At 34.9% G+C, this 72,089-nt stretch overlaps 1 protein-coding gene and 1 non-coding gene across 2 annotated transcripts; one reads left to right on the top strand and one right to left on the bottom strand.

Annotated features, from left to right (window-relative positions):
* Positions 1-38,038: 38,038 nt before the first annotated feature.
* LOC120257343 lies at positions 38,039-38,145 on the bottom strand. Its single transcript, XR_005535650.1, has one exon. It is a non-coding gene; the product is annotated as a small nucleolar RNA R71 (small nucleolar RNA).
* Positions 38,146-55,873: 17,728 nt separating this feature from the next.
* Positions 55,874-57,783, top strand: LOC120257342 (suppressor of disruption of TFIIS-like). Its single transcript, XM_039264828.1, has 7 exons — positions 55,874-56,007; positions 56,091-56,156; positions 56,239-56,336; positions 56,418-56,543; positions 56,654-56,884; positions 56,990-57,055; positions 57,393-57,783. The coding sequence occupies exons 1-7, from the start codon at positions 55,971-55,973 to the stop codon at positions 57,558-57,560; spliced, it is 792 nt and encodes a 263-aa protein (XP_039120762.1). The 5' UTR covers positions 55,874-55,970; the 3' UTR covers positions 57,561-57,783.
* Positions 57,784-72,089: the final 14,306 nt, after the last annotated feature.

Below are 72,089 nucleotides of genomic sequence, written 5' to 3'. Positions count from 1 at the left end.
TCCTTGAACTTACCTCGAAACCCTTGCTGTCATCCCAAAAGCACTTTCCAAAAAACTCGCCTCCTGGATACATTTTTCAGATTTCTTTTTATACCCACTGGAATCGAGTAAGTACACGACGTGTACTTTGCCTATGTAAATCTCTAAATGAATTCAAAATCACAATTCATGGGTTACACGACTGTGTGTCTCTTCATTTGGCTGTGTATATCTCCGGATGACTTGCTCATCAACTCTTGAGATGCACGGATGTGTGCCTCATTCCAGCCCTTGTACTCCTTTTGAACATGCTCTTTGGATTTTTGGATGTACACGGATGTGTACATCATATACACGGCCATGTTTTTCTCCTAATGAATTTAGTCTACAGAGTGCACGGTCATGTACATAACCATATATATAGTTCATGAATTTCTTTGGATTTCCAACTAGACGAAACTTGAAAGGTACATGGGAGTGTAGTTGGCCCATGTATTTCTCAGAATGTTGATTTGGTCTTTTTTGCCCTTGATCACTCCATGCGAAATTCGAGTGGTTCCTCCAACCAGGATTGTATGTGTTGTTATATGGATTCTGTTGTGGCTGATTCATACCACTCACAAAATCAACTTGCTCATGTTGTGCACACTACTTCACAAGTGTGAGGGTCATTAAATAATAGTGTGTGTGAGTAGGGTTGTCGAATCCATAGGGATTGAAGATTACTAATACTAGCTTTATCCTTGTTATCTAGCTATCAAGAAAATTATCAATGAGTGAAAGTTAATTAAAATTCAAGAATGAAAAGGACTAAAATCAAGAGTCTAAGAAGCAAATAACCAATAGGAGAAGAAGGTGTGTGGATAATATTTCACTTGGGAATTAAGAGTTAAGGTAATTACAATTTATATAGATTAAACCTTAGTATCGTTGGACCGAGGGGTTTCAAAAATATATGGAGTGCTCTCTCGAGTCACATTAATACCTAATCGTATGCTATGGTAGAATTGAATCTCTTATAATCCTATTGAATCTCTTCTAATCCTACTTTCACATGATTGAAAAGAGATATGGGAAACCCTAATTAAAAATTGGAGCTCTCACTACATGACTCTACTCGGAAGAATCTCGAGTGTCCTATCTCTAGTGCGCACTCTTGATTCCTATCATCTATGGGTGATCTTACGCGATGAATCTCTTGATCTCAATCACACAATGATAATGAAATAGCCACTCTTGTTACGCTAAATCAACAATATAAAGACACAGATGAACCCAATAATCCGAAGGAAATCTATATTAAAAGCAATATGAAAAATGTAATTATCCCAAGCTACATCAAATCCAAATGGCCCAAGGAAGTTAGCCCTCCATGGGGTTTATGTTCCTCTCAAAACAAAAGGAATAAAGCCCTAAAATAGTATCTGTAGAAGAACCCCCTCTCAATGCCTTTAATGTAGGAATCAATGTATGCCAATATTATCACCTTGGATCATCACTCCGTGACTTCTTTGAACTCTCATTTCATCCTTGAACTCTCCTCGAAAGCCTAGCCATCGCCCCAAAAGAACTTTCCCAAAAACTCACCTCCTAGATATGTTTTTTAGCTTTCTTTTTATACCTCTAAGAATTGAGCAAGTATATGGGCTGTACTTTGCCCATGTAAATCTCTGGATGAACTCAAAACCACAAACCCTGGGTAACACGACCATATATCTCTTCATTCTGCCATGTATATCTCTGGATCACTTGCTCCTCAACTCTTGAGGTGCATGAGCTGTGTACTTCTCTGGAACATGCTTTTTGGCTTCTTGGATGTACACGGTTGTGTAAATCATTTACACAGTCATGTTTTCTTTGGATGACTTTGGTCATGGGGATTGCACGGTCATATACATGGTCCATATATTTCTTTGGATTTCCAACTAGCCGATACTTGAAAGTTACACGGGTGTGTACCTACCCGTGTATTTCTCCGAATGTTCTTTTTGGCCCTATTTTGCTCCTGAATTCATATTTTGGCTCAACTTGTGCTTATATTGCCCTAAGAGTAATAGAACAAACTAAGTACCAAATCATCCATAAAAATACTCTTGAGAACCATTTAAGTGCAAAGATAATCATTTGAATGTGTATGATATAACACTTATCATATATGCCAATATTAATGTTGGAGATGCATGTGCCTAATACATATTTAAAGTACCACGTAGTTACACTTTCTAAATCTTGTATTATAGAAGTGTATATTCCATTTGTTTGGCATGAGTGTTATTACTTTCCTTTTTTTCTCTCAAATATGGACTTAAATTCTCAACAAAGAGGCAAGAGACATAACAAACGTTGTTAGACTGCAAAAGAAGAAAAAGCCCTAAATGATACCTTGGTTGAGTTTTCTATGAACCTTATGTGGAGGGTTGACAATGGGTTTCTATCTAGATACCTCCATCAATTAGAAAGAATGATAAAAGAAAATATTCCACAAATCATGCTAAAGAGTATAACAAATATCAGGTCTCACTTGAAACTTCTCAGGAGTAAAACCATTACCATCACTAAATAAAGCAAGAATATAACCACTGTGCCAAAATAGAAAAATAAGAAAGATTAACAAGATTACAAGTGAATTCAAGTTTAGGGCATCAAATTGATTAAAACCTCTAGGAACATATTGGGCTTTAAGATGACTAAGATATCCTCAGATACAAAATTTGGCTTTAAAGATCTACTTGGTTCCCAAAATTCACAAATCAGATATAAGAGGCAATAAGATAAACATAATTTAATTTTTTAATATAATGACCTCTTTCTCCAAAATCTTGAGTCAACGTAGATGCTAAAAAGAAATTTTCACTAACTTTGGGTTCTTGGCACAAAAGAAAGGTAATATTAAAGGGCCAAGGCTTGGGTTTAACTATCTTTTTAACAAATAATATGGTGGCTTTATAGCAATGCCTAGAGTAGGCTATTGAATAATAGATAGATTGTGTTCAAAATGTTTGAACCAATAAGGTAAAGGCACTTGAGAATGAAATAATAATGAAATGCTAGCTTCCCTTATAATACAATGTTGTCTTTTTGTTATTTTGTGTTGTTGAGGTGTGTGAGGACAAAAAAGTTACAATTGTATCTCTTGTTTAGTAAAATGATATATCTTAACATGATTGGCGAATTCTCCACAACCATCATATTGAAACACACTCACATTACTAGAAATATCGAGTAATGAAATTTTCAAATAATAAATATTAAGAGAACAAAAAATCATATTTGTACTATCAAGGAAAAACCAATTGCAGTAACCACACTCATCAAATGGACATACATAATATAGGTAACCATTGGGAAAAGTAACTAACACTTGTCCCACAAGTCACTGTGTAATTTATAAAATGAGGTAGAAACATGATGAGGAGCATTTTAAAAAAAGGCAATTTGAAAACATTTCCTAAACAACAGCTCTTACATAAGGACCCTTAAGAACAACACTTATTAATAGAAATAGAATTATAAACATATGGAAAAGTTAAACCGAATTAATAGGATCTAACATAAGATAGCAGAGGTCTTTGGAAACAAACATTGATGATTTCCTACTTGTGGAAAGAGATAATTTGGTATTTCCAAAACATATATATCTTTACTTGGGGTACCTAACACTATCACTTGCCCTATAACTTTCTCCTTAACAAGAAAACCATTGTAAAAAAAAAAAAATCAAATACGATTGGATAATCTAATGTAAGTTAAATTGCTAGATAAAAGATTACAAGAGATAGTGAGGATCACTTACACATCATATGAAGGAAGCAATATTTGAAAAGAAAAAGAAAAACCATATCACCTATTGGCAAAAGATGATCCATAACCATGAAACCTTTTGCCAACATAAGGTTAAAGATTAAAGAGATTATACTACTGGTTACATGTGTATTAACACGTACATATGCCATTTGACCATTCAAACACTTGATATAAATCAGTCAATATTAATACCCTAATGTCTTTTGATCATTTAAATCCTAGTAAGCATGATTATTCTATTTATAGCACTTAAGATCAATATGCTTTTTAATAACATAGATTTGCATACACCACATAATGTTTAATTATCTCCCTACGTATCGTTTACATTCTTATTGAAAATTACTTATAAGTGGCAATTATAGGAGTTAGAGTTTTGATAGAATCCACAACCATAGATGTGAAATGGGTGACAATAGATCTAGGAATAATGTTACAAAAAGAGAAAGCCAAAAAAAGTATCACCACAGGACTTCGCCTTGATGAAAGAAAGAAGCATAATTTCCCTAAGTATGAAAGATAGGAGTGCCTCTAGATTTGGAAGAACCAACAATAGCATCCTAACACATTACTTGAAGAATTAAAGAAGGAAAAGAGGATAGCAATGTGCATTGATATAGTTTCCTGGCCATCTGTTGAATGATCATTATTCTCAAGAGTAGTTAATTAATGCACAAGATGTCGTTAAGGTTGTGAATAGCATTTTGGTAAGGAGGCATACTGCATTATTATATAAAATAGATATTTTTAATATACTATAATTCAATTAGTGAATAAAATTTAGTAATTTGGACTAAAACTCGAAATGTATCTAACTTTAACTTGCCACAACGCATCTTTTCACCTTGATCAATAACTCAAACTTCTATAAGGTTAATGTTTAACCTAAGCTTTGATACTAGCTAACTTTATCATGCCAACATGGAATAAATTGGCCACATACTTATGAAGAGATATCCCATCATGCATGCAAGACCTCAAACTTACTTAGCACAACATATAGATTTAAAAATGTACAACATTAGAATTAAGGAAGCACTTGGTATGATGAAAAGTGAGAACTATCCATAAAATTTAATTTGATGGATTTAATTTTTCACAAATTAAGAATGGTTTTTTTGCAAAAAAATGTTGGTGGACCCAATGGTATTACTTTCTTGGTTTGATGGAATCACTTTCAATTGGTTGGGTTAGAAATCTACTTTCTCAAGTAAGAGAGAAAGTTATAAAAATAGATTTTTATCTAAAAAGTTCCTTATCTTAACCAGTAAAACCTAGCCATTGCTTCTCTTCTATTATCAATTTCCTATATTGTTTGCCTTTTTCAATTTGCCTTCTTTTTCTTTCTCCAATTTTCATATATATATCCTTTTCTTGTAGAGTCTACGTCACACCCCGACTGGCGGGCCTATTATAGACAACCACTGTGACAACCCGAGGAGGGATACCCACCACTATAGTCAAGGCTAATATAATCCCTGGAATAACAACACTAAACAAAAAGTACAAAATAAGGAAATTCCAAGCTATGCAGGGAAAGTAACAACGACAACATTACTTAGCTAGAGGAGTTTAAGAAGTATCCAAACAAACATCCAAGCAAAATAGAATTCAAACACATTAGTGGATCTATACTCTTATACAATGCACTCATCCTAAAAAAAGAAACATATAAGGTACAGGAAATTGATGAAAAAGGAAAGCTAGCGAATACCCAGTACACCACTCCACAACCACACTACTGACTACTAAAGCTTGGGAAGAAGGAGGGGTGAGTAACCTAAGTCACTCAGTGAGTGGGTTAGAATAATTCGAATAGAATATACAAAATAATCAATAACATCGACAAAGACAAGCTTTTACAATAGTACATATAGATCAGATCATTTCAGCATATATAATGACAACATATATAATATGAGTATCAAAATCCATAAATCATAATACTCATTGTCATAACAAATTTGTGAGAGATTGCCCTTCTAAGAGCTATAGCTAGGCTTCACCTCCTCATCACAGTCTAAAATACCAATACAAAAGATATGCAAAAAATTACTTCTCAAAAACTCATCTGGATGAAAAACATAAACTCTTTAAAATACCAATTTCACATCGTAACCCAACAATTAGTGGTCTAGAAATCTTTCTAAACTTTCGCCATGGCAGTAGTTAGGTTTAGAGCCGTCAAGGTTCTCATGCCGTTGATATTGGCCCATCGGTTCACCGTGTGGTAACTCCGGCTCCCCGATAACCATCTAATCAGGGTTCTACACCTCCTCCTGAATTGGATGAGGAAGATCAGCTGGTCTTACACGCCACCTCAAAAAGGTTGGCCATGAAGATTGCCTACTACAGTAAGGAAACACCATCCAAATAAAGCAACCATGCAAATCTCAACAAAGAGTCCATAGCCAGGACCACATTTAATAACCAGAATATCTGCCATTTCCACACATAGAAATTCTAAAAACATATACATAACAAAATATTCATAAAAAAATTCAACTCACAATATAAATATAACCTTGGTTATTTTCAATCGGACATCAAGATTTTCCTAGCTTCTAAAATAAATAAGTTCATTCCAAGTTGATCAAAGCATCAATCCATTGAGTTAAAACCAAGGAAAACTTCAACTAAAGAAATAAAAATATATAAGTATAATTCTAATAGAATTATGCATCTCAAAGCCCACTCACAACTCAGGTGATTAAATCCCCGGACGTGCTAATCCTTTACCGGCTCCTTGCCTTGAGCCAAGATCTCACCGCCTAGCCAAAGTACAAACACAAACAACAAATAGGCATTAAACGAAGCAAACTAAACAAATAAAACCCTAAGCCACACTAACAACAAGCAACCATAAATCAGTCCTAGGTTTGGCTCAAAACTACGTCTTTAGATTGCCAAAGAATTCCTAAAAGCCTGAGCTTCACTCTAAACCAAAGAAGCCAAAGAAACAACTAAATTTCACCGGTGCTACAATGCTGCATGATTTTTCTCTTAATTTTACAACATTAAACATGGAAATTTTGTTGCAAACATCAACCATAATGAACCACAAGATCAATGGTTTCAATTTAAGCCTATAATCAACCACAAATCATGTATAATGTAAGAGTTATATCTAGGTTTTAGAAAAATCAAATATGATGAAATACAAGTAAAATACAGAAATAAAAACATGGATCAAAGCTCCTACCAAATTCAAGAGTAAGTAAGGAAGAGAATTGATGTTTTGATCCACCGGAAAAAGGGTCACCGGAAAAGTTCTAAGAGAGGAGGGATTCGGCCAGATGAGAAGAATAGAAATGAAGAAGAAGAAGAAAAAAAAGAAAAAAAAGTAAATCTCGGGCTACTACAGTACCAACTTCTATAGTGCTGAATAAAATTTATAATGATGAGCTGAAAAACTACAGTAACGAGTTGGTTATAACTACGGTATCAGGCTGGTTATAAAGATCTATTTTTATGCTAGTGATGTATATAACTATATCTTCTTATGTTGGCAACCATATTAATCACTTTTTGTATAATTTTTGCAAACATTGAGCATGGTTAAATATTAACTTTATCTTCTTATGCTAGTGACAAATCAAATCACTTTGTATCCTACATTTGATTATTAAATTTGTGTTGTATATGTACAAGCTTGTAGTTAAACCTCCTTTTAAGAATTTCAAACAAATAAGTGTAATTAATTTTTTAGATTAACGCTAAATGAGTAATTTCAATCATTTGAAGTCCACGCAATCTTGTCCACATTATACATATTTAATTAGTTAGTCCAAAAGGATTCGGATTACTGTAACACAATATCAAATCTTCAACATCAAAAGTTATCAAGAAATACCAAAAAATGATTAAATAGATGCTTAATGTTTGGGAATTGAGAGAGAGTTAAATACAACTACATATTGCATGGTTAAATATTAACTTTCCATGAATTAACTAGTTAACTAGTTGAAAAATAAATTGAAAAATTAATAAAACATTCTCTGAAATTACTAACTTGCCAAATTCTTGAATGTGACTTTTGAAATACTTTAATTAATATTTTTAATTATATATTTAATTAATAAATATTTTTAATGAAAATGTTCTACAAAAACCACAAGAATTCTAAAAACAGTAACCATAATAAGATTACAGTTGAGCTCCGAACAAAAAATTATCATATGGTCTATTTAATCTAATTATTAGCATGCTATGTATTTTTCTCATTTAGTCTTCTTGATATGAAACAAAAAAATAAAAAAAAAACATAATAGGATGAGTTTAACAGTCTAGAAAGGTGATTGATATTTAAAAAGTAAATCATTCATTGTATAAATGGTTATATGATCAACATAATTTTTTTTTTATCTCAAAAACAATATATTACAAGAATGACACTTAATTTATATTTTAGTTGTACAATCTTATTTGGCAAAGCAAAAACTATGCTATCAAAATAAAGCATAAGATTTTAATTATCACAATCATCTTGAAAACGCCACATTTAGGAACTTTTCATAGAATACATAGAACATAAGAAATTTCCAAATATAAACATAATTTAATAAAACATGATTATATCTTACAATATGAGTTGTGATAAATACTACTCTGATAGCAAAGGTTGCATAAACTCATTCCCAATTTCACGACACTTACGCTAGCATTACTATAGGGTTTACAAATAATATATCCAATATTCTTTTCCATACTACATGTTATTGAAAATATTGGAACTAATTTCTTTGACACATACATGTCAACTTGGAACCCTATCGACATGGTTCACAACATAGACATAGGGACAAATTACGAAAACACAACCACTTTTTTTTAAAAAACAAATCAAATATTTATAAATATATATTGCAAAAAGATAGATTTGTAGAAAGTGTATCAAAAAGATTCTAATTTCTTTTACAATTTTTGGATCAACAAAAATGAACATATTTTCTTAAATATAAATTCACAAAAGCTAATAATTATTTCTTCTAGGCATGACAGACTTCTAAGAAAAATAAAGTTTTAATTATTTCTTTTTTCAATAACGGATCTTTTGGTCCAAAGTGAATCATATTTATTATTATAATTTTTTTAAATTTGATTAGTTAAATTAGAAGCAACTTACCTTAATTTTTGTTACAACTAGAACACCTCCAAACAATTTCATCTAAAATACTAAATTTTTATATAATTAAAATCAAGATCTAAATGACAAATTATACATATAATTCTAGAATGCATTACAAACATTCAAACTAACATAAGGATTGAACAAGAACAACATCTAATATAGCAGATTCTTCAAATTAAGAATTTCTATTTTTGGTCTTGAATTACATAGTTCTAAGGAACTATTGTTTTCTCTAAATCACAAAGTAAAAGTTTCAAGATCCAAAGCTTTTTGGAAAGAGTTTTTTGGCAAGCTTTCCATTTGTATCTAGTAGGTACCCAATCAAATAAGATTTTGGGCTTAAAAAACAACTTCTAAAAGTATAACAACTACATAGCATTAATACTCTAAAAATAATTGTTCTGTAATTTTTGAAAGAATCATAATTGTATATATAGTTTTTTTTTTTAATTTAAATCACCTAAATCACATAGAAAATTGTTAGTTAAAAAGTATAATCCCTCATAACATCTCAAGTCTAAAATTCAAAGGGGAAACCTAAATCATAGATCTACCCATTGAAAGAAATGAAAATTTCCAAGAGATCTTATATTCTAATGCTTTTTAAATACAAACTCTAGAGAGTAATCATTAGTATATTTTAGTTGATCCATCATGAAGGGAAAACATGCAAAAACACGCTATAAGGGTTTAAAAAAATATAACCATTGAATAAAGGAGGAGAAGACAACATGATCCACATTTGGCTTGAGATTTCAAGCATTAATTGAGATAAAAAGTAGTAGCCATTGAGGGAGAATGTATATTAGAGTTTTGAATTTTGCAAAACAACCTTGTATGCTTACATATTTTGTCACGCCTTAGCCCCAAAGTCGACCCCATTGATAGAACGGCCACATCCAACAGGGTTGGGCCCCACTGGGTGCAAGGTCTCAAATCTCGAATCTAGTCAGAGTTATTACCAACATGACAAGAAAGGAAGAAAAAATATAGAAATACAGACAAATAATAGTAAACGAAAAAATAAATCGAGTATGAGCTTTAACAGCCCTACAGATACACAATGTGCGGCACTTAACAGATTGAAAACAAGAATAAAAATAGAATTCAAATCTCGCTCACACTGAAAAACATACTACAAGGTCTACAATCTCAAAGTTCAATTATTTCAACAAGCAAAAACAACTATAGAAATAAGACCCTAGAACAACCCCCAATCCTAAGCTTAATCTTCACCTATAAACATAAAATCACAAAGTACATGAGCAACAAGAACTCAGTAGGATCACAAATAACAGAAAATATAATATCTAGAAATTTGCAGGTAATACAGTAAAAAATCAGACAGAGAACAAATAACATACTTGTAAAGGTATAATAACGGACGGAAATACAGAAAATAAATAAACAAATTAAATAGCTCTCCTTGACTAATATACAGAATCAATAGCTCTAGGCTGGATCTTCGACTGTGAAGTCGAACAGACATAATATTAACAGACGAAGATGGATCTTCAATTGCAGTCTGAACGGACACGCATGCTCGGTAGCTCTACTACTGAAAAACATGTGCACATGGCTAGGACTTACTCCTCCTAGCTGGGCAAATTATCAGGAATGGAGATGTAAAAAAAACCATAGAAATACAGAGTAAAGATAGTGAAATACAGAATAAATCATTTTACAACATAATTAAATAATAATTAAATATCAATCAATAGGATAATAATAGAAATACCAACAGAACAAGAATCAGAATTACATGAAAAATAAATTTCTAAGTATTTAAATAGTTAATGATATACCAGAAATATGTAGTCATACGGGTGAGAGAACCTACCTGGCTCAGAATACGGAATTAGGTTCACCAGTTGCCTCGAAATAGAGCTCACTATCGGGATCTAGACACCAAAAGAAACTACACTTAGGTTTAACAAAATTTGAGCCGGATCTAAACCCTCAATGGTTTAGCAAGCACACAACTCACAATACCTAACTAACAACTCTAGTAGACATTCAAACAACCATAAGATGAGCGCCATATAAAAGCCCAAAATTTTACTCACCCAGCACATATAAGCTCATCAGTGCCTTAATCAATTCAATCTAACCAAGCAACTCAATTTGTCTAACTTGAGCTTCAACCAACCCATACTGGTTCACATTAAATCAAATGATTGAACACCACCAACTCAAACCAAACATCAGTAGCTTACGTCAAAATTCAAATCCAACTGAATAAACACCATTAACACTTTCTAGTCCACAATTAAGATTCTCTAACCTTTCATCATTAATATCTTAATTCCAACATCATCATTATCATTATCATTATCATCATTATCATCTTCCACACCCTCCTCATCAATATCAATCCAACTTAAACCATTATAATTCCACTAACCCAGCTGCAGAAGACAATTACAACACAAAAATACTTTAATAAAAACCACAGTAGCACATTAACAACATCAAAAAGTCGTAAATTTTAAAGGAGAAAAAGCATCATAGCAATTCAAGGAAGCAATATGCTTAACTCCACTCAACTTCTCCCAAGCCTTCTATCCATACTAGAAATATAAAAGTACATAACTGAAATCCATTCTCACTAAAAGGAAGTAAACTTAACAAATAAACAATTTCTTTTAAACTTGCACGATCTCATTCACTTCAACTTTCAAACAAGATGTGCTAAAGTCATTGATTGTTGGGATTTCCTAACTAAATTATTACCCAAAAACAAAGAATAATATAAACATATGCCTTCCTTTCTTTGTTGCAAAACCATTATCAACTTCTTATCCTTCTTCTTTCTTATTTCTCCTTTACTTCTCTCTCTCTCTCTCTCTCCCTTTCTCTCTCTAAATGAAAAAAAAGGCTGAAGAAGGATGCTAATCTCTCCCTGTTAAAAGATGGCCACAACTAATGAAACAAAGCCTTTACAAAAAGATGGGAACAAAAGCTTAAAACAAAGCTTCAAGAATTGGTTCAAAAGTTTGCAAAATATTTAGGCCGGGAATCCAAGGCTTACATGTCTTTTACAAATGAATTGAGACAAATTTTTTTGGGGCCCACATATTTATAAATAAATCCCCTTTAATAAATAAAAAAAGTATGAGTGTCGCATACAAAAGGAAAACAACCAGAATTACGATAAATATCTAAAATAATGTTATTTAATTTGCTTATGATAAGAACTCAGAAGTAATTAAAATAAATGAATGATAACTAGAAAAATAAAGCAATACCCTCATTGTTGCGTTAGAGTTGAATGAATATTTTTAGTAAAAGACAATATGGTTTTATCATTGTATTAGTGTATGTTGATAGGTTTGATCTAGCCATCTATCACTAAATTCATTAGTACATCGAATGCTTAATTCTCTATTCTCTACAAACCTATCATTCATTCCTCATACCTATAGTCTACTATCATTTTTGTGTAAACCATCATGATAATTTCTTTGTTAATTATTTTCCTACAAAAAAGATATAAATGAATAAGGAGGAAGAAACCAATGTAATTGGCTTTTAAGAGGAAACATGATGATGAATGCTATAAGGTAAATCAAAATTTTAATACAATATCAAACTTGAAATAAAACTCTTCATTAATATCAAATCAATAATAATCCCTTATCCTATTGTGAGAAATTAAATATAATCAAATAGAACAAAAGAACTTTAGAATCTATGATTTGTATGAACAATCAAGGAGGGATGGAAGATCAAGAATTTGGGATGCTTACAAGGAAGAATGGAGAGTTGGAGGAATTGATGATATAGTTCCTATGAGAGGATCCGAGATTTAGATAAAAGGATGGTCTAACTTCTTACTCTAAAAAAATTATTATTAATTTGACCATATAAAATCTCATAATTATAAATTACATCCACAGTTTGAAGTGAGAGAGAGAGAGAATTACAACTAGGGTTTGATGTCCCTTGTTGATATGAGAGAGAGAAGAAACCTAGATCTAGAAGGGGAAGTTATTTAGAGGAAGTAGGGAGGTGATGGTAGTAAGGTTGAGGACTAGACCTGTCCCTGGTTCTATTCAAACCATAGAGTCAAATCGGAACTAACACTATTAGAACCAAACCAAAACTGTAAAAATTGATTTAGTTGAAAATGAATTAAAATAATTCTAAAGTGGATTTAGTTGAAAATGAATTTAGTACTGAAGGAGGGAAAAATGCTACTTTCCCCACTTTAGCTTAAACAAATATCTAAATTGAGGTCACCTTCTAGATTATTTCCATACTTTATTGAACCACTTAAGCATTTTCCTCTTTTTCTTCTCATCATCACTAGAGCCACCATTTTTTGAAAGGCTTCCTCCTTCCTTGATTATTTTAATCTACACCAACACAATCTTCTCTGCCATCATAATGACTTTATTTATCAGTAATGTTAGCTATAAAAAGGATGAATACATTGTGAAGTTCACATATTCATTAAGATGGACCACTATTTTGGAGTCAATTTGTGGACATTGACTCTTCAAGAAAGCTACAACTAGGTGAGTTATATACACCAATCCTAAGAGGGTCATTTATTATACAGGGTTCTCTTAGAGGAAGATATTCAGGCTTTGTGTGACATTTGTCTAATTTATGACAGTTATGTGGTCAATATATATGTAACTAATTTTGAGCAACCTAATAAAATCAACAAGGCATCATTAGATAAAAGATAAGATGTCCATATATTTGTGAAGTTGGGTAGTTATTGTTTATAAATTATATTATATCATCTAGATGTAGGGTTTAGGGTTTACAATTGAGGTTATTAGGCCAATTTTAGGATAATTTGTAAGTTGTAAGGAGGGGTGAGATTTCTATTTTTGTGTAGCATTCATTTTGTACACATTAGTGGAGTTTAGCTACGCTTGTTTGTCGAAGCTCTAACCAAAAGTATGACTAGGTGAATTACACTAGAACTGATGATAATATTATTCCATGTTGGGTTTATAAGAAAGACTATGCTTGAGGTGAGATGCATTTTTTTGGAAAGGTTCACAGTATTTTTGTGTTGAAATTATTTACTAATTTGTGTGATATGTTATTGATTGCATGTAATGGTTTACATTGTCTATACAGTGGTGCATAGAAGATTGAATTTCAATGTATTGTTGCTACTTTAGAGTTTATTACTTATATATAGCAGGTTACCATCGGCATGTAACTTCCTCATAATTTGATGTTATAGTTTATTTTCTTCATGAACAATTTATTATTTGCATTTAGGAGTTTAGCACTCTTGCATGAAAGTTTACAATAGCACTAAAAATTATAATCATATTTCTTGTATATGTAGTTTTTGTAAATGCAGAAGTTGTTAGTGTATCCCATTCTCCCTCCTTTAGTTTAGACTGTTTAGAAGGAATGAACTTGGTCAAGAAATTTTTCTCATATGCTAACCATTTCAAGTATCATTTAAACTATTTTACTAAAAATAACAACTGATTTCATCTTTCTAAAGAACGTTAAGCATTAAGCACTAAGCTACTATTTGATATAAAGTAAAAAACAACAAGTGGTTTGTATATTCTTTTAGTGATGATAACCTACCAAATCGCAAGATAAAAATAATCAAAATAGTAGTTTCCCCATGAACAATAAAATTCAAGTGGGAAATAATAAACAACAAGCCTTTTTTATTGATTGGACCCTTAAGGAATGATTGCATTAAGACACTTCCTTTATATAAACCTTATCATTCCTATAAAGGATCTAAGTTGGTACCTGATGACTCTAGATTGGGTAGGGGACCTTAGCTTTTTTCTTATGCAAGGGATAGTACTTGGCTTGATTCTAAAGGGATTAAAGAAGGCTGACTACCTTGTAGTAGTAGAGAAGGATATTAATTTACCACTATTGGGGTTAAAGGAGCTCAGGGTTAATTTCACTAGGTGTAAAAGGAATTCATTCCCATTTATGTAGGTGAAGTTATCTCAACTATTACAAGGGTTAAGAAGGTTGGTAGCCTCCATCAAAGAAAGTGAGTCAAATTGCCTATTGCAAGGTAAATAAGGTTTTCTTGACACTACATACTACCTCCACTACTTAGTCTAAGTCTAGTTTTAAAGAGGAGGGAAGGATTTGATATGGAGTTTTGTGTTATTGAAGATTTCAGGATAGGGAGATGGGGAAGTGCGGTGTAGTAGTTATAGTTAGGAGGAGGCAGAGAATGTGACATGGTGCTTTCTCCTGGTGGAAGTTTGCCTTAACCATATCAATATTTGTCACTTTATATGTCAAGTTGCCTTTAGTACATTTTAACTTCATTGTCGAAGATTGGAAACTATTAATGGTGGTGGGAAAAGAATGAGAAAGAGTAAAGGAAATGATAGTAGAGGCTAGCTTGAATCTTTAGGCAGTTAATGTGGTTCACTTACCTCTTATATAAGTAAAGGAGATTAACATATTTCTTACAGGAGCAAAGGTGGTTGGTTGGCTTTGGTAGGAGTGAAATAGATCAAATTTCCTCTTGTATCAACATTTGATGGAAACCACCATTATTAGAAAAGGTCTCACCCAATATGCCATTTTCTTAGTCTTCAACTACTTTCAGGGATAAAGAGAGGGTGAATGGCTCAAGGGGATAGTATATGAGGTGAGGGAGAGATGGAAAAGATGATTAGACTAATGTTTTCCGCCCAATGGAAGTTTTCTTAGACCATACTAATACATTCTTCACATTCTCTATCAATTAGGTTTATTGTGAAGTAATTATTTGTACTTTTAATAAATGTGGAATGTTGCTATTTGTTATAGGCTTCTTCTTTAATGGATCCTATGGAGCCCTCAAAGGCAAAGTAACAACCTTAGGGAACAACACTAGTTAATAAACCATCTTCTTAATGGAGTCCAAATCCCTCTAAATGCAAGCAAATTGGTTCTATATGAAGGTCATCATGTTTTGTTGTTGCCTGTAGATATCCTCTTATGTGACAACCTCGAGCCTCCCCCGCTTTTTCCCCTAGCCCACTTAGCCTCCCATCCCACCATTACTCTTTTTTTAGCTTCCAATCTTGAAATAGTCGCTAGACCATTGTAGGTCTTAATGTCATCATTAGTAGCTTGCTAGTACTTCTACGTGACAACAATACATCCAAAACTATAGTAACTACGGTCAACCAAAAGTCGGTAAAGGTAATAAATTATAGTATGAAAGTAATGAACATACACATTGAAGCAATAAACTACAAAATCAAAATAATGAAATGATACAAATCTATAGTGAACCGATATAGTAACATAATAAATTAGTGTACCAAAATATTAAATTGTTAGATATACATAATAAACTCTTACAAAAAGAAATATACTATTGTACAAAAATACTAACTACACACATATACATAGAGACAATGTCGTTAGACTAGGTTCGGACATTAACAATATACATACATACATACATACATACTTACATACTCTAAGGCAAACAATAATTACAAAATATGATATAAAATAAATTTGTAAAAATAAAAAAAGCGCAATAAATTAAAATTGATTGTTTAAATTTCCTACTATACTCAAATAAATCCTACCAATCAAAATAAAATAGCCAAAATTACATAATCAGATGACAACCACAATTACTTAAGTATTCAAACACAATTAATATAAGTAAAATCCATGAACTTGGATCAAGACTCAAATCAATGTCATTATAACAATCAAATCTTCACTCCAAATCTTCTGAATTATTGTCTGCATTACTACTAACACCACCAAGATCTTGTAAATTTACATCTTCATCAATGTCAACATCATCTAATAAACATTGAATAAAATAAAAGTTTTTTTGTTAGAGGAGGAAATTTTTCTTTGATATTTAAAAATCTGTCTTATCAATATAATTATAATCAATTGAATTATACTACTTTATATATATATATATATATATTGATGCTTATGTGAATTTAAAAGCTTATTGAATAAAATGACAAAACTTAAAATACCTTAATTATAAATGAGAGTTGCAAAAAATTGTAAGCCGCATAAACAAAGGTTGCTTGTGATACTTTAATTTGTTTTCATTTTTTAATGTAGGTGCGGTTAAAAAAAAACTCATATTGTTTTTACATAAAAAAAGTAGTTTGACTAAAGAGTCGGATAGCAAGCTAGGGTACCTTTTGCAAATGAGGCACACTATGTCCAAACAATGTCCACCATTCATCCATAAATAATGCACCTTAATTCAAAGTAAAAGTAAAACAAACAAGTGAATAACAAGATACACTCATACAAGTTACATTAATCATCTAAATTTAAATATATTTAATAAATACAAATTTGAATTTAGCACAAATCTGGCTGTATACTTTTTACTGATAATGAAGCTAATTTATTGCTAAAACTCTCTAGTTGATCTCGATAAATTTTGATCTCCTTCACTACCTTCTTGAGATTGCTGCAAATACCATTTTGCTCTAATATATCATCAAGGCATTGCATTACTTTTGGAGCTGCCATAAATTTACTTTGGTCATATAGAAAGACAAGATTTTGAAAATAGGTTGCTACCTGAATGTTGCACCACAAATGGCTATTCCACTTTTCATCAATGATTTTGGTATGAGGAATAATACAATCATTGTCTATCTCTGAAGAAAGATATGATTCCTTTATGAATCCAAAACATCTATTCATGATAAATTGCCAAAATAAGGCTTTTCATCATCCACAACTTGAAATAACTTAATAATTAGAGCTGCTATTTTCACCATCAACAAGTAATTTGTTATCTAAAGCAATGGCATTGAGCACTTTTACCCATGTCATATTTGGATAATTTATAACCATTGTGATGTTTGTCTATCACCAAAGCTTGCAAATCATGTTTGTAGTTATAAATACTTTTTAGAGTGATAAAAATAGTAGTAAAAGAAGTCTCTCTTGGACATACAATTTTTTCCAATTAGACCTTTTCCGTATATAATCCATCTTCCTAATCTCTTTCAAAATCTAGTTTAGGTGATATGCTACACAAGGAGACTAGTAAATATGTTTATAATTCTAATGTAATCATTAGCTATCTTGCAATAATGACAAAATATGACAGAAAATATTAGAAAGAAGTATAGTTAAGTAAATGATAAATAAATCTATGGTTAATAAACACATAGCAATGAAATTAAAATAATGAAAAGTACACAACTGCGGTAACATAATTACTACCACTATAAGTCACCAAACATGCAACATTTGAAGGGCAAACCCAATATGGTACCTTAACTATATCTGATGAATCAACGAATTTTATAAAGGATATACCAATAGGATAATACACCAAACATTGATCAAAGTTCTTTATCTTTGATTACTCCAACTATCACTCATAATTGTGCATCCAAAACTAGCCCAAGTGTTTTTATAGTTATCAACAAGTGATTGACATTCCATTTTACAATTCCTTAATAGATGGATTCACATGTCATTATGAGATGGCCTCTTTATCTACATCTGATCCCATCAATGGCATTTAAAGCTATATGAAAGTAGGGAGATCTCAATGAATCAAAAGGAATACATGAGTAAAAATTCACTATGCAAAAGCTATATATGCCTTCTGTACTTGTTATCAATACACTCTTAGTTCCTAGTTGAGACCTTGGGGTTGTTTTTGGAACTACAAATTTTTTTATAGAATCCTTAGCCTTTATTTTCTTATATATTTATCCATTTTTGGTATCTTCTGTTATGAATTCATCAAAGGATTGAACTCCTAAGTATCATCCTCTTCTACTTCCTCATATTAGATATATTAAAATGTTGTCATGTAGGATCATTATTTAAACAAACATTGACACTGATGCTTGTGCATTGCAGGTCTTTAGTTCTTGCACTAAGTAAAATTGCCCCAATGCTTACTATAAGTTGCAAATTTATGAGATGTTGAATATCCAACATATATGTATGCACATGATATAATCATATTAAAAACAATAAAAACTTGCGATGTGTTGTTAAGCAAACGAAACAAGGGCCATGAGAAAAGTCAACAAACTAATAACATTTCACTTTTTAAGATGATATTTATTGAACAATTTGCAACAACAAGGTGTTTCTTATCATCAACCAATTTGCTCAAAATTGGTTGTTAAAATGGTAGATACTATGACTCATCATTGTGCGATACTATACTAAATTTGATCCTTTAACCTCTTCAACTAGTAATGATGTATTAATCCACTTTATATAAAAGTAAAAAAACTTTGAATTATAATATTATAATAGTTAATAGAAGCTAGGATTTCTCTAGAAAGTAGTCTCTACAGCTTGGAATCAACATTTTTATAGTTTGGAGACAAAGTTTAAGGGTTATTCTTTTTTGTTTTCTTAAATTCAATAATATAAAATAAAATATATATGTTAAATTATTGATAGCTTAGCACATAAATTTCTAAAACTACCTTAAAAAGTAATTATCATTGATAATTATAGATGTCATAAAACCAATAACTATGCATTTCATTATTCATATCATAGTAGTACAACATCAAACCGCCGTAAATAGATATGCAATTCTATGTTCAAAAAACATGCTAATTATAAGAAGTGATTCAAGTTCTATAATTTTGCCTAATCAAACCATTGTTTGTAGAACCAAAAAAGGAAAAAAAGAAAAAGCAACAACAACAACAACAACAATTATTTGACCTATGAACAATATAAATAAGACAAGCACAATGAACTCTTAATTCATCAATGTATGTGACTAAGCAATAATTCAAAAATGATAAAATAGAATAAGAAAAATATATTCACCCAACATTGCAAAGATGACAAGTTGAACTCCAGGGGCTGCCTCACTTCTTTTTGGCAACAAGCTTGGTGAACTTGGCACACATTAAATTGCTTGGCGCTTGGCTATCTTGTAATTAAGTTGCGACTTACAAGTATGAGTGCAAGACTCTAATCTCTGATGAGCTTTAGCTTGGAATTTTGTGGCCTTAGATCTGATGGTCTAAATGGAAATGAGTAATGATGAAGTTGTAGCCTTGGACTATGAACGAACATACTTGGCAACTTTGTCCTATGAACAAAGAAACTTACAAAAGCCCTAAAACCTTAATTTAAGATTTAATAGAATCTCAATTAAAGACCCTAACTTTTGACGTATTACACCAAGCCAGGTCAAATGGTTTCAAGTTAAACAAGCCATGTTACTCGGTTCTTGGCTAAGTCAAAGGTTGCTACCAGTAGGCCCTATGATTAGTTATTGATTTTTCTAGTTGAGCATGTGAGACTGATCAGTTCATGGCAACATTTCATAGAGATTGAAGCCTAAGAAAGGATTATGTATTTTTTAAAAATACTCTAATTAGTAATTAACAATGGTTATCTATTGGACAAAAATAGCCATTGTACCATAGAATCCTTGAGAAGCAGTCTTATACCTATCACTTTTTCACCCATGTTTTCTTATAGAACCATTGGTTCATGGCAATGACATAATTATAAAAGTGACCGACTTTTGTCACAAATTTGATATCTCGCTTCTTCTCCACTTTTTAGCCCTCTTTAAGATGTTCTCTATCATCCAATTGTAGACAATAGGAAGCCATGCATAGCTTTTGAATTCATGTAGATTGCTTATATAGGAGCCTTCCAACCATTATGTTCCTATAAAGGTTGTTTTTGTAATAAATGCTTGACAATATACACGATGAGAAGTTGCATAAAGGCCTTTTTGTAGGCCCATCTTCAAAAGGATTTGTTGTTTCTTATGTATTTTCAGTTGCTTTTAATAGATGTCTTTAATGAAGTAATATGCCATGACGGGGAGTGCTATTTTCCTCCTTATTAAAGTTCTTTTTTTTATAGTTTACTCCATCCGATCAATGCAAAATAACATAATGATCAGAGCCAAATCCTTAGGACCGAATGGTAGACTCGAACCTCTAATCTTGATAGGGTGGGTATCCTCATCATATATGATCAGCCACTTATCGAAGGTACTCTTTTCTTGGATGATTATTGGTAGATCTAAGAACTGAGTGAACTAGGTTTGCATCAATAAGTCCTGGTGCCTGTAATTCATATGGGACTTCAATTCCTCCAGCATGCATGCGACACTGCTCAAGCTTATGAGGGACAGCCAGCTTGTACATCATCCTATGGTTAACTTCTCAAAGGAAGTAAGCTATAATTAATGGTTGTGATGATTTTCATTTAATTAGTGATCTTTCTACATTTTCAAGGAGTTTTTTTTTTCTTCTCATTGAGATGAGCTTCTCTAGTTATGGAGAAGACCCAAATGGTTGTTGATGATAGAATCCAAAGGCATGTTATGTTTATGGGAGAAAAGGAGCCTACTCAAAAAGGATATGCTAAATTTCTAATATAAAAAATAGGTTACCTAATTGGAACCAAGGCCAAAAAGGTTACCATAGAGTTAGCGAGGGCATTCTTGGTAATGTTGGCCTCTTTCCAAATAGGCCTTTTGTGTGTATGTGTGTGAGAATTATGAACTTTCTGTGTTGTGAAAAACTTCATGAATTGATAGATAAATTGAAATTCCTTTTGGAATACTCATGCAAATTTTTTTTCAAATAATTATTTTAAATTAAAATTTATTCTTTTTTGTTATTTATTGATATTGGTTATTTTTAATTGTATATATATATATATATATAATTAATTTTTTGTAAAATAATATTTTGCATGTTAACACTAAAGAGATGGAAAGATGAGTTATTAGTGATTAGGGTTGACACTCGAGGAGATTTTGAGCTAACTGGATCGGGGAATGCCATTTTTAATTGATCCTTTGATCTATAACCCACATCCCAAATAGACACCTAGAGGGAGGCATATGAAAATCTTATCTTCACATTGGATCTAGATGAGGATTGTGTCCCATTCTCCATAGGAACGGAAATCCAGCCCCGTACCTATCAATCTTCAATTTTTCAATATTTACTTAAACATAGATACATAAAAAATAAAAAATAACTATTTCACAAAGATAAAAATAAAATGTTGATTCATACTAAAAAAACAACAAATTATTCAAACATTAAATCCTAAAATGATGGACAAAATATTGAAAAATTAACAAGTAGTTAATAACTGACAACCACTTGAAACTTATCACATAATACATAGTACGGATTCTTAATAAAAACAAACCCTGAATTCTCTAAAATATTCTGAAAAATATATTATAATTATTTAAATAACAAATTTGTAATAGCAAAACTAAACTTCAAATTAAATTACTACTACTCAAACCAATCTTGAGGGGTACAGTAGTTTCACATTCTTACATTTTAAAGCTTTAATTTTTTTGAATTATTAAATATTTTAAAGTTTGAATTATTATAAACAGAAGATAATTTAAAATTTGAAATTTTAACATATAATTTATATTTTTATGATTTTTGTAATTCATGTATAATAAAATAAAATTAAAATATTAATATTAAAATCTTATATATTTGTATTGGGAAGGGAATGGAGGTGGGAAATCCTTCTCCCAACTCGTCCTTTTCTGGCTCAAGTTAGACAGTGGATAGCAAACAATGGAGAAAATTTTAGCTGCATCCATGTATGAGTAGATCGCCATCACTATTAACATTTGTCTATTTATTGAAAATTTTAAAATAATTATTATTTTATTTGGTAATTCAGAAAAATTCGAGTTGTCAACATCAATGGCATGGCCTATTACATCTTTTAACAGTTAGGTTTCAGTTTGTGCTGAGAGATGCGGTGTTTTCTCGAGACTTAGGTGACAAGTTTAATGGCCTAAAAATGTTAACAGGCTAGAGAGTCGGAACCTTTACCAAAATGTCAAAGTTACTAGATTGAATACTCAAAATGATAGACAAATGAAATACTAACATTTTTTTTTTGAGGTGGTTTTTTTTTCTTTTTTTAATTTTTTTTGGGAGAAGGTGGATAAACTACTTTTATTAAAAAAACAAAAGAAGGTATAGAAACAAAAACAAAAAAAAGAGAAACAAAAGGATACAAGACTCAAAACACAATACATAGAATAAACATAGATAATATATCCACTAGCTATGGAATAAACAACAAGAACAAGAACATAAAGGGCACAAAAGAACGACAACCCTGGAAAAAGATCCTAGGGCAAGATTGCACAAAAGGAAACTAGTTGGTGCCCTAGGCAGATATCATCTTGTGAGTGTCTACTCCATCTGTTGCCTCCGTACAAGGTTCCCTAAATTCGAGGCCGTGTCTGATGGTCATAGTGAAAACCTTTAACCATGTTCTCTTGGTCTTTGGAACTATAGAGGTGTCATTTGCCAGACTTTTGGTCTTAACAGATCGGTGTGGTTTGTACCAAGTACTACCTCTTCAATCCGTCTAGAAAGTAACTTCTTCCAACATTTGTTGTGTTTGGCACCCAGAGGCTAGTCTTGAGAGACTATTTGATCCTCAGCATGGTAGTTCGGGAAACGCTTCCAAATACTTCTCTCCAAGTCTTTGTCTAATTAGCTTCCTATAGTCGTTGGTTCTCTACATCCATAGAAAGGCCCTCAGGGTCGTGAGTTTTCTAAGTGTTTTGATTATCCAAATCTACTAACTGGTTCCCCTTAATCTATGTTCCCTAAGTGTGGGTTTTGGTTCTTGAATCTATCAGTATGGTTTTTGGTAAGATGAGAAGCATCACAAAAATCATCAACTGAAGGATCCAAAGAAGTCTTTAAGTGTTTGGTCTCCATTTGATCAATTGTCTAGGCCAATGTCTTCTTGGCCCATTGAAAGAGTATTTGCATTTGCTGGCTGGGTGATATGCCAAGAACTTGGCCCAAGAATAAAGGAGGAAAGATATTGGGCTTCACATATTGGCCTTGATTCAACACTCAAGCTTGGGTCGACACCAGATGATACTATGAGTTGAGTGGAGTTGGTTTAGTCAAACCAACATCTTGTTGTGTGGCTGGACTAAACGATGCATCCATCATAGTATTAATCCTTTTCTCTATATCGACACATGTCAAATCCCTATATGTCTACCTAGTTTTTGAAATAATAAAGGGCACATACGGTAGATTTGGCACCCTCCTTTAAAGCCTATATGGATACGCCAATACATCATTTAAGCATTATCGATTACGCCACCTGACTGTACTAACACAGCGTCCATGTGTTTATATCCTGATGAGTTATACAAGTGGCCAACATATCTTCCACTTCTACAATGTTGCATGATAGTCACTCCAGTCGTTAAGTCCATCACACAACAGTATATGTGGCAGGAGTTAATTACCACTTCCACCTTGTGAGAGTCTCCCACTAGCTAGAGATCTGCTAGCAAAGTATGGTTCTAGGGACCCAGAGGATGATTATCCTCACTGAGGGTAACCTCCTTAACCTCGACAAGGATGCCCAACTTACTGGGAGTTTGTTAGAGACACACTGGCAGTGATGTGTGATGTGTTCTCTGCAAGTGTACGGGTCGCACACAAGTAATACAGTAGTACCCTGTGAGGGGTAGGGTTGTCGAACCACAGGGACTAGACTCGAAGTATTAGTTAATCTTCTAATGTCTAACCAGATCACAAACTTAGGGTAAAGATGATAACTAAGAATTTTAAAGAAGGGAAGGATGACAGGTAAGGGTTGAAAGTGAACTAGGTGAGAGATATAGAGATAGAGCAGGTGGAATTATCAGGTAGATTAGGATTGAGTATTTCAACAGTAAGAGAGCAATGCCCGAGAAGATTTCTATGAGCTATCGTATGCCGACCGACCTCTAATGCCTACCAGGTACATTCTATAGTTCTTGTGTTTGCTCAAAAGTAATGTTGCATCTATGGTTCCCAAATACACCAAGTTTTGCTAAGGTAACTATGGTTTCATACACATTGAGTTTTGCAATCACACTAGGCAACTACAACTACTATGGCAATCCACATATCAAGTTTTACCTAAGCAAACTGTGCAAATCAAACACATCAAGTTATGCAAACACAAGGTTAAACACAAGAAACCAAAAGAACTCCGTAGATCATTAGGAGAAAGTATTCAAAACATACAAAGTATGAAAGTTCAACATCTTGGGGCACCATGGACAATTAGCCCCTGAGGGATGGGTACAACATGGAGAAAATCAATAATAGATCTAAATAAAGAAGACATGACTCCCTTCTCTTCAAGATCGCCTCCAATGTTGAGCTCCATACTCTAACCCCACTTATCTTGTACCTCCAACTCTACTCGCGCTCTTGCACCATAAGTTCAATCCGGCCCCAGAAATGTGAAAGGGAAGACCATGGCAGCCGCCCCCAAGAAGAAGAAGAGAGGATGAAGAGAAGATCCCTCAAAGAATGCCCTAGATCTGACTTAAATAGCATATTTCAGGCTCGACACGCCCTAGACACGGGGGTGTTCATCCCACTGAATATCATTTGATTGTAGATTTCAGGCTCGACACACCCTGGCGTGGGGGTGTTCCTCCCACTGAAAATCACTGGATTTGCCTAAACAATTGAATCACATAATTCCAACACCGACACGCCCCTGCATCGGCTCCTAGCACGATCGTGCTATGAACACACAAACCGTGTCCCTTCTCCAGATTTGTGCTACAATGATTTACTATAGTAACTTCAGCTACATTGATTTTGTTATGGTACATTGCTTCGCCTGCTGTAGAAATTGCCTTAAAAATCAGTGGAGAAACACGATCGTGCTCAGACCATGCTTAACCCGAACACTGTACTCTCATCTCTTTTCGCACTGTAGTTGTGCTAAATCATGTTTTTTTGCACAGGAACCTTTTCTCTGAATAGACAATAATACCCATAGTAGCACCGAATAACTATAAATACATGCTTAAAGATAAGATAAATACATGAAAAGGGTATGGAAATATATATATGAAATACACTCATCAATGTGCCTCCCTTAGACAATGGCTTACTGACAAGGATGTATGATACTATGAGGCTTTTAAGTACACAACCAGCTCGTACTGGCGCCGCCATCTCACTTCTTACAATGGTGTGGTGGACAGTTCTCTCTCCATCCATTTGTTGACCAAAGGTCTTACTGGTGTGAGAGATCGAAGGTCAGCAATCATCCCTATTAGGGTGAGAGTTAATCGCCTCCATCTCCTCTAGTGGATCTTCAAGTGAATGGGGCACCATTGATCGACAAGTGAAAAAAGCTAGAGCTAGCATGGTAGGTCTGCTACTCGTCTGTGCCAGGGTTGGTTAAGCTGTCAAATCTTGGTACCTCCTTATAATGTTTTGTTTGCCTTTTACATCCCAGAGAATCTCATATGTGAATTGAAGAACCTTTGGGTAGGCCTGGGAATTATTCTCCTTCATCAGTACAAATTGCACCTTGGCTCTACAAGGTGGAAGAAAAGCAATGCTCGATGTCACCTTGTCTTTGCACTCTTGAGGTATTCCATGCCTAAATTGTGGTTGTGGGACATATGAATTAATCACTTGGACCATGTCCCTTAGAACAAGTATAAACTTGTTGAGGTCGCTGAACCTTTGCTAATCATCCTCAACTTGTGTCATGTAGTACACAACATCTCTAACCCAATCACACTCAACCTCCTCATCATTGCAAATCCCTAATCTCATCAAAGAGAAGATCATCCTCCATCTCCCATGGGTTCAACAGCCAAACAACATGCATGTCTTCCTCCTCGCTATCAAAGGTCCAAAGAGAATCTCCGTAATCATTACAAGGTAAAAGAGAGTAGCACACCAAAGTATAAACCGCTAGGCCTTTAGGTGTGAAACTCAGGCACACATCATTGTTCATCCCTTAGGCATGTTTTAGTCTTGAATCATTGTTGTAAATTGTTTCCATACACATGTATGTTTCTATTTTTATATATATCAATTGTTGAGTGATACATAATCTTTGCTATATCCCAAGTGCACAGATCGTACAAGTAGTAAATTGTACCCAATAAGATCGGGTAGTCAAATCCATAGAGACTCGGGATCTCTTAGTACTTATTGCTTTTCTAATATCTAACCAAATCAAAAGATTGAGAAAGGTTCTAATATAAGAATCTAAGGATATGAAGGATGGAAGGAGGATGGAAAGATGTAAGGAATTAAATTGGATTAGAAACGCTGATATGGAGTAATGCCCCAGACTACTCCCCTTGAGGAACATGTATTAACTCTTTTACAATGACTATTAGGTACATCTTCTTGGATCAAAGGGTAAACCCTAGATTGAAGGTTGGACACTATATGCCTATCTCTAGAAACGTACTCGATCCTAAACTCCTATATGTGGTCTATCAAGCAATGTTGCAACTATGGCAAACATGCACATCAAGTTTTACAATCATAACTATGGATAATATGCACATCAAGTGTTGTAATTACAACTATGACAATCATGAACATCAAATTTTGTAACACAAGATTAAACATAGAAGAATCCAAGAAAACTCCATAGCCATTATAAAAGAGTAAGTCAAATACACATAATCTCAAGGTTCAAAAGACCGGGCACCGGAGAACAGTTTAGCCCTTTCATGAGTTCACACAATATCAAAAAAGGATAGAGAAAAACAACAAGTAACAATTCATAGAACTCCCTTTTGCTTCTCAAATTCCTCCCAATCATGCTCAAAGGACCTTCCCGCTAACTTAGCTCCCCTCTAATCGGTGCTCTAGGATATCAGTTCTCTTCCCTTTCTAGATTATTGTGAAGTTCATCCAACGGACGTAATAGAAAATCCTAGCTGAAGTACCCTCAAATCCCTAACTTTGGCGGTTTAAAAACTAATTTCAGACACAAACATGGCCATGCTTAAGTTGTGCATATACTTGTGCACTTTATAGGTTGGTCTAGGGTTTAACATCATCTCTAAAATTCTCCAGGCAGTGATCTGCATGGGCAAAACGCACGCCTGTGCTTGGGCCATTTTCCATCTTCACGGTCGTGCTTTGGGCTCTGTGCAAGTGCTTCCTTCCTTCATATAAAATCTTCACATATAGTGATCTACATGAGGAAAAGCATGGCCTCAATACGCCCGTGCTTCTCTTGAAGTAGTGTAGTTCAGTTCTTTTAGTGCCGAATTTGCTCCAAATCTTGTTCTATTATCTTAAGACCTGTTTGCCTGCACAACTACACACATATACCCAAAGTAGAATTGAAATATATAAATTGAATCCTAAATATAAGCGAAATACATAAAGAGTTATATAAAATGTCTATAAAAATGCACTCACCCAACATCCCCACACTTACACATTTGCTTGTCCTCAAGCAAACACACTCGGCACACAAGAAAAGAAGATGAGTGCATGACCTCTGATCTCAAAATAATATGAATTTCAATAGCATAGAGAAGAACTTAAGTGGTCAGGTGTGTTGAATTGATCACAAAAATAAAAGGTTTCACTCTTACCCTGTACTCCCCATGTGTGTGTGAGTTACCCTAAAGAATGTACACATGTATTATTGAATTGACCTAGATAATCAAGACCTTATTCCTAACTAACTAACTAAGTAGGTAGCAACTTCATACACTCTAGAGGTAGCCATTTCTCCTGGTAGGTCATCAAGTAAACATTTGTTATGCTCAAGAGCTATTGTCTTTGCTAACACAAGTAGCTCCTTTCTCCTGGTAGGTCATTAAGTATTATTGGTGTGAGTTTCTTTGTTTATGTTTTTTTTAACATGGAAAAACTAAAGGTCAAAGAACTATTGTCTTTGCTAACACAAGTAGCTCCACGCTTAGCGTAAAGTGATAAAAACTTGAGTTTACAAAGCAAGAGTGAATCTAATCAATTAAGTTTAATAAAAATACACTAACACACTCATGTTCCCCTAGACTTAGAAACTCCTATCCAAGAATTCATAGATCATCCTATGTCATGCACCATCACAATGAAAACACAAATAAACCCTTCCCCACACTTGAATCATACATTGTCCTCAATGTACTATAATATATGCATGATAAATTGAATTAAGGACAATTTAAAATTGGGGAAAAGTTCTTAATTACTTTCCTAAACACAGAGAGTGATGTTGCCATTCTCAACTTGTTTTCCATATTCCAATCAACCATACATCTTGAGAAATACAAAAATGGCACACAAGTGAAGCTCAAGCAAACAAAAACAATAAAAATTAAAATAAAATATGATAAAATAAAGACTAAAATAAAAATGCTAAAAGATAAAACATCAGTTTATGAGGGGATTCCTCTTACTAACTTCACAATACAAAATGTCCAAAACATAAAAGAAAGACAAGTACAGAAAAAAAACCTAAAAATAAAAGATAATGGAGGTCTGGTGGTGCTTAAGGCTCATCGCTATCACCCGTATCAACTGGTTTAGTACCTCTGGAATCAGTAGGAGTGACGACTAAATCTGATGTGTCCTCCCCAACATGTCATGACGAAGCCTCTGGAATATGGTGTAGCGCTGATAATGACGTTGCATAATGATTAGCGATATGCTAAAGACTCTGCCTAGCCACGGATTAAAAACGAGAATACTCAGGCGAGGATGGTGTACTGGCGAGTGATGTGTGAGGTGAGGTTGACCCTAGGGAGGATAAAGAGTATACTGCAGAAAGAGGGATACCCATCGCTCAGAAGGGGCCTCGAGTGAAAGGAATAAACCCACCAACCAATCGCTTCCGGCCCACTCCCCCTAGAAGGTTCATCCCTGAACCAATTGAGTGATGTATGGTTTTGCAAAAATAACTCCGACCCAAGAATCTGTCACTTGATGGTGGAGTGTTGCAGCAATAACATAACCCCAAATGATAGGGAACACCGTCCGCCATACTCAAAAGATATTCAAAATCGCGATGGCTAATGACTCTTGCTATCTCTCATCCCCATCAATATCCCACTGAGGACTGCATGTGCAACCCAAGGGTGGAGATATGAGGGTGGATGCTTTGGAACATCGTGGGTCATAATCTAGGTGGTCATTGCTAAGTTGATGCCAACATCATTTTTGTGGCTCCCCCGACTGCCTATGGAAATGTAGGTTATGATACTCTAGGGTTCGAGTGTAGTCCTCATAGTACAAACCCATGCTGAGGAAAAATTCTGTGTTACTCATGCGATATGGTCACCCGCGGAGTTGAAATCTAATTGCATCGACCCTGTTCCAAGTTACATGTTCCCATGATTTTTCAAATGTGGCTAATACTTCCAATGTTAAATCGTGATATTCTGGGTTAGTAACATTGAAAACTTGCATCCATCAACCAACATTTATAAGACGTTGCACCTCATCGGCTAAATTTGCTACCCTCAATGCACCCCAATCAATAGTACGAAAAACTATCAAACTGGTGTTTGGACAAACATTGGTATTGTTCTTGATGAGCCTGTAGTTCAAAATGTTGTACAGGAGGGTTTGTCAGCACACTTCTCATGCCTCTCGCACGCTTCGAAGGAGGTCCAATGGTAGTCTTTTTCCTAGGCATAGTATCCTGCAACAAAACTAGATAAAAATTAATGAAGATGGTAAACTTCCTAAGAGAACACGGTTTGTGTTCAAGGAAAGCATGGCTATATTTTTAAAGTACAAGCCGTGCTTCAAAAGAGCATAGGCATGCTTTGGGTACATCATCTTAACCAAGGTTAAACAAATTAAAACAGATCATGTGATCAAACTTAAATCTCTATAATGGAAAATAACACATGATGGTATAGCATTCATTCATGGTATAAACCAAAGTTAAGAGAGAGTATAACTACATTATCTCAAAACAATTGATGAGAAAACTACCTTACCTTGCATTTGAAGTGAGTGAAGAGATCTACGAGAGAAAATCACTAGGCTTGACTATAGTCAACAAAATTTGATGACAATTATAGCTGACACAATAAAACTATAAAGAAAACCAAGGAAACAAGAAGGGTTTTGAGTGAGTGAAAACCCTAGGCGGCCATTCCTATAAATAGAATGAAATCAGAGAACATAACCGAATCGACACACTAAAACGGAGAATTGGGGAGCATGGCGTGTTCATACATGTTTATATTTATGAAGATCACAGAAAAAGCAATGAAATTTTTTTTTGAAGAGCAGGGATGTGTTTTTCCCCCATGTTCCTGGCCGTGCAGTTTACAAATAGTCAGCCTAAAAAGCACAGCATAGCTGCACGACTGTGATAAAAGCACAGGAACTATGATTCAGCAGAAACACAGCCTAAGCATGGGGGTGCTCCATGCTTCACCCTTGTTAGACCTAGGAAGATCTCCAACTCGCAATTAACCTTATTTTTGAAACTCTAGCCAATTACCAATAAACCCTAACAGTTACGCAAATAATTTTCAATGAAGACCCTTAGAGATTAAGAATCGAAGTATGAAATCAAAAAACCACCAATCATCTCAAAATTTGTGAAAAAAAACAAATGTCTACACTAATAAAAAACAAACAAAACAAAACAAAACGAAACTTGGGTTGCCTCCTAAAGTGCGCTTGTTTAACGTCACCTAAGTGCTCATCATGAAGGATTGTGAAGTTGAAACTTTTCTTGAACATTATCCTGAAAAACACCTTCCATAAATAGATAAGGTTCCAACCGGTGCCCATCACTGTTTATACTCTGCTATAAATTTCTCACACACACACATCATCTGTTCATCCATCAGGTATGTTTCAGTCTTGAATCATTGTTGTAAATTGCTTCCATACACATGTATGCATCCATTTTTTTAATATCTCTGTTGTTAAGTGATACATAATCCTTTGCTATACCACAAGTGCATGGATTGTACAAGTAATAAAGTGTACTTAATAGGATCAGGTAGTGAAATCCATAAGGACTAGGGGATATCTTAGTACTAATTACCTTTCTGATATCTAACCGAATTGAAGGATTGGGAAAGATTCTAATTTAAGAATCTAAGGAGCATATGAAGCATGGAAAGAGGATGAAAAGAAGTAAGGAGTTAAACTGGATTTAAAACATTGATATAAAGCAGTGCCCCATGCTACTCTCCTTGAGGAACATATATTGACTCTTTTATAATGACTATCAGGTACATTTTATTGGACCAAAAGGTAAACCCTAGATCAGAAGGTTAGACACCATATGCTCTATCTTTAGCCATGTACTCTATCCTAAACCCCTATGTATGCTCTAATAAGCAAATGTTACAACTATGACAAACATGCACATCAAGTTTTGCAATAACAACTATGGCAAATACGCACATCAAGTTTTGTAATTACAACTATGGCAATCATGCACATCAAGTTTTGCAATAACAACTATGGCAAATATGCACATCAAGTTTTGCAATTACAACTATGGCAATCATGCACATCAAGTTTTGCAACACAAGATTAAACATAGAAGAATCCAAGAAAACTCCATAGCCATTATAAAAGAGTAAGTCAAATATACATAATCTCAATGTTCAATAGCCCGGGGAACCAGAGAACGTTTATCGCCTCATGGGTTCACATAATGACAAAAAGATAGAGAAAACAAACAAGTAAGAATTCATAGAACTCCCTTTTGCTTCTCAAATCCTCCCAATCATGCTCCGAGGACCTTCCCGCCAACTTAGCTCCTCTCTAGTCAGTGCTCCAAGATCTCATCTCTCTTTCCTTTCCAGATGGTGGTGAAGTTTGTCTAACGGCTGCAATAGAAAATCCAAGCTGAAGTACCCTCAAACCCTAACTTTTGGGGTTTAAAAACTAATTCCCGACAAAAGCACAGCTGTGCTTATGCCTGTGCACTTTACAAGTTGGTCTAGGGTTTGACATCAACTCTAAAATTCTCCAGGTAGTGATCTTCTTAGGTAGAAGCAGGCCCATGCTTGGGCCGTGCTTCCATCTACAAAGCCATTCTTTGGGCTCTATGCCTGTGCTTCATTCCTTCATATAAAATCTTCAAGTCTAGTGATCTGCACAAGGCTAAGCATGGCCTTAATAAGCCATGCTTCTCCTGAAGAAGTGTAGTTAAGTTCTTTTGATGCCGAATTTGCTCCAAATCTTGTTCTATTATCTTTAGACATGTTTACTTGCATAACTACACATATATACCCAAAGTAGCATCGAAATATATGAACTTAAAGCTAAAAGACAAGCGAAATACACAAAAGAGGTATATAAAATGTCTATATAAAATCCACTCATCATTGAGGTTCTTTCTTAATATTTTAATTACTATTTTTAGAGGTTTGATATTTAAAGTATATTCAATTAATTTTGAAATCTTTATTCACTAATGGAGGCTATTATTTTTATTTCGCTATAAGGATTTCAAATTAATTTTTAAAGTGTAATACTTATGGTCAAATATGTTTATTTTTGTGCAATATTAATTCATTTTTAAATAAAAAAATGAAAGAAAAAAATCCACTTTCTGGATTTGTTATAAATCTAGTTCAAAAAGTTTTCAAAAGTTCTCACCATACTTTTGAGCTTGTTTTAACAAAGATTTCAATCCATCTTCAAATGTCATTATAATCCATTACTAAAGAGTTGCTAAATTCATTGATTGAGATGTTTTCCTAATTCATTAGAAATCAGTTTCTAATTATAAATAGAACAAAGTAGTTTCTAAATTTAGGTTTTTATTCCAATAGATTCTAGTAAAGTTATGTTTCATTTAAGATGTTTTCCTCTTGTTAGAGGTGTTAGATTCATTTTTAATCATTCATAATATACTCAGTTGCATAAAGGCCTTTTGTTGGCCCATCTTCAAAAGGAATTATAGTTTCTTATGTATTTGAGTTACTATTTAATCAAAGGCTTTAATTAATGAAGCACTACGTCATGAAGGGGGGCTACTCCTTTCCTAATTATTAAAGTCCTTTCACTTTGTTTACTCCATCTAATCAATGCAAAATAACATAATGATCAAAGTTACGTCCTTGGGACAGAATGATAGACTATAACCTCTAATCTTGTAGGTGTGGATATCCTCATTATATATGTTCAGAAGCTTATTGAAGGCACTCTTTTCTTGAATACTTATTGGCAGGTCTAAAAACTGAGTGAACTACTTTTTTCATCAATAAGTCCTCATGCCTGTAATTCATATGGGACTTCATTTCCTCAAGCATGCATGCAAATATTGCTCAAATAACAACATGAGCTTATGAGGGGCTGCTAACTTTAACATCATCCTATTGTTGTATCCGGTCCTAATTTGGACCTTGGGCCTCTTTAGATTTTTATGCATACATTAGGGTGTAAAATAGTCATTTATTACTAATGACATTCTTATATGCTCACGCAGTGAATTCTATGTGAAATCCAGCCAAAATAGGGGGTAATTAGATCATTTGGACCTTTTTCTTATTCATTCATTCAATAGAGGTCAAAAAGGTAATTTTATCATTTCCTTAATAAATAAAAAATAATAATATAAGAGAGAAAACCCTTACTTGATGGCCTTCTTCTCCTTCTTTCTTCATTCTTTCATTCTTTCTTCTTCTTTAGCAGAGAATTGTTTCATTCTTAATCATTTTTCCGGTGACCAATTCAAGCGAATCAACACCCAAAAATTCGCTCTTACTTGCTCTTGAGTATGATAGGAGGCTTTACCCGAGTTTTTACATTGTATATTCCTTTTATTTTTCATTGTATTTATTGTTTGAAACTTAAGTTGAAATCATGGATTATACTATGTTTTGTTAGAAATTTTAGGAAAAATGAAGCCATTAATCATGTGATTTGTTATTCTTGATGCTTGTAAGAAAATTCTGATGTTTGATGTTATAAAGTTGAGAGAAACTCCATTGTTAGGGACAGGTTTACCAGTAACAGGTTCATAGTACTGTAGCAATCCCGAAATTGTTGTGGCACCAAAATTCTTCTACCATTTCTTTAACTTCTTTGGTCCAAAATGAGGCTCTTCATACTTGGACTTCATTAGAATTGGTTTTATTCCAGTTCAAGGTCTCTTGGGTCAAAAATAGCATCGTTTTGCCCTGTAACCTTAGTGTTGAATGTTTGACATGTAACCTTTGCATACTCATGCATTTTAGTTTTTCATTCTTGTATTCATTGCTTCTTGGGTTCCCTGATTATAGCTAGCTAGATAGCAAAACATCTTCTAAGGGGAAGGAAATCACCAAAGAGTGAGTGTATCTCGAGGAAAGACAACTTGTTTAGTGAGTGGCTGATTTGTAGTTGCATAGTCTTAATAAGAGTAGTATAGTATTTCATTATATGTTTTATACCCTATTTCTTATATCAAATTATATTTCATTTTCTTTACCAAGGATGAATTTATTTTAATGGTTTGAATATATATATTTGAATACTTGAAATATAAAAAATTATATTGCAAAAACCTAGAATACTTATGAGTGTTTATTTTGAAAGAAGTTTTCTTGTATGCATATGTATTTACATTCCTAGTGAAATATGGTTTGATGTGTATTTATTTATTTAGCCACAATATGATGGATTTCTTGATCATGAGTTGAAAATTGGAAATACTTATATTTATTTGTTTGACTTTGATGGTGCCTACGAGCCACTGCTCGACCTTGGACTTCAGTCTGACACTACATTGGGGTTCCCACTGTCTGACCTAATAGGAAGCGGCATGGTCAACCCTATGTTCACCCTTGGTCAAGAGGTGCGTAAAGCCATTGAAAAGATTCAGCAAGGGTGATATCTTCATTTATGTAAGAGACCCGGGGTCACCACATGGGAATCTTAATGGCTGATAAATGCTTGTGTATGAATATTATGAAGTATAATTTTCTCACATTGAGCATCACTTTTATCATATTTTATGGCTCATTTGTGTGTATTTGTGTTCTTTTGTGCATTTAGGGTTGTGGAGACAAGTTTGGAAGAAAAGAAGCAAAAATGGATCATGGATGCAATTGTTGAGGAAATTCTTGGACCAAACAAGGATCAAGGCACAAGTTGTGCTCATAGACATGTACGTGTGTGCCAACCTCTAAAATATTTAAGTGAATACACAAAGTGGAGGGGCACAAAGGCAATCACACTCATATGTTCCGACTTGTGCAACATTGTCAAGAGCTTTGTCAATGTGTTTGAAAGCAAGACGCGACGTGATCTACCCCATGGTTATGTGCCCAACTTTGGCGAAAGTATTGTAGTAGTTTACTATAGTAAATCACTGTAGTAAAATCATTGTAGTAATTATTGTTCACACCATGCAGGAAAAACGCAGCCTGGAAATCCACAAGCCCGTATGGAATTTTCACAGGGTGTATGGATGCCCGATTTCAGCCCTATAAATACCACTTGGAGAGTTTGATTTGAGGGATCTTCTTCCTATCTTTTGTCTATCTTTTGGGGAGAGCTCGGCTAGGGTTTGGAGAGGTTTTTGCTGGGAATTTAGGAGTAGTTCCATAGCATTCGACATCGTTTTCCTTTGGACGAGAGCTATTGGGGGAGCTTTTATAGGCATTGATTCGACAAGGTGTGCCCTAGGCTTGACAAAGGAGTCTTTGGAGAAAACGAGGCGGCTCTTGAAAACCATCGACACTTATGACATGGGGGTTATCTCTATGGATTGCTTGCACTTATTTTTGATTTTCATCTTTAACTTTGTATTGCTCCATGGAGAGCTAAACCCTAGCGGGTGCTTGGAGTGGTAAACCCTAGGATAATTTTGTTTCATTGAATTCTATTATGCTTCTTTAATTGATGTTTTAATTGAGTTTCAATCTTGTATGATTATTATTGTGATATTCCCTTAGAGTGACACTAGGGTCGAGAATCCATCTAGGTAATCCAATGAAGGGGTAACAACTTCATTAGTGTTAGACTTAGTGAGATTGAAGAGGGTTGAGAAGGTGAGTCGAGAGGTAGTGGAACGTCTCCTTTTCCCTCCGACGTGATTTATCCTACCTCCATGTTACAAGAATTCTTTGCGATCATAATAGAGTGAAGTACTAAGAGACCTTCCCCACTAGGGCTTAGTTGCGTGAGTGACAGAGTGAAGTGTTGAGTTATCCTTAGTGCTGGGGCTTAATTATAGTTAGGGATCTTTCGCCTGGACCAAAGGGTTAGATCTAGGTTTGAAAATAGGGTTTATCACTTGGAATACCTAGAGTTTCAAGCAGTCCCACACAGTGTGAGGTGTTGAGAGTATCCCTTTCCGTTGGGGCATAGTATAGAGGGCTAGTTACTGTTGACCTTAGGTTTGGGACCGTGTGTCTTTGGATCTCCACAATTAATTAAACTTCAATTATGAGGCATAATATTAGTCTTGCACTTGAAACATTAGTCTTAGGGTGAGTATTGTTCGGGTACCCCATTTTACCATTGACTGTTCTCTCTGATTACTCTTTCTTGTTCGTTTTTCTCTTTTATTTTTCTTTGCATTAATATCTTGAACTAAATCACAAATTGGTTTTCACTCTAGCTAAATAGCAATACTTCTTGCTTCTGAGCAACTATTCCCTGTGGATTCGCCTAGCCACTCACCGAGGTATTTTATTACTTCGACGACCGGTGTACTTGCGGTACACACACGCAAGGGGTGTGCCAAGTTTTTGGGGCTGTTGTTAGGGAGTAGCGTTTTAGAAGCATTTGTACTTTGTCATTTTAGCTATTCATCACTTGTTCTACTTCACACTTTCTTATTCTTTCATCGTTCTAATTTGTTTTTCTTTCTTTAGTTGCAGCTCCAGGTTATGACCCGAGGCAACCCTTCAACTTTGGTTGAAGGTGATTCAAAAATTGGAAAAAGAACTCATAAACAGGGAAAGGAACCTATACAAGAACAGTCAGATCAAGCTGAGATAGAAGTTGAATGGGTCTGATAATATGGCTAAACAACATGAGCAATAAAGGACACTCTCAGATTATACAAGACCCGCAGTCTCTTGGCACACAGTCTAGTATTGTACGGCCACCGATCACAGCTCAGAATTTTTGGCTCAAGCCAGGCTTCATCCAGATGCTACAACAGGCAGCACTGTTTAATGGGTTGGCCGATGAGGATCCGAACAACCACATTGAGAATTTCTTGGAAGTGTGTGACATGCTCAAGATTAATTAGGCCGCGAATGATGCCATCAAATTGTGGGCCTTACCATTTTTCTTGAAGGGGAGAGCAAAGCAGTTGTTGCATTCATTACCTAGAGCATCGATCACTACTTGGGAGAAGATGGTGGAAGCTTTTCTAGCTCGATATTTCTCTCCTGGAAAATTCACGAAGCTTAGGAATGAAATATCCTCTTTTGTGCAAATGCAATTAGAATCTCTTTTTGAGACATGGGATAGGTTCAAGGATCTCCTGTGGAAATGTTCTCAACATGGGTTCAACGAGTGGATGATTATCCATACTTTCTACAATGGTTTGAACCCAACCACGAAGCAACTACTTTATGCTGCAACAGGAGGTACCTTAGGCAGTAAAACCCCAGAAGAAGCTCGACAGCTCATTGAAGAGATTTCTATGAGTAGTTATCAGTGGAATACACGAGACAAGAAGAAGGTAGCCGGACTTCATGAGATCGATGCAGTCACATCATTGGCAGCCCAGGTTGAGTCCTTGAGCAAGAAGTTAGACACCCTAACTTCTCCTAGAGTGGTAGCAGTGATGAGTTGCACCAGGTATGGGGGTGGACATGCTTCATCTGATTACCCGATTGGTATTGGTGGTACAACTTTAGTGGAACAAGTGGATTTTGTAGGAAATGCAATGAGAGGTCAAGGAAATCCGTATAGAAATACCTACAATCCGGGGTGGAGGAGCCACCCAAATCTTTCTTGGAGTAATCAAGGGCAATAGAAGACTATGACACCATCGGGTTTCCAACAACAACAAGCCCCTAACATGGAGAACAAAGTTTCAGGTTTGGAGAACTGGATGACTGATTTAGAGAAGGCTTTAACCAAGTTCATTCAATCTTCGGACACGAGATTTCGATCAGTTGAAGCTACACTTCGTAATCACACGTCATCTTTGCATAACTTAGAGAACCAAGTCAGTCAAATTGCAAAGTCACTTTCAGAAAGACCTCGAGGGAGTTTGCCTAGCAACACGGAGACCAATCTAAGAGAACATGTGAAGGCGATCACTTTGAGGAGTGGTCATAAAGTTGAGAGTAAGCTCTCTACTGAAAAGATGAGGGTTGAGTCACCCAAAGAAGTGGAGGTTGAGAAGATAGCTAAAGAGAAAGAGGTGGCACCCCCACCTTAGAAGCCAAGAATTCCTTATAGTTCAAGGTTGAAAAATGACCAAAATAATGAGCAATACAAGAAGTTTTTGGGTCTATTCAAGCAATTGCACATCAACATCCTATTTGTGGAGGCGTTGTCTCAACTGCCTCGCTATGCAAAGTTCCTTAAAGACCTCTTGACCAACAAGAGGAAGATGGAGGAGAGTGCATCTATGATCCTAGATGCTTCATGTTCGGTGGTATTGCAAAAGAATATGCCGAACAAGAAAAAGGACTCCGGTAGCTTCATCATTCCGTGCAACATTGGTAACTTAGGTGAAGAGAAGGCATTAGCAGACTCAGGGGCTAGTATCAATGTCATGCCTTATACATTCTTCCAAAAGCAAAGTTTGGGAGAACCAAGACCCACTCGGATGACACTTCAATTAGTTGACGGATCGATTAGACATCTAAGGGGCATCATTAGGGATGTACTTGTGAAAGTCGACAAGTATATCTTTCTTGCGGACTATGTGGTGTTAAATGTGGACTGAGAATGTCGAGGTTCCATTGATACTTGGGAGGCCATTCTTTGGCACTTCCAAGGTTCTCATTGACATAGACGATGGGGAATTGACACTAAGAGTTGGAGACGATAAGATAACATAATCGTCTTGCTGAAGCCATACGACATTCTCTTGATTTTGATGATACTTTATATTTTCTTGACACTACTGATGAGTTGATTGATGACTATGTGTAGAAAATGTTGTGTCTAGACCCATTGGAGGGGTGGCTAGACCAAGAAGCGGAGAATGAAGTAAATTTCATCTCTTGGTTTAGTGGACAAAGTGCAACCTGCTCGGGAGTAATGAAGAGGATAATCCAAAAGCTAAAAATAATAAGGAGACGTCACAAGAAGCGTCCCAATGCGAGTAGAGATTAGCATTCATGAAGTAAGGGTGACACACCCTTGTGTGGTAAAAAACCCGATCACTCCCCCTCTATCTTGAAAAAAATTGTGTTCATCATGCTTTCAAGTTGTAGGTAAGATGGAAACTTTTCTTCATGAAACCCCGTGAGGTAAAGTTCAGTGTACGTCAAGCTTAGTGACGTTAAATAAGCGCTTCTTAGGAGGCAACCCAAGTCTTTACTGCTTTTTTAGGTCTTAGTTTAGTTCTTGCATGCATAAGAGCCTTTAGTGTTGGTGTTGATCTTAATATGTTATTGTTGTGTTTTTCTTATGGATCGTTAGTGTTTTATTGTACTTCATTGTGATTGGCAAAGTTTTAGGTCATTTGAGCGCATTTTCATGAGTCTCTGGTCAGTTCGTCATCTTATTCGCAGTCTCTGTATAGTATTTTGATGTTACAGAATTTTTCTGCAGAGTCTACAGGTTTTTAAGCAATCCAGAGAAGACACACGGTCGTGTGGAAATTTTCACACAGGTGTGTGTATCCGTTTAGAGCTCATCTTCTCCATCCCGAGAACACATAGGGGCATGTGAGTGCCCCTGTGAGTGACCCTGTGAAGAGCACACGCCCATGTGGAATTTTTCACAGGGGCGTGTGAATCTCTGCAGAGAAAATCTTTCCATCCTAAGAAGACACAGGGTGTGTGGCTGCCCCTTTGAGCCCCCCTGTGAATCTACACGCGCGTGTGAAATTTCCATAGAGGTGTGTGGAATACTTAAAAAAATTTTTTGGGAGAATAGAGAAACCATAGGGACGTGTGGATGCCCCTATGGGATCGGGCACACGAGTGTGGGTAATTTCCACACGCCAATGTGGATGCATTCAGAGCCCAAAGTGGCCATCCCAGAGAGCACACAGGGGTGTATAGATGCCTCTGTGAAGCTCCCCTGTGGAGGCACACAGGCATGGATAATTTTCACACCTGTGTGGATGTATAGAACTCAAAAGGCCGCGATTTCTCTTTATATTTTACTCGCGCCTCTTCATTTCTAAATGCTCGCACATCCAAAGAATGCTTCCATTCACCTTCACGACCTTTTCTTCGTCTATTTAAGGGGTTTTTGGTTTGATTTCTGACCATATTTGAAGTTTTAAAGTTTCATTTCGTAGGTAAGCTTCTTTTCCCCCTTTTTCTTCGCCAATCTTCATTTCTTTTGCTTATTGTGGTAGATTTCACATAGATTTCATATTTAAATTGTTGGTGAATATTTTCAGAATGGATTTAGAAGATTTTTGTATTTTGAGGTTTTTAGGAGAGTCGGCTTCACTGTTGTCACACCCCGAAGATTTACACGGGCGTGTGGAATTTCCACGCGACCGTGTGGATTTCTGCAGATTTGGTTTTTAAGTTTTATTTGATTGATTTCTTTTCAATTCTTGTAGGAATGGCTCCCAAATCAAAAAAAGCGGCCGGCAAGCGTCCTCATGAGCCTTCACCAAAGTAGCTTGAGTTCGCTATACCCGAACATCAAGCGAGATTCGAGCGTTTATCGAAGGTCAAGTTCGGGCAGTCCCGATATCCCAACTTGAGTACATTATGAGAGATTCAGATAGGAGATGAGATGGCAGAGGAGGCTAACGAGCTGCTATCGATAGGGAGTTGACAACGTCTATTGTCCATCCGAGAGCCAGCCATCCGTATGTTGATGTTGGATGTACTTGCATCATTCGAGTTTGACCGATCATACTCCAGCTTCACAAGTATAGACGCTATACAGTTTAAAGCTTTGGGACAGTACCATAGCATGAGCTGTGACACAGTTCTTTGTCAGACTTGGTTTTGTATGATGACGCCTACACCGACACTGAGGAGTATGAGCAGTTACCGACCGACTATCTGGGCAGTTTGACTCCTCAGCGTGATTATAGGATGTTATGTGGTCAGGGTCAGTACGAGCCAGGGATCTCTAAGGCCACGTGCCTTTCTCGACTTGCATACAGATACATCCACACTATTCTCAACCGATTAGTGGACGATCATGGTGACAGTATATAAGTCCTCAGTCAACAAGAGCTACTGTATTTATACTCTATGGTACAGAGCGAGCCATTCCACTTGGGACACATCATGGCCGAGTATCTACATCATCAGGGCCAGTATGATAGAGTGGGAGTATTGTTCTCAAGCCCGTATATTAATAGACTCATCATGGGGATGGGTCCACTGAAGGCGATCAAAGTGGCCGAGAAGACGATTGTTCCATCCTCCGCAGCCTTGAGACTATAAGATTGATGGGTATAGTGCGCAGGTATAGACCGAGCACCTATGTGATGATCATGCCCCCACCAGAGAGACAGCCGAGGGTGAGGGTGATGATGTGGAGGGTTCGCAGCTTGCTCCTCAACCACAATAGGAGTAAATGAACATAGAGGTACCCCTTGAAGCACAGGAGCCATCTCCAGTGAGTATCTTCTTTCCATCTCGAGCCCATGATCGATTTGAGATGCTAGAGAGTGCCGTAAGGGTGTTACAGTTGGACTTGGCTGAGGTTCGCATGACCCAGGCTATGAACCACGCTGAGGTGATGGCACGTCTCGAGATACTTCAGTAGATACTTGAGCGGGACATGACCTCGCCTTTTGTTATGAGACCGTGACATCATCATCATCACCTACACCACCAGCATCACCATCTCCAGTAGCACCAAGATCACCAGCAGTAGAAGTAGCATCGTCAGTAGACAACACCGACGCTTTAGGCGTCTTTACTTTTCTGTTTCTTTATGCTTTTGTTATTCTATTTCAGTATTTTATTTTGGACTTGTATTACTCATAAAGGACTTTCCTTCTAAGTTTTTTTTTCTTCTCACTTTTCAGTTATATCGAGTTGTATTTTATTTTCATATCTTTATAGACTTGATTTTATTGTGTTTTGGATTGAGCTTTACTAAATCCCCTTGTGTATACGTGCAGATGGTCTTGTGAGTCTTGGAATTGAGGAATAGTCATTGGCACGGTCATGTGGTTTTCCATATGGCCGTGTGTGCTCCACAACCTATTGGAACTCAACTCTCAATGAATATAGCTCCATCGAATGCAACACGAGTAGTTCAAGGGAGTATTGTTTCAATTGCCCGTCTTCATATACATGCTCGATTTTTTTACATATTTATTATGCTTCCATGCGTACATTGAGGGAAATGTACATCTTAAGTGTTGGGGGGGAGGGGGGAGTTCACATTTCACCCGTTTTATACTTATGCATTATATTTTCATGCTCATGTAGCCAATGGCGGTTCACCTTAGTTGCAACGGTTGTATTCTTAAGTTTAGGAGAATTTTTAATATTGAATACTATCATGCTTTAGTTTTACTTGAATTTTAGGGAATTTTTGCCCAATTATCTCTTGTTTCACTACTCATTCATTAAACCTTGTGGAAGCTCAAGTTCAACACTTAAGGGACTATTTTAGCATTGTTTAGGTTTGAATTTATGGATAAAAAAATGAAATGAATGAAAAAGAAAAAAAATGATGTGTTTGTTTTGTTTGTGCATTGGGGTTGAAAGAGCTACCACCTATGAAGTATGTAGCTACTCTCATAAGTTGGATACTAGTTTTGCTCTAATGAGAGAAAGAGCTATCTCATAGAATGAGTGAAAGCTACTACCTCGGTAGAAAGAGCTACCACTTCGAAAGTGTGAAAGACACCTTGGCGGCCGTCTAGGAAAGAGCTACCTTAGAGGATGTGTGAAGCTACTACCTTCTCTTTTTGTATATAAATAAGTCCCTCTTAATAAGAACTTTGAGGAGTACATGTTGGGTTGACTTGAGTGAGTTTACACACACTTACACAAATATTGGATTTGTTGTCCTTTTTCATTCAAGTTTTTAGCTAGAGCAGTGATTTCTCTTGTTCGGTGTTCGAATTTTTCCCTACTTGTAGAATGCCTCTTTTGCATGCTTTTGGTGAACCTAAGGCTGTGCATTTTCAATTGTTCCTCTTAAATGCTTTAATGTTTTATTTTTGCTTGAGGACAAACAAAAGCTTAAGTATGGGGGAGTTTGATAAGTGCTTGTGAATGAGTATTACGAAGAATACTTTTCTTACATTGAGCATCACTTTTATCAGATTTTATGGCTCATTCGGGCATATTTGTGTTCTTTTGTGCATTTAGGGTTATGGAGACAAGTTTGGAAGAAAATAAGCAAAAATGGATTATGGACGCAATTGTTGAGGAAACTCTTGGATCAAACAAGGATAAAAGCACAAGTTGTGCTCATAGACATATGGGTGTGTGCCAACCTCCAAAATGTTCAAGTGAATACACAAAGTGGACGGGCACAAAGGCAGTCACACTCATATGTTCTGACTTGTGCAACATTGTCAAGAGCTTCATTAATGTGTTTGAAAGCAAGACGCAACGTGAACTACCGCATGGTTGTGTGCCCAACTTGGCAGCCTCAATGAAGAAAAATGAATTCGGGAGTACTTTGGTGAAAGTACTGTATTAGTTAATGCAGAAAAAGCATCGTAGCAGTTATTGTTCATAGCGCGCAGGAAAAACGCAGCCTAGAAATCCACACCCCTGTATGGAATTTCCACAATGGCGTGTGGATGCCCAATTTCAGCCCTATAAATACTGCTTTGAGAGTTTGATTTGGGGATCTTCTTCCTATCATTTGCCTATCTTTTGGGGAGAGTGCGGCTAGGGTTTGGAGAGGTTTTTGTTGGGATTTAGGAGCGGTTCCATGGCATTCGACATTGATTTTCTTTGGAGGAGAACTATTTTAAGAGCTTTCGTCGGCATTGATTCGACGAGGGTGCCCTAGGATTGACGAAGAAGTCTTTGGAGAAGACGAGGCGACTTTTGAAGACCATCGATACGGATGACAAGAGGGTTATTTCTATGGATTGCTTGCACTTATTTTTTATTTCATCTTTGACTTTGTATTGCGCCATGGAGACCTAAACCCCTTGTGGGTGCTCGGACTTGTAAACCCTAGGATGATTTGTTTCATTGACTTTCTATTATGCTTTCTTTAATTAATGTTTTAATTGAGTTTCAATCTTGCATGATTATTGTTGTGATTTTCCCTTAGAGTGATACTAGGGTTGAGAATCCATCTAGGTAATTCATTGAAGGGGTGATAACTTTATTAGGGTTAGACTTAGTGAGATTGAAGAAGGTTGAGAGGGTGAGTCGAGAGATAGTAGAAATATCCCATTTCCCCTCTGACATGATTTATCCTACCTCCATGTTATAAGAGTTCTTTGTGATCATAATAGAGTGAAGTGCTAAAAGACCTTCTCCACTGGGCTCAGTTGCATGAGTGATAGAGTGAAATGTTGAGTTATCCTTAGTGCCGGGGCTTAATTGTGGTAAGGGATCTTTCGCCTGAACCAAAGGGTTAGATCTAGGTTAGGAAATAATGTTTATCACTTGGAATCTGTAGAATTTCAAGCAGTCCCACACAGTGTGAGGTGTTGAGAGTATCCCTTTCCACCGGGGAATAGTATAGAGGGATTAGTCACGGTTGACCTTAGGTTTGGGACCGTGTGTCTTTGGATCTCCACGACTCATTAAACTTAATTAGGAGGCATAATATTAGTCTTGCACTTGAAACATTAGTCCTATTGTGAGTATTGTCCGAGTACTCCATTTTACCATTGACTGTTCTCTTCTATTACTCTTGCTTGTTCTCTTTTCTCTTTTACTTTTCTTTACATTTAATATCTTCAGTCAAATCACAAATTGGTTTTCACTCTAGCTAAATAGCAATACTTCTTGCTTCTGAACAACTATTCTCTGTGGATTCGACTACCCACTCACCGAGGGTATTTTATTACTTTGATGACCCGTGCACTTGCGGTACACAAAAGTAGGGGGTGTGTCAATGGCCAACGCCAAGGGATATAATGTTCTGAAAACTTTTTTTTTATTAATTTGTAAAACACCTTAGCGTCCTGTATCTAGTTGTGGCCACGATTAGATCAGGAATGATTTGAGGCCAGCCTATGATTTTAACCTGTGAGTACTATGTTGAAGATTTATTTTCATGTGTTATTGATAACCTATGTTTAAATTGTTAAATTGTTGGATTCTTGAAATCTTTCTTTGATGTTATTGTTAGTACGATGATTACCTTTTGAGATGCCTTATTACTCTATTATGTTTATGTTGTCACCATGCACTGGGTAAATACCCAGTGAATCACCACTCTCTCTCTCTCTCTCTCTCTCTCTCTCTCTCTCTCTCTTCCTCTTTTTCAGAATGCGACGTTGGACTTGGTTGTGCTAGGTATTCATTAAAGTGACTTGGGTCCCCTCCAGTGTCTAGGTTAGTTTATCTGTTGGTATGTAAAATGTATGGATCCACCAAACCTGATTTCTATGTTATGTTGTTGCATTTTTACTCTTTGTACTTTGGTTGTATTTTAAACCATGATTTGTATTTCTAGGTCCCCAGTACAGGGGAACCCTATTATACATTTACTATTGAGTTTATCTTTTTCTTTTAGTAAGATGGTGATTTCAGGTTTATGTTGAGCCTTACAGAGACTTAGAGGTGGGGTGAGGTAATCCTTTCCTTGTTGTTATGGCAATTGCCACTTGCTCGGCTAGGGTCGAGGCGTGACAATTTTACTATTAGAGCTAAAGGTTTAAGTTTATCTTAGCCCAAATCCTAAACATGTTTTTTCTATAAAGACTAGTGTATCCAATTAGTGATTTGCATTTATCACAAGTGCATATAGGAGTTAAATCTAAAACTTGTTTTCTTTGTTCTTTTCTATTAGAAATTCCAGCACCCCATCTGCGTACGTGATGAAAAGTAGATGCCCCTAGTGAGGGACTCACTCCTGTCCTACCTCCTTTGTACCATAGGTAGGAGGCCACTTCAAGACTTGAGCATGTTGTGGCAGCGTTAGTACACACTCTTAGAGCCTCAGACCCTGTGCCTCATACTCTAACTCCAGGATAAGCACCACCACCTGAAGCTCTCCAAGACTTTAAGACATATTGGGATGCCCAAGGCCGTCATTCGACATACCAGGAATATTGTGACTTCTTTGGATATTGGAGCTTGTTTGGGGGACAACCATGTACTAAGCCAGTATTTGTGCCACCATCACCTCTGATTCCTTCAGTCCAGCAAGCCCTAGTAAAGGACAACAAGTTTAGTCAGAGCCTAGTTGTCATGACTTTTCATTTAATCGGTGACCTTTCTCCATTGCTGAGTTCTCATTAAGATAAGCTTCTCTAGTTATGGAGATGACCAAATGACTGATGATGATAGAATCCAAGGGTATGTGATGTTTATGGGAGAAAAGAGGGCTTCTTAAAAGGATGCCCTAAAATTTTCAAATATCAAAAATAGGTTAACTGCTTCGAACCAAAGCTAAAAGTTATTATAATGTTGGTGAGGGCATCCTTGGTCATGTTGGCCTCTTTCCAAATAGGCCATCCCTTAAAATTAGTTGGTTAGTTTTATTTTATTTTTATTTTTATTTAAGTAGGGACTTTCTGGTGCTATGATAAGCTTCATGGACTGGTAGATCAATTGAAATTCGGTTTTGAACTACTCATGCATTTTTTTTTTCAAATAATTATTTTAAATTGAAAATTTTATTTTTTTTAAGTTATTTATTGATATTGGTTATTTTTAATTGTTATATGTATAGAAATAATTAAATTTTGTAAAAACAGATTTTGCGGGTTAATACTATAGAGGTGGAAAGATGAGTTATTAATGATTAGGGTTCACAATTGCAAAGATTTTGGCTTCATTGGATTTTGAAGGGAGGATGCCATTTTTAATTGATCTTTGCATCTAAAACCTACATCCGAAACACCAGAGGGAAGCATATGGGGGATCCTATCTTCACATTGGATCTGGATGAGGATTGTGTTCCCATTCTTTATAGGAATGGAAATCCTATCTCATCCCTATCTATCTTCAAATTTTCAATATTTACTTAAATATGTATACATAAAAATTAAAACCAAAAAATAATTATATATCACAAATATACAAATATAATCTTGTTTCAAACTATAAAAAATTAACAAATCATTCAAAATTAAATCCTAAAAAATGGACAGAATATTGAACTAAAATTAACAAATAATAATTAACAACCACCTTGAAACCTCTCACACAGTACATAGTGCGTATTCTAAATAAAAAAAAAACATGAGTTCTAAAATATTCTCAAAAATATATTATAATTATTTAAATAACAAATTTGTAATAGCAAAACTAAAGAACTTCAAATAAATTACTGCTACTCAATCTAATCTAGAGGGGTACAGTGGTTTTAATATTTTTTAGTATTATTAAATATTTTGACGTTTGATTTAATTATAAACAAAAGATAATCTAAAAAATTAAAATTTTAACATATAATTTATATTTTTATGATAGTGTAATTTATATATAACGAAATAAAATTAAAATATTAATATTAAAATCATATATATTTGTATTTATATATATCAGAACTTTGGATGGGAATGGAGGTGGGAAGTCCTTATCCTAACCCGTCTTTTTCTGGCCCACGTGAGCCAATGGATCGCAAACAATGGAGGAAATTTTAGCCGCGTCCATGTATGATTATATCGCCATCGCTATCAACATTGTCCTTTCTTGAAAATTTTAAAATAAATAATATTTTATTTGGTAAATCAGAAAAATGTGAATTGACGACATCAATAACATAATTTATTTCAATCTTCATACAATTAGGTTACAGTTTGTGCTAAGACATGCGGTGCTTTCTTAAGACTAGCGCGGCAAGTTTAATGGACTGAAAATCCCTACTTTTTGTTAACAGACGTTAACAAACCTGAGCTCCAGAAGCTTTAAGAGCGCTCTCTCTTCTCTCTCTCTCTCTCTCTCTCTCTCTTATTATTATTATTATTATTATTATTATAGATAAATGTCAAAGGAAGAAGATCAAATCCACTCAATTTTTAGAATGGGAGTGAACTGAAATACCAACATTTTTTAAAAAAAATTGAATAAACTATTTTATTAAAGGGTTGTTTGGTTGTCTGTAATAAAAATTATTTTATAAGAAAATGTTATATTTTAACTTATACCATTACTGTTTAGTTTGTTCTAATTAGAAAAATTTTAGCATTTACTTTTTATTTGTTTAGTTTGATGTAAATTTAAAGGTATAGTTACTTTATAAGTCAGATAGTGAGATTACCCCATTAATTATTATTATTATTATTATTATTATTATTATTATTATTATTACTATTATTATTATTATTTAATACTCTTCACAAAATTAATTTAAGGAAAAATAATTAATTAATTTAATAAATTATTTATTAAATTTAAAATATATTTAGCATTTCTTTAATTTTATTATTTGAAAAAATTTATAATTAAATATTTAAAGAAACACTTACTCTATTAATTATTTTCATAATATTTTTCAATTATAAAAAATTTTATAATTAATTTTATTAATTCTATGCAAAAAAATTTATGATAAAAATATTTAATTATATAAATACTAAATTATAAAAATATAATATTCATTTGATTTTATTATTTAAAATATTTTTATATTTAATTTTTTAAAAAAATATTTTTGACATAAAATATTTAATCATATAAATTTTAATTATAAAAATATTTAATATTTATTTTAATTTTATTACTTAAAATATTTTTATAATTAAATTTAAAGATAATTTATTTTATTAAATATTTTTATAATTAAATATGAGATGATATGATGGTGAGTAGATACCACTTACTTTATTGCAGTTTAGCTTACAACAACATAAAAGTGAGTGAGATATAACTAGAACTTTTAGCATGAAACCAAACAGTCACTTTCATGTAAAACCGCTAACATTACAGCTACTTACAAATAACCAAACAACCTCTTAAAGAAATAGCGTATAGAGACAAATAAGATGGAAAATAAGAAGGATACAAGACTTAAAACACAACAAACAAAATAAATATAGACAACATATCCACTAGTTGTGGAATAAATAACAAGAATAAGAATATAAAAGACACAAAGGATGACAACCCTAGAAGGAACTTTTGGGTGAGGTTGCACAAAAGAAAACTAGCTAAAGCCCTTGGAAGATGTAGTCTTCCGGGTTTCTACTACACTTGCTGCATTCACACAAGGTTCCCTAAACTCCAAACTATAGAAGAGTCACACTGAAAACCTTTAACCATATTTTCTTCTCCTTTAGAACTATAGAGGAGTCATTTGACACACTTTAATTCTTAGCAGATTGAAGTGGTTATGCCAAGTACCCTGCCTCTTCTTTCCATCTCAAAAAGGCTTCTTCCAACATACGTTGCGTCTGGCACAAGAAGGCTAGCCCTGAGTGACCGTTTGATCATCATCATGGTAGTTTGGCAAACATTTCCAGATATTGGGCTTCACAGACTGGCCTTAGAATTGTACCTGAGCCAGGGTCCAAATTAGATGATGTTGTGAATTGAGTTGCTATAGTCAAACCAACGTCTAGTTGTGTGACGAGACCTAACGACACACCACCACAATATTAATCATTTTCCCTATATCGACATGTGTCGAATCCCCATATTTTTGAATGGTTCTTAACATAACGCAAGGTATGGCAGAGGTAGTACCCTCCTCTAATCCTTTATCAGTACATCATTATGCCATTATTGATCGCACCACCTAGCCTATCCCCTGATAAGTCACTCAAGTGATCAACAGACCTTCCACTTATAATGTGTTGCGCGACTGTCACTCTGGTCATCATGTCCGCCGCACAATGGCGCATGTGGAGGGAGTCAATAACCTTCACCACCTTGTGAGAGTCTCACACAAGCAGGAGATATACTAGCAAAGCATGCTTCAAAGGCGCAGAAGGTGATTATCCTCGTCGATGGTGACCTCCTTAACCTCGACAAGGATACACAGCTCAATGGGAGCTGGTTGGAGCTGCACTAGCAATGATATGTCCCTCCCAACCAATGGCTTATTAACAAGCCTATACAATACTTTTGAGCTTTCCTGTTACATAGCTAGTTCGTACCAGCACCGCTGTCTCCTTGCTTACTTTGGTGTGGTCGGTGTTCGCCCATCACCCCTTTGTCGACCAAAGGTCTTACTGGTGTGAAAGATCTATGATCAGTTGTCATCCCCATTAAGGCGAGAGTTAATTATCTCCATCTCCTCCAGGGGAGCTTTAGGTGAACAGGGCACCACCAACTAACAAGTGATCAAACATTGGAGCTAGCCATACCGGTCCGTTACTTGTTGGTGTCGGGGTTAGTTGAGCTGCCAAATCCTGACACCTTCCGGTGATTTTTGGTTTTCCCTTATGCATTCCGGGGGAATCTTGTGTGTAAACCAAGGAGGCTTTGGGAATTATTCTTCTCCATCTGTATAGATTGCACCATAGCTCTGCTGGGTGGAAGAAAAACAACACTCGTTATTGCCTTGTCTTTGCACCCTTAAGGTATTTCATGTGTAAATCGAGGTTGTGGGATACGGGAGTTAATATCCTCGAATGTGTTCCTTAGAACTGCCATAAACTTATTGTGGTCACTCAGACCATTGCTGATCATCCTCAATCTGCATAATGCAATACACAACACCTCTGACTTGGTCACACTTAACCTCCTCATTGGGCCATTGCTAATACCCAACCTCATTGAAAAATGGATCGTGGTATTCTTGCTATTCCTCCATGTCCTATGGGTCTAACACCGTAAACAACATGCCTATGTCTCCCTCCTTGGTATTAAAGATTAAAAGAGAATCCCCTCCCTAATCACAAGGTGAAAGAGAATAGCACACTGGAGTATAAATACTAGGCCTTTAGGCGTGAAACTCAGGCTCACATCGCCATTTATCCCTCAGCGTATTTTAGTCTCAAACCATTCTTGTAAATTGCTTCTATTCACATGTATGCTTCCAGCTTTTTTGATACCTCTGTTGTTGAGATGAGTCTCTCTTATTATTTTAATTATTATTTTTAGTTGGAATATTGAAATCTTTATTCTCTAGTGGAGGCTATTATTTTTATTTTGCTATAAGGATTTCAAACTAATTTTCAAAGCGTAGTATCTATGGTCTAGTATGTTTATTTTTAGGACATATTAATTCATTTTAAAATTTAGAAATGGAAGAAAAAAAATCTGCTTTCTGGATTTGTTATAAATCTGGTAAAAAAATTTTCAAAAGTTCTCACCATCCTTTGGAGTTTTGTTTTTCTAAAAATTTAGTCTCTCTTCAAATGTCTTTTCTAATCCATCACTAAAGAGTTGCTAAATTAACCATGGTGCTTTCTTCTAATTTATCCTGTTCTATGATCTTCATCAATAGAGCTTAATATTCACAAGAACATTTAGATCATGGACCCTGGTACTAGTCTATATATAATTTTTATCATTAAAAGATTTACTCAACTTTAAATTTTTAAGTGGATCAGTATCCAAAATACTAATTCAGATTAATATAGAAGTCTAATGAAAATTTTATGGATTGCTATAATCATTTAAATCTAATTAATTTAAAATTATTAAGTCGAGATTAGAATTTAAGCTAACATGTTTGTTTCTATCTATCTAAGACTGACCCTTGGTAAATATATAAGGTTCTATTAGACATTCTCATTACAGATTAGTTCTTTTCTTGATAAGCACAATACTCCTACATTATAGAAACTTATGTAGAATGAGCCAATGTAGTTGATATCATTTTCCCTTCTCAATGATGCAATGACTGTGGATAGCTTAGAATTTGGGTTACAATATATATTAGAGTTCCATTGACATGGTCTAATCATGGCTCTTAGTTATACATAAAATTTAAAGGATTGTTTTGTATTTAATATTGCTTTTCTATAGTTTCTAGAGTGATGGTGGATGGAGGTGCAATATTACTCTCTCGTTTGAGAAATGCACTTACTCCTATAAAATTAAATTATTTAAGTGGTTAGTTTGGGATAACAAAATCCAGGGTACTTCCACATGTATTACATGCTACACATCAATTAAAGCTATGCATCACCTTTTTGCCGATTATGCTACAAGATTCAAGAACTTCTATGGAAGTACCCTTAGACTCAATCCTTTTACCATGATCTTTCTAAACGATCTTTGGAGCTCATGAAGACTCCTCCAAAGCTCATGTTAGGATACCTGGGACTAGAGATCTAGATCCATCATTTGGAATATTTAGATGGCGATAAATGATAGAATATTCAAACCAACCTATCACATGATACATTCAATTATGATAAGAATTAATCATATGTTTTTTTTTCTTTTTTTGTGTGTGTTTATGTAGCTTCAAAATTAAAGGGAATTAAGTTGGAGGATTAGGCTTCTAGAATTAGAAAAGGTTCAAATTCTTGGGGTCCCATGAGAGTAGGGATGGCAACGGGTTAGGTCAGGTGCGGGTTTTGCCATACCTGCACCCACACTCGCTACCCGGCCCGCATACCTAAACCCAAACCTGAACCACTACAGGTTTTCAAAACCCCAGCCTACACCCACACCCAACGGGTAATCGGGTACCTGGAGATACCAGCCCCGCTGTGACCCTATTTAAAAAAATTAAAAATAAAATTAAAATACCAAGTAAAAATTAAAAGTGTGAATCCAAAATCATAGCTTTTTTGTTTGAATGAACATCATAGAGTAGGAATTGAAAATAGACATTCAAAGCAACACAAAATAGACAATTCAACACCATAGAGTAAGAAATTTAAAAAACCCTAACAAAAAAATTATATAGATATAATTGGGTATATTTGTTAATTGAATTTCTGGTTGGGTTCGGTTCTGGTTCTGGTTTGAGTCCGATATCAAGATTCCCATATCCGCACCCACACCCACTTTATATTAGTTGGGTTTTATCCAAACCCGACCCGAAACCCAGTGAAACCGAGTTTTCCTGTCAAACTCGAGTCAGATCGAGTCGAGTCGGGTCGGATTTGAGAATTATTGCCATCAATACATGAGAGAGACACAAGCGACCTAGGAGAGTTTTAACTTAGGGAGGGCTCAGGTTGATTGGTTTTCTTTGCTCGATAGACCATCGTAATGGAAGACTTTTCTTCATCTCTTCTATGTGATCTACTGTTGATGTCCTTTATTATGGTCTTCCAGTAGTGTGTACTGTACTTCCTCCTCTACTTCTAGTGGAATTCATCTTTTTTATGGTTGATGTATTTTTTTTTCTTTCTCCCTTGTATTGTTGCTTGTGTTTTTAATGAATGTGATATATGTATTATAAATAATGAACATAGTAATTGTTTAAAAATGACAATATGATATAAATCTATATTGATATGTATCTAGGGACGAAACTAGGGGGGCTAGCAGGGGCTTCAGCCCCCCTCGGCACCGGAGTTGTTCCTGCTTGGCCGGAAAATACAAAATCAGTCCCCCTTCGGCCAGACCCCTCCTCCTCCCTTACTACCTCTCTCTCTCTCTCCGCCTCCTCTCCCGGCCCGACCCTCTCTCCCTTCTACTCTCTCTCTCTCTCTCTCTCTCTCTCTCTATATATATATATATATATATATATATTCATAGATTTTTTTTTTTTTTATTTTTTTAAATATCTCTCTCTATCTTTTATTCTTCATAGATTTTTTTTATTTTTTTAAATATCTCTCTTTATCACTATATCTTCATAGAATTTTTATTTTTATTTTTTGTAAATATTTTTTAAGTTTTTATTTTTATTTAAAAACAAATCATTTGTTTACAAATTAATAGCTATAGTCTAAAATATAATAATATTTTTAAAAATATTTACAAAAATTATTAGTTTAATCTATTGATATGTTATAAATTACTTTAAAAAAACAATTAATTTATATAATATAAATAATTATATTATTGGTAGAATTTTTTTAAAAAAATTATTGTTTTGACAATAATTTTTATAAACTAAAAATATAAATTAACATTTAAATAAATTTTAAAAATTATAAAAAAAATTTTATTAATTGAATTTATGGGTGAATTAAATAGAACATGAATGATAAACTTCATTTTTATAAATGTACTTACAATGTCTTCGATTAAATGCTTTAATGAGTTAAAATATTGAAAATATCAAATATTAATATGTATCATTAATTCATAATGTATATATATATATATATAACTAAATAATATTTAGTATTAAATCTATATAGCAAAATGCATGATTGTCTAGAGGTTTTTGCAGCTATTGACAATGAGGCGATTCTACAATGTTTTCAAAAAATGCAAACTCGTTATATTCAGTTACCTCCTCTGATAGCATGCGTCGTACAGATGAGAGTTCTAGCTCGAGCGTGTGTAGATAAACGTTTTATATTTTTTGTAATTGATTTAATTAAATGTCACAATATCGCACTATTATGTATCGAAATACAATTATTATGTTGACTGAAATAGTTTTTTGACATTTTACCCTCAGCCCCCCATGAATAAGTCCTGGTTCCGTCCCTGTATGTATCTGATTGGTCCGTAGAGCATTGAATGACTGACACCTAGTTTCAAATGGCAGCTATATCCTAAGTTACAAAAATAAGTACTTAATTCCCTCCGATAACTATGATGCGCGCATGAACTTCATCCAAAGAAGAAACAGTACTGAACGCGAACGACTTCATTAGAAATAACAACTATAATTTGATTTATAAAATAATTATCCATGTTTCACATGATTATATATGAATGGTTAAACAATATATCAAAAAAGTATATATCTTATGGGGTCCATGGGGATAACAAGAAACAAGAACAATGCTCTATGACAAGCTAGCCAAACATAGATAACTCCATCCACTGAGGCTCCACGTCAATGATCATTAAGCAAACGTTATCCCTAGGCTGTCACCAAAGTTAATTTACACAAAAGCCAGCTTACAGTTGTACACGTGTTCCCACGCGATCGATACTTACCATGGTCCCCACCCACCGTCTCATTCCCGGGTATTTTAATTTTATGCCCAACCCTCAAACATCATCGACTATAAATCCAATGCTCATCCTCTCAAAAAAAAAACTCGTCTTGCTCCAAGCCTGCATCTTTTTTCATCAATAATGGAGTTGAAATCCCCCTTTGATTGCATTCTCTTTGGTATCTGATTCTATTCTTCAATCTCTTTTTGTTTTTAATTTGAATTTTTGTTATCTTTCTAATTCTTGTTCTTGATGTTGTAGATCTTGATGATACTTTGTACTCTTCCAATGTTGGCATTGCCCAAGTTTGCAAGAAAAACATAGAAAGTTTGTTCTAACTTCTCTACTTTTTTTTTACTTTTTTTCCTATTTTCTTGTTCTAACTTTGATTTTTATTCCATTTTTCTAGAATTTCTAGCGAAAAAATGTGGAGTTTCTCCTGAGAGAAGTGCATCACTTCGAGTTGAACTCTTTCAATTTTACGGAAGCTCTCTTTCCGGGCTCATTGTAATCATCTTTATTATTTTTGTTTTTATAAACAAAATTAATCAGATGAGAAATTTAGGTTTATATATTTATATTTAACAGGCACTCGGATATGACGTACACCCAGATGAATATCACAGTTACGTCCATTGGACTCTTCCATACGAATGGATCAAACCCGATCCCCAACTTAATGAACTCTTAAAAAGCATTCAACAACCGAAAATAGTAAGATCTCCCTTTTCCCCATTTTTTTACCAACTAAATAACATAAAAATTAATATATTAAAGTTAAAATACCATTTTTTTAATTTTTGAAATTCTTTTTGAAATTATAGATATTCACCAATTCAGACATGAAGCATGCAAAAAGAGTGTTGGAGAGGTTGGGAATTGATGAGCAATGTTTCAATGGAATCATTTGTTTTGAGACTCTAAATCCACATCTTTTTCAAGATAACTCTTCTTCTTCTTCTTCTTCGGAACTATCTCCGGAGGTGATTCTCAAGCCTTCAATGGCGTCCATGGAGGCGGCTGTTCGCTTCACCGGTGGTGATCCCCACCGCATCGTATGATTATTTTATTCTTCTCTTGATTTTTTTAATTTTTATTTTTTTATGAATAATTTGATTGTTATTGATTTAATATTTATTTTTTTTATTTTATTTTCTTAGTTGTTTTTAGATGATAGTGAGAGAAACATCGCTGCAGGCAAAGCCTTAGGCCTTCATACCTGTTTGGTGAGTGTTTTCATGACATAATAATTCTAAGTGTCTCCTACCATTTAATTGTAATAATAATGAATTAATAAAAATATAAAAAAATCATTAAAAATTTTCTTTTTAAATAAAATTATAATCTTTATGTTTTGTCAAGGTCAGAGATCAAGAAATCATAAATTAATAAATAAATACTATATCATCCAGTATTCCATATCATCACCTTTTATTTTAAAAGATAAATATTTTTATAGTTTCATTAAATAAATGATGAAATGATGCATTACAATCAATCTTATCTTCTTTATAAGCCACCTAAAATTTTCTTGTGTTTTTTTTTAATATTTAATGAAATTAGGTTGGGAAGGGAGTGAAGAACAAGGAAGCTGATTACTTGTTGGAAAACATAAGCAACTTGAGAAAAGTTATCCCAGGGATTTGGGGAGAAGAAGATGAGGAAGAACATGAGATGGTGATAAGTAATAAATTGGGTTCCATAAGACCAATAGCACAAGTGGGAGCTTAAATGTGATAAAAATAAAATGTTGCCTTTTCCTTGGTGCGTTGCACAATCATATGATAGCACAGGTAGAGGCTTAATATGATAAAAACAAAATGTTGTCTTTTCCTTGGTGCGTTGCACAATCAAATGATGTGTGATGAAAATAACTGATATGATATGCCATGGTGTAAAATGTAGTTCTTGTTCACTTGTCACATCAATAAAGAAGAGGGATGTGTATTATTTAGCTTTGATGTTGAAAGGGATCAATAAATTTGATGTGTTTATTAATTCGTTTTCTCGTTGTGAATTATTTTATGGTTGTTCTTATCTTTATTTGGGGATTTTGCGGAGGAGATTGGTGGTGGTTGATGTTGGTGTGTATATCTTCCAAAAATAAATAAAAAAATAAAGTTTTATGATAAAAATTACCCAAAAGCATTTAAATTTATATGTTTATTATTGAAATAATGTTTAAGATAATAACAATGCAAACAAGTCATTGAACCTTTGGATAATGATCTAGTGAGTTCATTTTTTTCATTTATAACCTCTTTGTGTATGTGTATTCTCCAAAAAAATATTAAAAGTATCTACTTATTTCCACAAATAATGTATTTTACCTATGTATCTAAAAGCAAAAAGCTCTAAATTTTGCATGTACACTCTTATGATTGAGGTTGAATTTGATAAAAATAAAGGCTTAATTATTGATCTTACAAACTTCTCTCTTTAATAACAACAAAAGAGAGGTAAACTCAAAGAGATATTTCATCAAAGAGTAAAGCTATTTGAACCGAAAAGACTTCACGAAAATTTGGCATGAATGACATGGATGTCTTAGGTGGCATCCACATTACTTCCACTTACATCACTTCTCTCTCTTTTCTAGTGCCTTCTATTTCTCTTCATCTCTTTGCCCCTTTATTTGGATGACACAATACACTGGTTGGCGATTATCAGCTCTCGACGAAAGGCCCTACTGCTCTCTTTCCCCCTCGCGTCCACTCTCTTGATCGCCACTGCCCTCATGCCAATCCTTCCTCTGCACACCCTGCTCAGCGCCCTTCTCCCCTATTCTCTCCCTGCCATCACTCCCACCAGCATCAGTAATCAATCAAAAGAGCTTGAAGTCAAGGAAAAAGAGTGAGAGACAGAGAAGATACTGATGCCTCTAAAGAAACCATGAGTGGCTGCACGGATCTTGGAGAAACAGAACCCTAGCAGCAACCCAGCAACCGTGAGATACACCGTTCCACAAACTCCACCATCGCACCCTCATCCTCAACTCCACCGCACTCTGGGCTCACCAAAAGCAGCACTACCATCACCTCCGCCTGGCCACCGAAACTGAACTTGAACGACGAGTTTAATGAGTCGGCATGAACCTCAGTGAGCAACCACTAGTGATTGTTCTTAGAACCACAACCATCATCCTTACTCCGCTCATCCTCTACAACTCCACCACGCCACCACAGCCGCACAGTGCTAGCAGACGAGGACAAGAGGGCAAGAGTCCACATCGTTCTTCTCCTATATTTGGCTTCATCTCCATGTGGGGAAGCTTGGATGGTGCCGAGATTCCCTGCTCCTCCTCCATGAGCTTCGAGCGTGCTTGAGATCATGATGAATCCCATCGATGGTGAGAGAAAGAGAGAAAGAGAGTAAATAGTAATAAATAATGATGAAAGGAGCGGTTGGTGGTTAGTGAAAGTGGAGAAAAGAGACGAATGTAGTCGAGAGTTATGAGAAAGAGATGGAGAAGAAGATAATGGAAATGCATGTGGATGCCATGTAAGGCAACCACGTCATTCGTGCCAGGTTTTCGTGAAATGTTTTCGGTTCAAATAGCATGACTCTTCACCAAATAGGTTACCGGGCACAAAAAAATTAATTGAAAAATAAAACATCCTTTATTGAAAAAACATACCTTTATTGAAAAAACATACCTTTAAATATAAAACAAACACCAACTATATCGCTAAACTATAGGCATTACAAATACAACTAAACAGACCTCCCAAAAAATTAGACAGATTGCTTAACATTAGCATTTTCAACGACTCATGACTTACTAAATAGCAACTAACCCCTAAGTAATAACACGTACACTACATGTAGAAAACTAAATTTCTGAGGCAAATTTTTTAATGGAGTACTAAATTATGGAACATTTTCATTTTGGGATCCAGACTTTAATTTGATACAAAATGGTTATCCAACTTTGATTTTATTTCATTAGATGGTCACCCAAGAGATTTTGGGCTAATTTTGGTGATATAATATTATAAATTTCTGTCAGCATGTGAAATGAAATTACCAATTCGGCGGACAGTGTGTCATGCATATGTTGACAGAGAATTTCCGGAATTTATATCATCAAAAAATAGGTTGGAATTTCTCGAGTAACCACTCTATAAAAAAAATTGAAGTTGGGTAATCATTTTGATTAAAATTGAAGTTTGGACCACATAATGAAAAAGGACCATAGTTTGGCACCCTGCTAAAAACTTAACCCAAATTTGTGCATCACTTTTTGTTGTGAAATTATGGAACTGGATAAAGCAAGGTCACAACAAAAGTACTTGAAAACAATAACAATAAAGATGAGGGATATAGATTTTTACGTGAAAACCCCCAAAATAAATTAGGGTGAAAACAACATGCAAGGTAGAAGAATTTTACTTTAATGGAAAGTAGAAGTTACAAGCTTTCTATTAAGAAAGAGAACAACAACTTATTCTTTTATGTAATAGAAGCAACACAAACCCTTTAATTCTTCTTCCCACTATTTTCTTCCACTCTCTCTCTCACCTTTACTCTCCCTTAGCTGAATGGTGCATTGAGAGTGTCCCTCATTCCCTCTATTTATAGGAGAAAAGGATGAGGATTAGCTCACCTAATCCTTGGATTAAGTGAGGATTAGGTGAAAGAGAAAGGATTAGGTGAGGATATATATATATATATATATTTGCACATGTGCAGCAGCACATGTTATTAACAATGCCCCCACTTGAAGATTTGATTAACAAACAATTAAATCTTCACACTGTTCTTTCTTCCTTGCCATTCAATGTTGCTTACATCTCTACCAAGCCACATGATGATCACCACCATATAAATTTGTCGATGTTGATTGCTTTTGTCAGAAAATTAGCTAGGTTGTTCTTTGTATGAATTTTTCTACATATCCACTGTTCCTTCTTCTACTTTCTCTAGGATCAAGTGTTACTGAACTTTGATATGTTTTGTCTTTGAATGAAATGCTGGATTCCTTGCAAGATGCAAAGCACTCTGCTTATCACAGTGTAGAGTAATGTTCTCTTGTTTGTGCTCGAGTTCTTCCAACACAATCTTCAACCACACTACTTCTTTACTAGTTTGTGTAACTACCAAATATTCTGCTTCTATCATTGACGTATCAATGACTGATTGCAATTTTGAAACCCATCTCATAGCTCCTTTACCTAGTGTGAACACATATCCTGTAGTGGATTTGCTTTTATCAACATCACCTGCATAATCAGCATCGACATTACTACTAGTACTGAACTGTGATCCCCTATAACATAATACAACATCTAAGGTTCCCTTTAAGCATCTGAGAATCCTCTTGATAGTATTCCAATGCGATCGATCAGGATTCGCTATGTACTGACTTACCACTCCTACTGCATGTGCAATGTTTGATCTTGTACAAATTATGGCAAACATTAGACTTCCCACTGTTGATACATACGGTACTCAAGATATCTCCGTCATCTCCTTTTCACTGTTAGGACACATACTTGAGGATAACTTGAAATTAATAAGAAGTGGGGTAGAAATTAGCATGTTGAAGCGTCGCAAGATCTCTTTAGATAAGTCTTCTGAAAAAGCTAAATCTTCTTACTATCTCTATCTCAGTAAATTTACATCCCTAAAATTTTGTTTGCTCGTCCCAAGTCATTCATTTAAAATTCCCTAGCCAATTGTGCCTCAACTCCTAGATATAATCTTTGTTGGGGCTTCTTACCAACATGTCGTCAACATTCAGCAACAAGAAGACAAAATCTTCCTCTTCCTTTTCAAACCTCTTAACATATGCACAAAGGTCTATAATGAATCTACTGTATCCAAGGCTCATGATGAAGGAATCGAAATCTTTTGTACCAACATCTTGGCTCCTGTTTTAGACAGTATAGAGATTTGTTAAACCTACAAACCAAGTCCTCTTTACCTTTTTCTTCAAATCCTTCTGGATGAAGCATATATATTTCTTCTTCAAGTCTCCATGAAGAAATGCAGTTTTCACGTTTGACTGTTCAAGGTGCAAGTCGAATGTAGCACACATCGCCAAGACTACTCGGAACGTTGTGAGTTGGACCACATGTGAAAATATTTTTTTGAAGTCAGTCCTTTCCTTCTAAGTATATATTTTCACTACTATTCTTGTATGATAACGATCTACTTGATCATCACTATTATGTTTAAACTTGTTGACCTATTTGTTACCAATGGGCGTTAGCTTTTGTAGTAGTGACACTGGTTCCCATGTCCTATTTTTATGAAGAGCTTTAATTTCTTCTTGCATTGCTGCCATCCACTAAGACGCATCTGAATTGTTTAGTGCTTATTAAAGAGTTGATGGCTCTCCATCGTTAGTTAGAAGACAGTATGCAATGTTACCTTCCATTATATAGTCAAAATGCCAACTTGGTGTCCTTATTATACGAGTTGGCCACCGAACTTCTAGAACTTTAGATTCAGCTGGCTCTTGTACCTTGTGCTCTAGTGTAGCTTCAGTTTCTTTTTCTACCTGTACTGTTGTAGTCTTTATGCTTTCTTTTGAAGTGCTTTTACTATCTGCTTGCTCTTGTTCTTTGTCTTCAATAAAGATAACATCCTTATTGATTACAACCTTATGGGTAGTAGGATCTCACAAGCGGTACCTCTTAACTCCATCAGTATAAAATAAGAATATACATTTTCTAGATTTTGGATCTAGCTTTGCAGTTTCTTGGGTATTATACATTACATAAACAGAACTTCCAAATATATGAAGGTTTCAATAGTCGATTGGCTGACTAGTCCACACTTCAACGAGATTGCAGTTGATGAAGCCCGATTTACCACATAACAGGTGGTGCTGACAGCTTTTACCTAAAACAAATTATCTAGAACTACAGCTCCCATCATTGCTCTTGTTCTTTCTAATAGAGTCCTATTCATCTGTTCTACCACACTATTTTATTGAGGAGTGTATGTTGTAGTAAACTTGCCTTTTGATACCTTCTTGTTTACAAAATTTATCAAATTCTTTGCTAGTGTGTTCTCCTCCATTATATGTCCTCAGACCCTTGATCTTCTTGCTAGATTCAAGTTCCATCCATGCTTTGTAAAATTTAAAGATCAGAAATACATTTGCCTTCCTCCTGATAGGATACACCCAATATCTCTTAGAATAGTAATCAATAAATGATACAAAATAATTTGCTCCTCCCAGGGATGTAACTAGTGCTTGCCACACATCAAATTGAATCAATTCTAGAATTGTTTTGCTTTTAGAATTAGGTGTGTTGAACTTCAGTCAATACAGCTTGCTCACAATGCAATGTTCACAAAAAAGTAGTGATACCTTTGTGAGACCCGGGAGTAGATTCTTCTTTGCAAGAATCTTTATTCCTTGCTTAAACATATGTCCAAGCTTTTTGTGCCATGTCTTTGCAGATCTTTCACTTAGACTTGTCATTGTAACTAAAGCTTCTTCTTCTTGCAAAGTTTCTCCTCTCAACGTGTACAAATTTGTAGCTACCTTGTCTCATTTCATTAATACAATAACACCTCGAATTATCTTTATGATCTTGTTCTAGATTTCAATTTTGTAGCCAAGACCATCAAATTGACCTATAGACAACAAGTTCTTTGTTAAGTCCTCCACATGTCAGATTTCTTGGATGGTTCAAATACCAATAATCTTCAGAGTTTGATCGTTGCAATTGTACACAGAACCTCTAGAGATAGGTTTATAGTGATATAACCATTCTAATCTGGAAGTCATATGAAAGGTTGCCACTGAGTGTATAAGCCAAACATCAATAAACATTTTCCATATATTTGTTGCTACTTCACATACCATGGCATTTACATCATCTGAGATGCTTGCAACATTTTCTTAAGGATTGGAATCCTTCTTATTTAGATTCCAACAATCCTTCTTTAGGCAACCCTTTTTGCCACAATTGTAACATTTGAAGTTTTTCTTGCTTCTTGATTTGGATATGCCTTGATTGTGACTCCCACTTGGGCCATGTTCCATTGATCTTCCTCTCGTCACCATCAAGGTCTCCGCTTGTTGTGAATTTTCCAGCATGTCTTCTTTGTTCTTGGGCAGGCTCTCTTCCTCCAAAATAACAGTTGTAATGTCGTCAAAGAAGTGAGTTAAGAAAATAGAGTATTTAGTGTGTTTAAGTGCTCTGTTACTGAAGTGGATTCCGCCATACGCAAAGTGTTGAGCTTCCTTTTAAGGAAAACTTTGTGTGGAATGACTTGGCCTCATACAGCTTTGTCAGGTGATCTAAGATCTCCTTTGTCGTCTTTTTCTTTGCTATGTTTGATAGAAATCCATCAGCAAGCACCAAATAAAGATTTGCAATAACATTACCGTCGATCTCATTCCACTTGTCATCTTTAACCTCTGCTGCCCTTTCAGTAATAGCGGCTAAGCAATTATCCTTCCTCAAGATAGCCTTAATCTTTAGCTTACATAGTAAGAAATTACTCCCGTTGAATTTTTTCAACTCATACTTTGTAGCCAATGCTTCTGTCACAAACTACTTCAAGGGCAGTAACTAGTTCCTACAAAGGGTGAATAACAATCTAACTTATTTTCGGATGTGGAGGATCCACTAAGTAGATCTATATACACACCCTAAGCCTAACTCTATTACCACTTGTGAAATTATGGAAATAGGTAGAGCAGGGTCACAGCAAAAGTACTTGAAAATAATAACAATAAAGATGAGGGACATAGATTTTTACGTGACAAACCACAAAATAAATTAGGGTGAAAAACCACGTGCAAGGTAGATGAATCTTACTTTAGTGATAAATAGGAGTTACAAGCTTTCTATTAAGGAGAACAATAACTTATTCTCTCATGTAATAGAAGCAACACAAACCCTCTAATTCTTCTTCCCACTATTTTCTTCCACTTTCTCTCTCACCCTCACTCTTCCTCAGCTGAATGGTGCACTGAGAGTGTCCCTCATTCCCACTATTTATAGGAGAAAAGGATGAGGATTAGGTGAGGATATATATATATATATATATATATATATATATATATATATTCTCACATGTGCAGTTGCACATGTTCTTAACACCTTTAACATTCCCACATACTGTAGACATCTACAACCTATAACATTTTTTTTCTTAAATACTTAAACTTTGCAGTAGACAATGCCTTTGTAAACAAATTTGCACTCCGCTCATTAGTGTTGCAATAGGACATCTTTATACTCCCTTCAACCACTAATTTCTATATGAGTGATGTTGATTTTTTAAATGTCACACCCTAAACCAAGTCTACTAAGTCTGGTATGCCAACAAATGGCCACATACTAACAAAGTTGAGACCCAGTGTTCATATAAGGCCTCAGAACCTGTCTCAATATAGCAGATAACATCTAATCGAAATACAAATTTCAAAGTAAAAGTACTACAATGTCGGGATACAAGAAAATTCAAACTTGCAAGGTTAACAAAACTGCAATTGGTTTGCTAGAAGGGTAGAACATTATTAACGTGAAAGAAAACTAAGTGGCACTTTGCTCAATGGCCCCCACTAAGCTATCCACCATCAGACCCTATGCCTGATCTAAAAAAATGATGAAAAAACATTTATAAGCTCCAAAACTTAGTAAGTAACCACTAAAAATATTGGGATTATGGAAACTCTAAAAAAATTCATAGTTTAAGTACAACAATGATATAACACAGTACAATACTTGTAAAAATACAATTAAAAAACAAAACAATTCAACAAAATATAGTATTGTTAAATAATCCAGAATATATGTTCCCCAATTCACTAGTGCCAAAACAAAATATCAAAGATCATTTATTTAAACTAGGTGACCTGAGTCAGAGGTTTAGAGTTCATTTGTTTACCATCGGTAACCTGAGTTAGATTGTCAAAAGCCGTTATTTTTTCAACAATGGCACGGTGCAAAACTATAGTCTCTTATCAAAATTACATGTCGATATGGTTAGTGTTTAACCCCCAATGACAGGGTTAATCCATAGTTAATTTGGGGACTAGCACAGTTATGTCAAAATATGTTTAATATTCAAAAATAAAGAAAAAAAAACTATTGCAGTTTCAAGGACAAAGCCTTTCAGAGTAATCGAGGAACAAAATGAAAAACCAACATTGCCATGATCCCATGTTATGGTAAAATAATCCAGTTATTCCAAAAAATAATACAATTAACAAAACAATAATCAATTAACAAATATTTCTATAATTTAACCAATAAAACTAATTAAATGTATAAATAATTAAATATGAATTACTAATAAGCTAATAATTAATCAAATAAATTATTAACATATAAGACATCAAATAACTGAATAAATAAAATAAGAATACAAATAATAATTTACAAAAAATGAATAGTAGCATCACTGAATTCTAAACCCAAAACCTTTAAATAGTTTATGAATGATTTTAAAAAGAAAATGCAAAAAAAATAATTATTTAAATCATTATCGGTAACTGAAAATTTTGTATATAAATATATACAAATTTATATGTGGTTTACTTATTTTGAAGCCTTCAATTTCCAACACACACTTGATAATCAAAATCAACCCTCCAGGAAGGACCCTAAAAAATAGCCTCAAATTACTAGTATCTTCCTAATATCAAACCATCCGTAAACCATGTCGTTCAATTACACAGTATGCTTGCCATGAATTTTCCTAATAGAACAACATTACAATACCTAGGTGACTATAACAATGAAAATATGGCACCTTTGGTAAAGAATATCTACTTATAAGACACTGGTTTTACTAAAGTTACAAGGCATTGAATACTAGTAAAACACCAGCAATAACATGAAATATTCAAGCATGAAGAACTGGCCCCACCTACTAATCCCAAGCATTCTATGGAGTATGCATGGAAAACAATAAACAAAACAAAAACAGGCATCTACATCTAGAGTTTAAATGTTTAATATCATGTGAGAGGATATATTTAACCCGTCAAAAACTTTAGTAGAGACATAAGCATGCATTGATTGGACCAAGGATCCTATGGGTGGAATAAATCAACAATTGAAAACGCAAACAAGTGCTGGCAAGGAAGTAGGCTTTGCTAATGCATCATAGACTTGGCATAGAGAGGATTCTATAACAGTTAACATAAAGGCATGAAGAAATTCCAACTATTAGACTGTTTCAATCCTCTACCAAATAGCAGAAAGTCAAAAATCGTTCACCATCAATGATAGAAAACGCAACAATCAACCTAGAAAAAAAAAAAAAATTCACATGCACGACCCAAACATAAAAGATGCATAATAATAAACCCAAACCATCTCACCAAGCCTCAACTACAATCAAATCACTACATTACAAGTTAAATCACCTGCAAGAACTTCTAACTTGAATTGATACTAACAAATCAAACTAAAAAAGATCACCTACCTTGAATATTTAAAACCAAATTCCTGTTAGAAAAACTCCTAACCTCGTCATAAACTCTACCAAGGCTGTAGTAAGGAAGAGATGCTCAAAAATTTTCTCAGGTCGGCTTCCTATAATATTAGGTTCTGGTATCGTGGTGGAGGATTATGGCAATCATGAGATTACGCAAAACGTATAAGGCTAAACCTAGAATAAAAAAAATTGTTGAGATAAGACAAAATAAATTATTCAAATAACATCGATGACTAGGATTATATCTAGGTGCGGTTCACATTAAATGTCTTGATTGAATGTTGTACAAGGGATTATTTGTCAAGGAGATAATGGATTTATTGCCACAAAAGATAGTTGTTGGAACCTTTAAATTGCTTGACAAGATGCTCATGTGATAGTCATGTATTTAGCTTCTGTTGAGGAGAGAACTGCAGAAACATAACTTCTTTAAACCCACAAATGGTACCTAAACTAAGATTAAAAACATAGCCTGATGTACTCCTTTGATCATCGAAAGAGCCTACCCAATAACTATCAAAGAAACCACATAACTCAAGATTATTAGCTTTAGTGTACAAATTCCATAAGTGCTACTTTCCTTCAAATATCTAAGCACCCTTTGAGCAGCGCCAAAGTGAATTTACTAGGATTTTACATGAATCGAGCTAATAATCTAGACCCTTACATGATCTCTGGCATGTTGTTGGTAAAATGCAATAAGCTTCCAAGCAAACTTTGATAAGAACATTGATCATTCTTTCATCTCCATCTTCTAACTTGAATTTTTTATGCACATTTAGTGGAATCTTCACTAGATCACAATCTTTCATCATAAATTTTTTTAAGTCTAATTTGACATATTTCTCTTGAGAGATAAAAATTCTAGCACACTTTTGAGTCACTTAAAGTCCCAAAAATAGCTCATTAAGACAAGATAAATCATCTCAAATTCATCTATCAATCATTCTTTTAAAATCCTCCATCAAAGCAACATAATTAGTAGAATAAATCAAGTCATCCACATATTTGCTCTTGTTTTGATATATAAATTTGGCATATTTAAACTTGATAAGTGATTGTGTACTAGTAATACGAAGTATTTTTTTCTTACAATGAGCATTTCTTTTATCAGATTTTATCACTTATACATGTGTATTCATGTTCTTTTGTGCATGTAGGGTTGTGGAGACAAGTATAGAAGAAAGAAGAGAGTATATTGTGAATGCACTTTGTTAATGAAATCTTAGAGTGAACAAAACGTGAAGACACAAGTTGTGCTCAAAGACATATGAGTGTATGCCAACCTCCGTTGTGCTCGAGTGAACATGCAAATTGGAGGGGCACAAAGGCAGTCACACTCATGTGTTCCAACTTGTGCAATGCTAGCAAGATTGTCGTCAAATGCGATTTTATTGAACATACAACGCTATCTACTTCATGGATGTGTTTCCATTCATGTGGCCTTGATGAAAGTGTGGATTCGGGAGTGTTTTGGTGAAAAACTGTAGCAAAGAATGCAGCAATCATTGTAGCAAATTACTGTAGCAAATTACTGTTCATAGACCGCTGAAAAATCAATTCCTGTAGATTCACATGGGCGTGTGGAAATTCCACACGCCCGTGTTGATGCCCGATTCCAGCCTATTTAAGTCGATACTTTAGCCCATTTTGAGAATCTTTTTCCCATCTTTGCCCATCTCTTCACCATCTTTTGGATGCACTTGCGGCTAGGATTTGGAGAGGTGTTTGCTAGGTTTTTGGAGTGGTTCTACGACCTTTCAACACAGCGTTCCTTTGGAAGATAGTTATTAGGGAAGCTTTCGTCGGCATCAAGTCGGTGAGGTGTGCCCTAGGCTTGACGAGGGAACCTTTGAAGAAGACTCGGCTACTCCACAAGACCATCGACACGGACACCAAGGGGGTTTTATTCATGGATTGCATATCTTTACTCTCAATTCCATTATTGATTGTATTTTGCTTTATGGAGAGCTAAACCCCTAGTGGGTACTTGGACTTTGTAAACTCTAGGATGATATTGATTCTTTGACCTTTTATTATTCTTTCTTTAATTGATGTTTCAATTGAGTTTCAATCTTGAATGCTTGTTGAGTTGATTTTCCTTAGAGTGACACTAGGGTTGAGAATCCATCTTGGTAACCTTTGTGGATGAGTGACACACCATGAGGGTTAGACAGTGCTAGATTGGAGAGGGTTGAGAGGGTGAGTCGAGAGATAGCGGAACGTCTCCTTTCCCCTCCGGTATGATTTATCCTACCTCCACATTCCAAGAGTTCTTTGCGGTCACGATAGCATGAAGTACTAAGAGACGAGCTCCACTGGGGCTTAGTTGCGTAAGCAACAGAGTGAAAGCGTTGAAAGTAATCCTTTCGTATCTAGGGCTTAATTGTGACTAGGGGTCTTTCGCCTAGACCAAAGGGTAGATCTATATTAGGGAATAGGGTTTTATCACTTGGAGTCCCTAGAGCTTTAAGCAACCTTTACATAGTGTGAGGTGTTGAGACTAAGCGATTTCTCCACCGAGACATAGTGTAGAAATAGTCACTGTTGACCTTAGGTTTGGGACCGTGTGTTTCAGGATTTCCATGACTCATTAAGCATCAGTTGAGAAACATAGTGGTTAGTCTTGCACTTGAAACAATAGTCCTAGGGTGAGCAATGTTCGAGTGCCCCAATTTCTGTCGATTGTCTCTCCTATCTTTTATTTGCGCCTTCTTCTTCTTTCCTTATTTCTATTTTCATTGATTTTGTTTACACCACTATCGATTCATCTTCATTCTAGTTAAATAGAAATCTTTGTGTTTCTAATCACTAATCCCTGTGGATACGACTATCCACTCATCAGGGTATTATTACTTCGACAAACCTGTGCACTTGCGGTTCACACGCAAAATGGCATTGTCAAAACTCTTTTCGAGGCTAATTTTATTGAAGTATCCATCAATCCGTGAGTACTGAGTCCTTGGTGTTTGCTTGAGGCCATATAATGCCTTCATTTTCTTTTCATGCCCTTCTAAAAATACAGATTTGACATCAAATTGATAAACATGCCATGTATAATGTGCACTAATAGCCAAAACTGTTCTAATGGTATTAATCTAGCTATGGGTTCAAAGGTTTCTTCGAAATAAATTCCCTGTCACTACATATAGCCACAACCAACTAGTCGTACCTTATATTTTTGTACTTAACCATCAGGTTTGGATTTCAGCTTTTAAATCCACTTGAGACTAACCTTTTCTTTGTTACTTGGTAGATCAACAAGTTCCCAATTACTGTGCTTTTTTAAGGTTGAATTTTCTTCATCAATAGTTGGAGCTTATCAGTTTGGATAGCATCCTTAAAACAACTTGGTTCTTGAATTTTTGCAAATTGACTCCCTTATTACTTATAAATGTCATATAAAGACCACAACATTCTTGGAGGAGTTGATGATGAGCTTGAACTAATGGAATTTGTTGAAGTCGATGGAGTTGAAGGTGGTCTAGCAATATGATCACCATTAGCAGCTTCCTCAATTGGAAATAGAGTTTGGCAACTATTTGAATATCTCTACACATTATTCCAAATCTAGGCACTTTTTGCATCAAATTATAACATCATGACCAACAATATTAGTAAAAGGATCATAAAAGTGATATCCTTTAGTTTCGGCACTATAACCAACAAATTTGCATTTAATACTATCATCATCAAGTTTGTAAACATATGAAATACAACCAAAGATTTGAAATGTGATACCTTTGGTTTCCACCCATGCCAAGCTTCAAATGGTGTTTGATGATATAGAGCTATCATTGAACTTCGATAAGGAATATAAGCGGCTTTATGAATTGGTTCTTGCCAAAAGTACTTTGGTAATGCTTTTTTTATATCATACTCTCCTCCATCTCCACAAGGCTTCTTTTCTTTCTTTCTGCTACACCATATTTTTTTTGCGGTGTGTAACTAGAGGTCAATTGCCTTAGAATTCCAAATTTTGCATGAAAGCTATCAAATTCATTTGAAATAAATATATCACCATGACTTGTCCCTCAAAATCTTCAAAGAATATCCTCTTTCCTTTTCAACACAACTCTTGAACTTCTTAAAGATAGGCAAGGCTTTAGATTTTTCTTGGCAAGATGAAACCCACATACACCTGCTATAATCATGAATTAACACAATAATGTAAGTGTTACCATTAAGATAAAGGGTCTTCATTGGCCCACACACATCCACATGTACTAGTTCTATGGGTCTAGTTTCTTTTCAAGCCTTCCCCTAAGGAAAAGCCTCCCTATGTTGCTTCCGAAAAACACAGCCCATTACAAACTTTTTGAATACCAATTTTAAAGAAGATAAATGTTTTGAAGTTTTTGAAATTCAAATGCCCAAACCAATGATGCCACCACCAATTCTTATCTTCTAGTAATGCTTTGAAAGCATGATGTTCTCCATCACACCGAAGAGAAAAAAATATAATATTTTGGCCATTGGTACTTTGAATAATAGTTGCTTCTTGATTGAATCAGAATAGATAGCACAAGACATCCTCAAAAGCAAGTGAATATCCTTCTTTAAAAAGTTGACCACACTCAATAAATTTGAGTCATGATGAGGAGCATAAAGGACATCTTTACAGCATTTTACTACCCATGGCATGCACTTCATGGACCACATCATCACCCATCTTATCAATTGTTTGAACTAACTGATCCAAACTGATGAAGTCCACCAAGTTTGATGTTATGTGATTGCTACACCCATTGTCCATGAACCAATTTGGAGAAGATACTATTGAAGAACAACAAGCAAGGAAAAGAGTTACTTTCATCATTGGCCTCTTGTTTATCAAATTTA

The sequence above is a fragment of the Dioscorea cayenensis genome, unplaced genomic scaffold (assembly GCF_009730915.1).
Source record: "Dioscorea cayenensis subsp. rotundata cultivar TDr96_F1 unplaced genomic scaffold, TDr96_F1_v2_PseudoChromosome.rev07_lg8_w22 25.fasta BLBR01002029.1, whole genome shotgun sequence".
Lineage (NCBI taxonomy): Eukaryota > Viridiplantae > Streptophyta > Magnoliopsida > Dioscoreales > Dioscoreaceae > Dioscorea > Dioscorea cayenensis.
Note: the sequence above shows the minus strand (reverse complement) of the source record. Positions and strands in the feature narration are given on the sequence as shown.

Bases quoted from the DNA above. Each gene is read 5' to 3' on its own strand.
- LOC120257342 (XM_039264828.1), top strand. From the start codon at position 55,971: ATGGAGTTGAAATCCCCCTTTGATTGCATTCTCTTTG. The intron at 56,157-56,238 runs GTTTGTTCTAAC...CCATTTTTCTAG, and splicing joins TTGCAAGAAAAACATAGAAA to AATTTCTAGCGAAAAAATGT. The intron at 56,337-56,417 runs GTAATCATCTTT...TATATTTAACAG, and splicing joins GCTCTCTTTCCGGGCTCATT to GCACTCGGATATGACGTACA.